This window comes from Moschus berezovskii, chromosome 23 (genome assembly GCF_049115385.1).
Source record: "Moschus berezovskii isolate FMDL1 chromosome 23, NW_MosBer_1.0, whole genome shotgun sequence".
Classification (NCBI taxonomy): domain Eukaryota; kingdom Metazoa; phylum Chordata; class Mammalia; order Artiodactyla; family Moschidae; genus Moschus; species Moschus berezovskii.
Window position 1 is genome coordinate 36,590,136 of NC_142482.1, and position 62,708 is coordinate 36,652,843.

Genomic DNA, 62,708 nt, shown 5'->3' on the forward strand with positions numbered 1-62,708 from the left:
TTCACTGCCCACCAAAGGGTCTCTCTCCCTCTCAAACTCTTGTTTCCATGCATCTGGTTACACCATCTCCTTCCTGAAAAGTCCCCAGGGTGCCACATAGAAGGCAGCTTTAAGCCAGAATTCCTCAGACTGACATGCATAGTCTAGCCCCAGCCAACTTTTCACCATTACAGTTTTTTAAACTCTTCACTTTTTATCATCACCCATAGTAAGAAATATAATATATAATACTACCAGCTAGAATATATAAAAAGAAGAGAATATAGTGTATTACACATCGTAAGGGTAAATACTGTTTTGTAAAACATTTGTTTTAGTTATATGTATGTTTATATATATACTCAAAATGTTTAAAATGCACATATTATACATATCTTTATATATCATATAATGCATAACCATGTGTTATATTTTATATATACTAATATGCTTGTATATATACACTAATATATATTGTATTCATTATACATTATATATTATAAAATATGCATTATATATAATATAACTTATAATTATATAGTATATATAATCTAAGTGAATATATATGTGTATTTATTACATTATAACCCTATAATGTATGTATACACACACATATAACTAAAGATAAGTTTTACAAAACAATACTTACCATTACTAGGTATAATAGTACATAGTACTATTTCTTTTATATTCCATTCATTCTTTTAAAAAATGCTGGTTGTAGTAAAAATGTTCCTTTTGTCACAAGAGTGAGGAACGAGACTGCTTCACCGCCTTGAGCTGCAGCCTCTGTAGGTATAGGGTTCGAGATGTTCCACGCCGTGAGGGGGCAGATGGGGGAGCAAGGGCATAGAAGGGCAAGAGTGAGGAACGAGACTGCCTCACCGCCTTGAGCTGCAGTCTCTGTAGGTATAGGGTTGGAAATGTTCCATGCTGTGAGGGGGCAGATGGGGGAGCAAGGGCATAGAAGGAGGCCCTAGCTTGGTCTCCACACAGTTCTTGGTGCCTCGAAGGCATAGGAACACAAAGTTGGCATGAGGGCTGTAGTTTTCCAGCCCCTGATTACAGTAAGGTAGTTGCTAGATACTGTTTGGGTGGCTTGAAGATGAGGAGACTGATGTCGTTATGATGCTCTTTGTCTTTCCCTCATGGTCTCAAAGTGGCTGCTTCAGCTCCAAACATAACACATGCATTCAGGTTAGAAGAGAGGAAAATAAAAGGGATCCTGACTTTGTCCTCTACTAATAGAAGTTTCTCCAGAGCCAAGTCCAGCAGATTTTCTTTAAGTTGCATCGCTCTCAGCCTTTCAAAATGGTGGTGATTATCCCAATGGCAGCATTCAGTTTACGTGGTCCTCCATAAGCAGATGATGCACACAAAAAAGTGTGTCTCTTTATTAGTGATTCTTGCTGGTCCCAGAGACAACACCCAATGGTCCATTTTGGGTTATATATTCATCCCTGCTGCCAAGGGGTTAGGAAACTCTGATTGGCCAGTCTGGACCCATTCCTGACCCACAGGCCGGGAAAGGGGAAGGAATGTGATTGTCAGCACTGCCATTTGAGAGAGGCTGAGCTTCTGAAGGAAAAGATGCCAGTAGAAACCATCACCAATACAGAAGGGAGTTGATATATTGTTGCTAAATTGAATTGAGGTATCATTAAAAAGTGGTGCTAGAGAATTCCCTGGTGGTTCAGTGATTGGGACTCAGCATTTTCATTGCCTAGGGCCAGGGTTTGATCCCTGGTTGGGGAACTAAGATCTTATAAGTTGTGCCACGTGGCAAAAAAAAAAAAAAAATAGCAGGAAATAGTCTACTCAAGATTTTACTTGATTTTTAAATGCTTTTTTTTTTGACAGTGTACAAAAATTTGATAGTATTTGCTTTTAAGAAATTTATAGCCTAGGGTGGACAATTTATAGCCTAAGCTAAATAGAATTCTTTTGGTGACAAATGAAAAAGTATTTAACAAAATACATAGTGTAGACAAAGCTATGAGATTCTGAAGAACAGGGATTCAGAAGTAAGTTAATGGTGTCATTTGAATAAACAAACTGAAACCGAAGATTTAAATGATGTACTTACAGTTGCACTGAATGTTGTAACCCAAGTGGGGTCAAAATACAGATCTTTACCTTGAGGGGGTCAACTAAACCTTGTGAATCCATCCGGCTTGGTATTTTAGATATGCCCGTAGGTGAGAGGTACTCCATCCTGGCAAACATGGGGAGTGTCTACAAGTTGTAATCATGTTTCACATTGGCATGCTCAGAGCACCTGGCTAGACTTCAGACATTATACTGTGTCTGGTATTCCATATGCTGCCTGCAGCCTGGCCGGGACTTAACCAATCAAAGAACTATGTCACGGCCAGTGATAGATGACGTGAGATATTCTAGGTTTCCTCACTTTCCTCTAATCAGCTTAGACTAAGACAGAGGCAGAATGTGGAAGTGGAAATCATAATGAAAAGACAGTTGCTGGGTGTGGAGGTGGGGAGGCTCAGAGGGCTTGGCAGTCAGCAAAGTGAGGCAGGAAAACCTCTTAAAACCAGTTCAATGTTGCCTTGATTTGATCGTTACAGTATTAAACCACCTTTCCACAGCGTGAATCAATTCTTGCTTGTCAGCAAGACTCAAATTTCCTAGCAATTCGACAGATAGATTCAAAGTGGCTGTGCACCCCCTAAAATGCAGTTATATCTCCCTATGAGTGATATTTATTAGGGTAAGTAATATAAACATTAATATTTCTCTTATCATTAAATAGTGTGTCTTTCATAAAACCACAGGTGTGAGATCGAGAAGGAGAGAGAATGCTAAAGCAAAAGACAACTGAAGGGAAAATAAGGCCACAGCCTCCACTCAGACACACTTGTGTGATATCACTCACGTTTCTTTAGCTTTCTGGACCTGAGTATTCTCATCCATCAAATCATGGAGTGATTCCTAAAGTCTTTTCCAATTCCATTCCTGATGTCTGTATTAAAATCATTTTCAATTTAGAACTCTTTTTGTGACCAATAACAGAAATTCATGACTTTTATTTCTTGGAGGTCTTACAAAAGTGAAGACAAGAGAAGGGGACGACAGAGGATGAGATGGCTGGATGGCATCACCGACTCTGTGGACATGAGTTTGAGTGAACTCTGGGAGTTGGTGATGGACAGGGAGGCCTGGCGTGCTGCAGTCCATGGGGTCGCGATGGGTCATACATGACTGAACGACTGAACTGAATTTAACTGAACAGAAATTCGCATGAGCTAGCGAAAGCTAAAAAGAGAGATTTATCAAAACACCAGTGTGTAACAGATGGAACCTGAGTAAATTTTCTTTGATTCAAACAGAAACCTGGTTTGGATCCTTCATCCCATTGTGCTTGCAGGAACTGAAGGATAGGGTGTGTGTAGGTGCAGGAATGTGGGTTTGAAACGCAAAGATGATATTTAAAATATCTAACAGCTGCTAGAGCCGCAAAGGTACACGCCAGCTGATCACAGGCCTGCCTGAAAGGGTGGGAGTTAGTGGGATGGAGGGGGTGGGGGGAGAGAATAAATAAAGGAATAAAACACAAGCTCTTCTCCTTTCTGCTTTCTCCACCCTCAAACAAGAATAATAGTACCTCAGTAAATTAACTCAACACGTAAAGATACACAGACATTTCAGGGAACCCAAGGGCAAAGATGCAACCAGCCTGCAAGAATGAATTAGAACCAGGGGCTTGTATGGCCGTAAGACTCTAGAGCCTTCTCTTGTGGGCTCTTCTCTGCAGGACTCCCTCACTGGTTTGTTTTCTCTTTCATCTGCTCAGGCTGTCTTTGTCTGGTTTTCCAGTCTCTATGCTCCTATATTTACCTCTTGTTGTCATTCTAAATATCACACAGACTCAAGATGAATTGAAAGGAGTCTAACTGTCAAAGCTTGGGTCAGGTTCCTTTTCCTGACCATCTACCTGTAACCGGGATGGTTTTGTCATATTGGGGAAAAAAAAAGTAGCTGCTGGGAGCCTCTTACTATCAATGCGGGTGGTAGTGCAGGAACGATGTTGATAATACTTAACAACTGGTGTGAGATGGGCTTCAATCACTGAGAATGGATGCCAGCCCTAAACAACCAGTGCAGCTGGACCAGTCTAGTCTGGAATGGGGAAAGAAGGGAACCAGTTCCCCTCAGATGGAAAATAATCATGAATTGGGCTTTTAATCTAAGAGTGGTCTGTCCAGAGCCTATGAAAAAACAGTCAAAGCCCATGTTAAAAGCAGAGTGTTCTTGGAATTTTTTTTTTTTTTTAGCAATTAGAGGAATTGTTTAAGTGCCATTTTGTTTTCTATCAGCACAACTGTGTGCTAAATGCTGCTGCTGCTGCTGCTAAGTCACTTCAGTCGTGTCCAACTCTGTGTGACCCCATAGACGGAAGCCCACCAGGCTCCCCCTTCCCTGGGATTCTCCAGGCAAGAACACTAGAGTGGGTTGCCATTTCAACAATAAAAGGAAAATACAGCACAGAACGCTCCCGGCCCTCTGCCTCTAGGAGCTTTCACTCTGATTTGAGCGAGACAGGAAGAATTTACAGAACCAGGCACTGATTATAGAGGGAGGAGCCCAGGGAGTGCCTTGTGAGTCAGGGGTAGAAGAGCTCCCTGTGGGCCAGAGAGTCGGGGACACTGTCAGGGAGTGGCTGAGAATATTTTCTATGTCTCCTCTCAACGTAAAGACGTTCTAAATTCTGTGGATTAATGAAGGGACCCATCACCTGGACTTTGAAGAATGTATTCAAAAGGTCCAGAAGCTTTTTCTAAGTCAAGGATGGGACTGCAAGAAACTTTGTTCAAGCTTAAACACCAGCCTCCGGAATGAAGTACTGACACACGCCACAATATGGATGAACCTTGAAAACATTGCGCTGAGTGAAAGAAGCCAGACACAAAGTCACATATTGTATGATTCCGCTTATATGAAATAACCACAGTAGGAAAACCCATAGAAACCAAAAGAGAATTGGTGGTTGCCCAGGGCTGGAGGGAAGAGGGAATAGGGAGTAACTCCTAACACGGACAGGATTTCTTTTGAGGATGAGGAAAATGTTCTGGAGTTAGTTGTGACTATTGCACAACCTCATGCGTATACAAAAAAGCATAACTATAGTTCAAATGGGTGGATTTTATGGTATGTGAATTATATCTCAACAAAACAAAAACAATAGCAAAGACACATTAAAAAAAACATCAGCCTCTGTTTAGAAAAAGTTTCTTTCTCTTCTTTGCTTCTATACTTGGGTATGAATGCTTCTTTCATTCACTGACAGTTCCCTAATCTGTCACACCAGCCTAGGACTCCCCTGCAGCTGAAACCTTCCTGGAGATTCCCCATAGGTACCTCAAACCCAACATAATGAAAATAAAATTGCAATGTTGGACCCTACCTGTATCTTCTTCTTGTGTTTCCTCCTTCCGTTGATGGGTTCACTGACCATTCAGTCACGTAAGGCATCCACGTGTGAGTCATCCTTTATGTCATTCAATCGTTTGTTCATCCATTCAGCAAACTGTCTTTAAAGACCTGTCACATATCAGGCACAGGCTTGTGCTGGACATGTAGCTGTGAACGAGACACATATGGTTCCAGCCCTTGTGGAGGACCATGGAAGACAGATCAATCATTCAGACACAGTGAGATGAGAACAGTGGCCTGGGGGATACAGGGAGCCAACTCCTACCTGTGATTATTCACCAAAGGCTATTGATTTTGCCTCCTAAATACCTCTCAAAGCTGGTGTTTGCTCCTCATTCAAAATACTCTTGTCTTCCCTCAAGCCCATCCACATGACCTCAGTTGCTTCCTAACTGGTCTCCTTGCCCCAATTTCTCATGCCACCAGCCTTGCTAGTCTCAAATCCTTCTCCCACCCTGCTGCTAGAAAGACCATTCAAAAACAAAACACTTCCTCATGCCATTTCCTTGTTTATAATATTTTGTCTCCTACAGTGTTCAACACACTTGAAGTCTATAATATGCTCCCACCAGAAGAGGGGCTGCAGTGGCTGATGACGGGGGTTGGCCCTCTTCGTAACTCGGATGGAGAATCATTGTGTAGTTCAAATTCCTTGCCAGGACATACCATGTCCTTCATAAAGTGACCCCTGCTTACCTCTTCAATCTCACCACCATGGCCTCTCCCATGTGGTCAGAGGATGGATTTTCTTTCTCCAGTTTCTCCCAATCCCCATAGTCTACTCGACACCAAGTTGAGCATGCTTCCCAAGGCAGACGCATTGACAGACTTCGTTTCAAAATTCACCAGTGCTTTGTTGCCAGGTAGCTGAACTAAGGCCACATTAAAGTTCTGAAGATCTTTCAGATATTTGACCCTGAAGGCCATTCATGGCCTCTGTCTGCCACCCACTTGACTAAAGCCTTCATTCAGTCCAGCAGCAGAAGTGGATGGAACTGAAGGATTGACAACCTCCTAAGCTTGTGTGTGAGAAGAGGGACCCTGGGCAAAGCAGAGAGAGAAGGGAACAAAAGAGTTTAAATGGACCAAAGAAATGAGGGAGAAGAGAAGAGATAGAGGGTACCAGGGAGGAGAGACGGCTCCCCGCCCCTGCTTCCTCTGGGTGTGGACCATGTTGCCTCTGGGCATGCTGACATCAAGTCCTGTGATGTGAGTTAGAGGAACTGGTTGGGTAAGAAGAGCTGCCCCCCAACGTCTCTTCCTGTGAGGGTTTTATACAAGTTGGAACATGCCCAAAAGAAAGAACTGCTTTTACTTTCTTTTATATTCCATATGTGCTGAGAGCTGTGCATGCATGCTAAGTCAGTTCAGTCCTGTCTGACTCTTCTCTACAGACCCACCAAGCTTCTCGGTCCATGGGACCCTCCAGGCAAGAATACTGGAGTGGGTTGCCTTGTTCTCCAGGAGGTCTTCCCAACCCAGTGATCGAAGCCACATCTCTTACTGGCAAGTGGGTTCTTCACCACTAGCGTCACCTGGGTAGCGTCACCTGGGAAGCCTGTGCTGATAGCTACAAACAATAAAAAACTACTTGGTTGTTTTGGTATCAGCACATGAACGATCACAGTACCATCGCATCCTTCCATTGAGGAGTGTGAGCAGGGGCTGCACCCCTGTGTGCCTACACACTAGCCACTGCCATTCCCTCAACAGTTGGGCTCTTGAGCCTCTCTGCTGTCCCACCTGCTGTACCCTCAGGCTGGAATGCTTCTCTCCCATCTTATCAGCTTATTCAACCTCATACTTCTTGGCTCATCTTGGAGCTTTTACTGACCCTCTTAACATGAAAAGTTAGGTGACTGGGGGCTAGATGTCTGTCTTCTGCTTTTTCCATAACATTCAGGGCATCTGTCCCACAGCCTCTGCAATGCTGGAGGGCAATTATTGGTTTAAGTGGGTCCTCACCGCTAGATGAAGGGTGACAGCTGTATCATGCTCATCTCTTTATCTTTAGGTCTTACCAAAGTGCTTAACGCCTAGGTCGTTTTCAATAAATCATTTCTGAATAGTTGAAGGAATTAAGAATAGAATGCTGCATATTGAAAAATTGCCACGCATCCCTTTGACCCAGACTAGATCTTATTCAGTATCCTCAGGGCATCCTAATAAGGTACTTCCCTTCTCACCTAAACAATTTGCTGGCCCCTTCTCGGAAATGTAGAAGGGTTGGGCTAATTGGATTTGTCTAAAGAGAAGAGAGGGAGAATGATGGGAGAGAAGGACTTAAAACAGCCAAGCCTCATCTCGCTGCAAAGTTTACTGGATTCAATCTCAGTAAAATTGAACCAGTTGGCACCATTGTCCTCCAGCCCTGATTTAATGGCGGGACAAGAGCTGTTGAATTCACTATTAAAAGGGAGTGCAGGAGGAAGGGATCCAAAGGAGCTGCTCAGAAGAGACAGTCCTGCCCGTTAGTGGCTGTGAAGAGAAGGGACACATTGCCCACTGCACTCGTGTTCTCCGCAAGAACCTCGGGTTCCTGGAATCTGAGCCGAAGAGACTGACCTCCTGCTGCCTGCCCTGTGGTACCACTGATGAGGGAGTGATTCTGACACGGTTTATGACTGCCTCGAGCAGGTTACCTCTTTTAACGTCTATTTTAAAAAGAGAATAAAGATTCTTGTTTGTTGCTGTTATAAGCTCAGAAGCACAGTGCCCACAAAGCACCCTACAATTGCTGTAATTAACTTTATTATATTTCCGTCCTGTAATAATCTACTATAAATTATAGCCCATGAGAATTATACTTAGGTCCAAAATAATGAGCAACAGCCATTCATTTGTGTATTTATTTTATTAAGGCTATTTTCGAAAAATATTGAGAACTGAAAAGGAAAATTAAGTTTTCTGGCAAAATCACCATTCAGAAAAATCATTATGAGGGTTTTTGTTGCTGTTCAGTTGCTCAGTTGTGTCCAACTCTCTGTGAACCCATGGTGTCTAGCCCACCAGTCCCCTCTGTCCAGGGGATTTTCCAGGCGAGAATACTGGGTTACCAGTTCCTTCTTCAGGGGATCTTCCGGACCCAGGAGTCGAACCTGGGTCTCCTGTCTCATGCACGGACCCTAGTTAATTTGGTCAGGCCTTCCTCAGTCATTATATCTTACCCACGGATTACTTGTCTTGTAAACTTCCTGCTAGAAATTTCGGTTGGCATTACCAAGACTCCATAATTCTTGTAGTCTCTCAGGAGTGTTTGGAGAGACAGGCCCGATGAAGTTGGGTCCCGCAGCTGAGTGGCTTTCGGGTTCTTCCCTGTTGTCCTCGGAGCTTAAGGATTCCTGGCTGGTGGGAAGGGCAATGAGAGAAATTCAACTTAGTTGGGAGGCCAATGAAGGAGGAGATTTTTGCTTTAGTTGGAATTCTTCTGGATGTTCCTTCCAAAGGCTACATGCCTATATCTCACTTTACTTCAATTCCATTCGACACTTAAAAAAAAGAGCTGTCTTTTCTGTAGCACATCCAACTAAGGATTCAGAATTAACTCTGTTCATGCTTTGTCCTTTCTTCCTCTCTCCTAGATAGGAATGTGTTTCTCCTCAATTGTTTTTTTCATGCCTTGGGGTGCGTGCCCTTCTAGTTCATTTCTAGATTGTTTTAGCATCCTCTAAGGGTTCTGATGCTAGGAAAGGTTGGGGCGGGAGGAGAAGTGGACGACAGAGAATGAGATGGCTGGATGGCATCACTGACTCTGTGGACATGAGTTTGAGTGAACTCCGGGAGTTGGTGATGGACAGGGAGGCCTGGCGTGCTGTGATTCATGGGGTCGCGGAGAGTCGGACACGACTGAGCGACTGAACTGAACTGAACTGAACTGAAGGGTTCTGGAGTAAATGATCATGGACTGAATTCTAGATATGCTCAGATGGTAAAGCATCTGTCTACAATGCGGGAGACCTAGGTTCGATCCCTGGGTAGGGAAGATCCTCTGGAGAAGGAAATGGCAACCCACTCCAGTACTCTTGCCTGGAAAATCCCATGGGAGGAGCCTGGTAGGCTACAGTCCATGGGGTCGCAAAGAGTCGGACACGACTGAGTGACTTTACTTCCTTCCTTCCATGTTATGTGGCTTCCCAGGTGACTCTAGTGGTAAAGAACCCACCTGCCAATGCAGGAGACATAAGAGACATGGGTTCCATTCCTGGGTCGGGAAATGCAACCCATTCCAGTATTCTTGCCTGGAGAATCCCATGGACAGAGAAGTCTGGCGGGTTACAGTCCATGGAGTCGGACATGACTGAAGTGACAGCACTCATGTTAGTTCATTTATTCAGTAATATTCTTCAAGCCTGTACTATGTGTTAGGTAACATGAGTTTGGCAATTAATAGCATGTCCGTAAATCTTGTTCTCTAGAAACTTACAGTCCAGTGGAAGCACTAAAGAAGTAGCTAGGGAATTACAAACTGAGGTAACAAAGTAAGAAGTCAGCTCAAGATGCTATGTCTCAAAAAAAGAAAAAGATGTTATGTCTCATTAGACCAAAGGTCACCCTCAACCAAACTGAAAGCTTTAAACTTGGCCCAGCACCCAGGTCCCTGAGCTCTTTCAGAGAGGCATAAATATGGAGAAGATTCCAAATTATCTGCCCCATACCAGTCTCATCTGGACAGGTCACTTCTTCCCTCTAGCTTCCCGCTAAGCTGTAAAAAGAGATTCAGTAAACACCAGCTGAATTAAACTGGTCAATTGATGTATTGACTTTTTTTTTCTTTATTAAATCATTAAAACTCTGAAACCAAGCCAGAATCAAGTATGAATAATGCAATTGTTACCCTGCTTGTCCAAAATTGCCCTTTTCATCTTTAATCCTATTTGAAGGAACTGAGAGCCAGGATAAGTCCTCAAGACAGAAATCAGCTAAAATGTTATGGACTGAACACTCTGCCACAGTGGGGGACTCTGAGTCTCAGCTGTTCAACAGAGGATGCTGCATGGCTTTGCTCATCAGCCTAATTTAGATGATAGATGATTGACCGAAATGAGCAATGAGAGGGTGTGTATTAATACCTTCCCTAGCAACACACCAACGAGGGAGTGGCAAAGTCCAAAGGTTCAACATCAGTTTTCCATCCTGGGTAAGTTCACATGGCTTTCCTTTTCTAGCCATAAATTCTGAGAAATTTCCCTCCAAAATCTTCCTTTAGAACCCAGTCTGGATTGAATCAGGGTTGGATAGACTGGAAAACATTTACTTCTCAAAATTTTTGACATCAGTCTTTGAAGTTCAATTGTTCTGACTTTCCCATCCCCCTCCCCTGTCTCCCATCCCAGGATAAAATGACTAAGAGTTAGGAGCAAAGTGAATGGAAGAAACACAATTTTCAGGACCTTTGAAGAGGGGAACCATCTGGGCCATTTACACTAAGCCTTCAATGCAACTTTCTTTCTTTCCTTTTTAAATATTTATTTATTTGGCTGCACTGGGTCTTAGTTGTGGCATGCAGGAATCTTTAGTTGAGGCATATGGGATCTAGTTCCCTGACCAGGGATCGAGCCTGAGCCGCCTGCATTGGAAGCACAAGGTCTTAGCAACTGGACCACCAGGGAAGTCCCCTTAGTTACAAATTTCTGCTGAAGAGTGCAAAAAGGCTTCATATTTTAATATCCACAGGTCAATTTGCCATTCAATTACCATGATCCAATTATATACAGTCCAATTACATACATTCAAGTCTCATTTCAGAACAAATGTTAAAATCAATGTATGTACACATCAAATATTGCTGGGATTTAGCAATTCATATCATTTTATTAATAATATGAAGTTTTCCTGCTTGGTCACTTTATCATTTTTTTCAGTTTGCCATTGGTAACTCTTCAATCAGGAACTATTAATATTTACCTAGAAGAGAGATTGGGCCTTTCCAGGTGGCACTAGCGGTGAAGAACCCATCTACCAATGCAATAGACATAAGAAACATGAGTTAAATCCCTAGGTCGAAAAGATCCCCTGGAGAAGGGAATGGTAACCCACTCCAGTATTCTTGCCTGGAGAATCTCATAGACGGAGGAGTCTGGTGGGCTACAGAGTCTATGGGGTCACAAAGAGTGAAGGCACTTCACTCGTGTCTAACTCTGTGTGACCTTATGGACTATAACCCACCAGGCTCCTCTCACCATGGGATTCTCCAGGCAAGAATACTGGAGTGGGTTGCCATGCCCTTCTTCAGGGGATCCTCCCAACCCAGGGATGGAACACACATCTCTTATGTCTCCTGTTCTTTATAATAAGTGCCCCATGGGAAGCCCCTCCCTACATCTAGAGTTACATTATTATAATCATTGATCTTATAAAACTGTATCTTTGATCAGTCATTTCAAGTCAGCTAATCATCATTACACATCTAGTAATGTAAGAAACAATCATTTTGTACAGTGTGCTATGTTAAGTCGCTCAGTTGTGTCCAACTTTTTGAGACCTCATGGACTGTAGCCCGCCAGGCTCCTCACTAGGTAGAATATAAGTAATATAGTTAGTAGTATCGATAAGGTCATAAATAAGTATTTAAGTGAAGAGCTTCCAGTAGGCGTGGCCCGGTATCTCCCCAGATCGCTGACCAGTCTGTTTTGCATCCATCACTATCTTTAAGGGAAATGATATGTTGTTACCATACTCAAAGTTCACCAAAGATGTCTGCAGGTACGAGGTGAGTGGTAGATCGTGGTGACCCCTGAAGGACTGACAAAGGAATGTTATCTTCTGAGGACTTATGTGGTTGGCATCCAAAGAAGAACAATTGATGTTTATGTTTGAGCAGGTATTTCTACCACTGGGCGGTCTGGCTAATGCAGAATGCCATTGCACAATAAATGGTAGAGGGGAGGGAAGAGACCAAAGGGCAGAGAAAAAGTTTTATGCTTAAAGTTTTTCTTGGTTTAAAATATGAATTTTATGTCATCCCTTTTATGAAAGATCCAAGAGCCTCTTACAATGATTCAAAAATAATAATGTCATTCTTTTTTCCAGAGTTACAAAAGTGTCACTTGTACTGCCCAAACCGAAGTGCGACATCGTCTCAGAGAAGGAAATGAGCCAGTATGAGATGCAAGTCGTTTTTTAGTATCTGTGTATTTTATTTATCTGGCTGCGTGGGATCTTTCCTTGTAGGGCATGGACTCCAGTTGTGGTGCTCGGCCTCCAGAGTATGTCGACTCCAGAGTACAGGGGCTTCAGTAGCTGTGGCTGGTGGGCTTAGTTGCTCCATGGCATACAGGCTCTTATTTCCCCAACCAAGTATTGAACCCATGGCACCCGCATTGCAAGGTGGATTCTTAACCACTAGACCACCAGCGAAGTCCCCCAAATAGTTTTAGAAGACTTGAAAGATATGAAAGTACGTAATAGTAATGAACTGTACATTTAAAAAAATGATTAAGGTGGTCAATTTTATATTATGCATGAGGCGTTAAGTCGATTCAGTCCTGTCTGACTCTGCAACCCTATGGACTGTAGCCCTCCAGGTTCCTCTGCCTTTGGAATTCTCCAGGCAAGAATACTGGAGTGGGTTGCCAGTCCCTCCTCCAGGGATATTATGCATATTTTACCACAATTAAAATGTTTTTAATTTAATGTTATGTGTATTTAGGAAAGCAAGTTTTATTATTTCTTTTTAGTTTGATCTCAATTTTTTAAATTGAAGTACAGTTGATTTACAATATTACATTTGTTTCAGGTGTACAGCATAGTAATTAAGTATCTTTGCAGAATTTATTCCATTATAAGCTATTATAAGATAATGGCTATAATTTCCTGTACTATACAGCATATCTTTATTGCTTATCTATTTTTACACATAGTAGTTTGAATCCTTAATCCCATATGCCAATCCAGAACAAGTCTGTTTTCTATGCCTGTGAGTGTTTCTGTTTTGCAAATACTTTGTATTTTTTTTAGATTCCACATATAGGTGGTTTCATAGGGTATATAATGGAAAAGTGCCAGGTTTCAACAGACAGGAGTTGGGCCTGCCTGTCTCAACAGAGTCATGAAGTAAATTAAAGGAATCTCTTAAACTAACACTAGTGCAGGTCGTCTTCCCGGGATCTGATGAGTCTCTATTTTTTTTGTCCAGATAATGATTTGTTAATTGGTGCTCCTATATCTTTTCTTTTTCTTCTTCTTCTTCTTCTTTTTTTTTTTTTTTGGCTGCACCAGGTTTTAGTTGTGGCATGTGGGATCTAGTTTCCCGACCAGGGATGTATCCCGCCCCCCTGCACTGGGAGCAAGGAGTCTTAACCACCAGACCACCATGCTCCCCTGTGCTCCAATATCTTCAGTGTATTTTTCTTATGGTAAAACATGGACAGCAATGCGGGAAGGGGACCAGTCTGGGGAAGGACCAAACGTGGAAATTCCTCTCCTGACCACCTCCACTCCATCCCTTGCGTATGTAGGTCACGGTTACCGGAACCTGCTAGAGGAGATGAGGGTAGAGAAGTGGGTGACGGCCTGTCAGTGTAAGAGGTGTGTTTGTGTGGTGCGTAAGTCATAGGGGAGTCCTTCGAGGATGGATCTCGGGGTGTGAAAGTGTGTGTCGACAGTCGCCCTCCTGGGCGAAATCATAACATGATTTCATGGGCAGAATGACCCTGAATGTGCAGATTTGGGTGGGTAAGAGTAGACTGGATTCTGTCTTAAAGGGTGAAGGTTGTTGCTTTTCCCCCTCCGGAAAGACTTCTGCAGTGCCCCCCCAACCCCCACCCCCGGAAAGAACAGGACAGCGGCTGACTAGTCTCTTTTTCTCCCGTCCCCTCGGGCCTTCAGCCGCCGAAAGGGTGCCCTGCGGGCCTGACCCCGGGCTGGAAGGAAGAGGCGTAAGTCAACTTCCTCGCCGGCGGCGACCGCGGCGGCGGTGGGTGCGCGGGTCTGCGCATCCCGCCCCCGGGCCGGGAAGGGGCGGAGCCGGGCGGAGCCCGCCCCCGGCTGGCCCCTCTTCCCCGCCGCTCCTCCGACCCGCGCTGGCCGCAGTCACAGCCGCCTGCAGGAAGCTGGGAGCGGGATCTCGGGCCGGGAGTGCGGGCTGGGCTGCGTGCACGGGCTCGGCCGCCGCTGCCGGTGAGTCCCTGGGCTGGCGGCGCGGTGCGCGAAGGGAGGCGGGTCAGGATCCGGCTGTTGGGGAGCCCCCTGGCGCAAGCACCGGGATGTCAAGATCGCGACTGTGGGGGCCCCCCGATGAGCATCGCGAGGGAGAGGAGGAGCCCGGGGGCAGGGAGTCAACATGCCTCCGGTGCTGGGGCGTCCAGGAGCCCTGAAGGCGAGGCAGAGGGTCAGGAACTCGAAGTTGGGGCGTCCCGAGACCCGATCCTGGAGGACTACGGGTTTAGAATCCTGAGGTTGGAGAGGTCCCCAGGGGTGCGGAATGAGGGCTGCCCAGTCGGCCTTCTCGGGGCGCCCTCCGCAGGGCGGAGGGGAGCAGAACCCGGGAAGGCAGTGCGGAGAGAGGAAGCCCAAGCGGGCGGGGCAGGAGAGAAGCCCCAGGGAGGGGAGCCCCGGACAGGGGAGGGTGGGGCGACGCGAGTGACTTCTCCGGGAAAGGATGGAGGGGGTTTCGCCGAGAGGGCGGGCGCGGGGAGCGGAGCTGTGCGGAGAACCCGGGGTTCTGTTCTGGAGGATGGGGGGTTGGAGAGCTAGAACGCCGCGGCGGGGGTCCTAGGTGGCCGGCGGAGCTGTAGGGCAGGCACTCCGGGAACATCTCGGCCTAGGGGACGCAGCCCACTCGGTGGTCATGGCCACCTCAAGAGGACATCCACTCGAGGGAGCAAGAAGGGCCACCCAGGACGGGGTTGGGTAGGGACCCTCCAACCTAGCGAGTTTGGGCAGTGTTGGCAACTAGGCAGGGGGACCAGAGAGGGGCGCACCTGGCACACCTTCTCGGGCACCGCAGTGCCCTAAGCATCTGTGGCCCTCAGGCACAGACTCACAAAAGGGAGACCCGTGGACTGAACAGGCTTAGGGTTGCATCTCATATTTCTGAGCTGCGTTAGAAGTGATTTTGCCCAGGGATCCGATGAGAAGAGTCTGGGCTTATAGCTCAGAATAGCTCTGGAGTGAGTTTTCAAATTGTATAGGTAAGCTCTACCTCTGTGTGTGTGTGTAACTCATAATAAAAGTGTGTGTAATTTTTAGATCCACATGTGCTGCTTGCTTCCTCCTCTTTTGTAGTTTGTGAGAGGTTGTTTCTGGGTAAAAACGAGGAAAATCAGGAAGTTTCAGCGTACACACATGCACACGAACCGCCCACAAATGCACTGCATCCCACAGCCTAGTAAACACGAGTAGTATACTTTTGGATCGCTTCTGTTGGCCAGGGCTCCCTGTAGTGGAGTGAATAGGAGTTACCTGCATGGAAGGGGGACTGCCCTTGACTGCCCTCTTAGGATGTCCACAGCCTGGACCCATCCCTGAGTTGCTGCACCCTTGACCAGGTCACCTGGTGGAGTGCTAGCCTGCTCAGGACCTCAGTGAATGGGCATTCTAGAGTCTGTCTGAATATAAACAAATGACCAGTGCACTGTCTTGTTTATCATTTTTCCCCCCCTGTTGTTTGTCTTAGGTGTCTGGCTCTCTTTGACTAGTTAAATAATATTGACATCTTATATTAATGTATTCTATATGGTTAATTATGTGTGGTAATTACCTTAATTATTTGATATAACAACTAATTCAGGAAGACCTAGGGCCTTGGGAATCCTGTTAAGTAGTTTTCTCCCTGAGGAGTTTCCTGGGCTTGAAGGGGCAGTGGAAGGGGGAGGGAACGCTCTGTACTCCTTTTCTTCTCTGCTGTAGATATAAGTCCATCTTCAAGTATACACTGAGATTTGAGCTTCCTGGGAGGACCAAAGACTTTTGGCATCTAGTATTTGGCTCAGATGGTAAAGAATCTGCCTGCAATGCAGGAGATCTGGGCTTGATCCCTGGGTGAGGAAGAGTCCCTAGAGAAAGGGATAGCTACCTACTCCATTATTCTTGCCTGGGAAATCCCACGGACAGAGGAGCCTGACAGGCTACAGTCCATGAGCTCACAAAGAGTTGTACACAGTACACAACTTAGCAAATAACACTTTCGCTTTTCAATTTTTAATATGTTGGGCCCATTTTTTTTTTCTTCATGAAGAGGAAAGCTTATCAATAAGTACGCAAGTTAATGGTAAAGTGATCTATTCAATTTCACAGGTATCATTTCAGGACACGTTTTTTTTTTTTCCATCAGGAGGTGGTCAGAACCTTGCACCAAAATCTGCATTATCATTATTGCGGTAGCATATTTATCCACTTGGACATATAGCTAGCTGATTCTTCCAACTCTTTATCCAAATGTCAGAATAAGTACCTAAGTATTTATACATTCAAATAAATTCGTGTTTCACCCTTTCTTCCTCACCCCTCATCGTGGCAAGCTGTGTACTAATTCTAGTGATGCTGTCATTGCCGAGAATAATTTTGGAGCCCTGCTTTGGAGTTGCCTTCAGAGTTGGCAACACGTTGACTGAATTGCCTCTGTGATGGCAAACCTTCCGCAGATGGGAAACAGCCAAACGCTTGTGTGGAGCCAGCTTTGGTGGAGAATTGGGGTTGTTATAGGAAGTATGTCCATTAAAGTAATGAAAATCCTCTTGAAGGACTAGCAGTTCTACAGGGGTCATCCAGTAAAGAGTATGTGTTTAGGATTATAAAGTAGTTGCTTTGAAATGCAGCCTTCATTTGGTTTTTTGTGCTCTGGTGCATGTGTAAAAACAAAAACTGGTCCTAGAGGAGGAAATGGCAACCCATTCCGGTATTCTTGCCTGGAAAATCCCATGGACAGAGGAACCTGCTGAGCTACAGTCCATGGGGTCGCAAAGAGTCGGACACAAGAGCAGCTAAGCACAGAGTATTATACTCTGTCCTACCTTATGGTTTGGGGGCTTCCCATGTGGTGCTAGTGGTAAAGAACCTGCCTGCCAATGCCGGAGATATAAGAGAATCAGGTTCCATCCCTGGGTCAGAAAGAGCCCCTGGAGGAGGGTACGGCAACCCACTCCAGTATTCTTGCTTGGAGAATCCCATGAACAGAGGAGCATGGTGGGCTACAATACATAGGGTCGCAAAGAGTCAGACACAACTGAGGTGACTTAACACGCACCAACGCCTTATAGCTTATGGGGCTGGAGAAAATCAACCTTTCTTTCCCCCTTCCATGTCCTCTGTACCAGGCAGTTTCCATCCCCTTGTATTTTTTACTGAAAGCAAAATGAACAAAAGACTTGTTTTTTCCAGCAAAAAAGGTAGTCAGAAAGTCACTTACCCTATTGGTCATTACCAACAGGTAATATTGGTAATTAGGTATCATTGCCTGATACCTAAGATTTTATGTGAAAAGATCTATATAGAGTCAAGGGGAAGAGAATGATTTCTGAAAATCCATTTTAGTTTTGGGATTCCATAGCACATAACATGAAAACTTAGCATATCCCTTTTCGGCCTTTGTTTTCCTAAATTCCATTTCCCCACTCCTCAGTTTGTATAACCTGAAGTTTCAATACAGCCATAGCTTGAATCTTGATTTAACTGTGACCTTGACCAAATTATTCCTCTCTTTTGGCCTCCTAACATGAAGATATGATGAGCAGGTACCTCATGGGGCTGTGATAAAGATGAAGTAAGATTTGTGTGTATAGAACCCTGAGATCAGTGTCCCTTACATAATCAGTGCTCCATAGAGTCTAGCTCTTTGTGTTATTAAGAGTGCTTATTGATCATTTTATATTAAAATTCCTTTTAAGTCATGTAAAAATTTATAATTTCCAAGTAATGATAGTCTCTTTGACTGGGCTTTGCAAATGAACCTGTCCTCTCAGGAGTGTTTTAAGAGTGTCCTTAACAGCAACCATAGCTAGCTACTTTATTTTGAATTCCTATTGGGCTTCCCAGGTAAAGGATCCACCTGCCAAGCAGGAGACTCCAATTCAATCCCTAGGTCAGAAAGATCCCCTGGAGAAGGAAAGGGCAACCCACTCCAGTATTCTTGCCTGGAAAATTCCTTGGACAGAAGAACCTGGCGGGCTATAGTCTATGGGGTTGCAAAGAGTCTGACACGACTTAGCAACCGAGCATGCACGTATTTTAAAATATGAAAATTCCAGTTTTAATTGTGTATTAGGTGTAACAGTTTGGTAAAAAGCTGAAGGAAAATTGTTTAAAAGCTTCTCCTATAATTTTCTCCCTGATCCAATGAAATATTATTCTAACAACATAGCTCTAGTTCTCTTGGCATATATTGAAAGGGATAATTCTGGGGAACATTTGTTTCAGTTAAATTGGAGTTTTGTTCTCTTTTTTTTTTTAAGTGATAGAGAGGAAGAACCTGGCACTGCATTCTCAGCTCTTTCATAAATACCAACAGTCAGTTTTTGCAAATTTCTGAATTTTATTATGTTCAGTTAATTTTACCTTAATTTTAATGAAATAATCTATGGTTACTATGAAATAGCTGTTTCATGAAATGTTCAACATTTGGTGGGAATTCTCTGGGTTTCAGTGAAGTATGTGCAGGAGACGAGGTATAAGGAACAGATTTTTTCCCCCAGAAGTTCACATAATGTGCCCTCTTACTTAGGACAATGCATTAGCAAGAATTGTTGGGTTTTTTTTTTCTCCTAATGGCTTACAAGTCTAAGGGTTAATATGAATTTCAGTACATGTTCCTTTCCCTCAATTTCTTGGAGAAGGTTAAATATATGGATTTCTCAATAGTGTTTATATTTTTTGATATGAATAAATTCTTTCAGGATTAGATCCTGCTATATACTCAGATGCCATAAAAGGAAATAAGGGCTCTAAAATTACTTGGTGAATTGTAAAAGTGATAGACCGTCTGCCTTCTCCATGGGGGTTGGTGTGGGGGATGGAGTCTGCATCATCAGGTTCAACCAACCGAGGATGGAAATGTCAATGAAAAAATTAATCCATAGTCAAGCTAAGAAAGAAATGGAACATTTTATTCAAACCAACCTGAGGATTATAACCTAGGAGACAGTCTCTCAGAGAGGTCTGAGAACTGTTCCAAAGAGGTGAAGGTTGTGGTCAGTCTAGATGTGACTTTGGAGAAGGGGGCACATGCCATCAAGCACACACCTTGGTAGAGTTATTGCTATCTGCAAGGAACAGATGTCTTAGTTGATGGTTTTAGTGCCCTGTAAGTATGGGAAGATTCTAGAAACTGGATTCATAAAATTTTCTCCTGAAAATGTCTTAACCACCTGAGGGTCAGTTTCTGTTTTTCGGTAGCACAAAATGCCTCATCCTGATCTTTGCCTTGAATTCCTTTTGAGGTGTACTGCATAGGTCAGTGACCAAAGTGGCTGATGACTTAATCTTGTAGAATCAATGGTGGACAACATTCTTTATTTTTACAATCCCCTCCTTTTCAGTCTTAATTTCAACCATGATTTGGGAGGCATTTTGTGACCGCTTTTTCTCATGATGCTAGGAATGCTCCTTCCCAGGTTGGGCAAGGATTTCTTTGATAGGCTTCTCATTGTACTCTTAGTGGACAAGACTCTGTTAACAGTAGCCAGAGCCTCTGGCCAGCCTGTAATATGGTCCGGGAAATGGTTCCCTCTTGTTGCTTCTTCCCACATCTAGAGTTACACTATTATAATCATCGATCTTATAGAATTGTATATTTCATCAATCATTTCAAGTCACCTAGTCAACAAAGGTTTGTCTAGTCAAGGTTATGGTTTTCCCAGTGGTCATGTATGGATGTGAGAGTTGGACTATAAAGAAAGCTGAGCGCAGAAGAATTGATGCTTTTGAACTGTGGTGTTGGAGAAGACTCTTGAGAGTCCCTTGGACTGAAAGGATATCCAACCAGTCCATCCTAAAGGAAATCAGTCCTGGGTGTTCATTGGAAGGACTGATGTTGAAGCTGAAACTCTAATACTTTGGCCACCTAATGCGAAGAGCTGACTCACTGGAAAAGACCCTGATGCTGGGAAAGATTGAGGACAGAAGGAGAAGGGGACGACAGAGGATGAGACGATTGGATGGCATCACCGACTCAATGGACGTGGGTTTGAGTCTGGCAGTTGGTGATGGACAGGGAGGCCTGGGGTGCTGCGGTTCATGAGGTCGCAAAGAGTCGGACATGACTGAGCAAATGAACTGAACTGAATCATCATTAATTTTACCAGAGCCTTGGCCACATATTTGTCATGCAAGAAACAATCATCTTAGTCAATGGGAGGAGTACAAGTAATGCAGCAAGTGGCATTAGTAAGGTCATATGTAAATATCTAAGTGAAGAGCTTCCATTAGGTGTGACCCAGTATCTCCCCAGGTTCTCTGACCAGTCTGTTCTATACCAGTTGCTATATTGAAGGGAAATGACATATTGGTATTGTACATTAAGCTCACCAAAGATGTCTGCAGGTAGAAGATGAAGGTGGGTTATCATGACTTCTTAAGGACTGACAAAGGAATCTTATCTTCTAAAGAGTTTCGTGACTGCCAGAAGGAACACAAGTGATCTTTCTGATTGAGCAGGTATTTCTGCCATTGGGGAATCTGGTTAATGCATAATGCAGATGTACAATGCCCAGTGGATGGGAAGGAGGAGGCCAAAGGTCAGAGAAAATTTTTATGTTTAAATTTTTCTTGTCTAGCCTTAAGATGTCAGTTGAAATAAATGTCAGAAAATATTCAGGGAAAAAAATCCCAGGGGAATTTGGGGGAGCATGAATACATGTATATGTATGGCTAAATCCCTTCTCAGTTCACCTGAAACTATCACAGCATTGTTAATAGGCTATATCCCAATACAAAACAAAAAGTTAAAAAAAAAAATCCCAGAAAGTTCCAGAAAACAAAACTTGAACTTGTCATGCCCAGGCAACTACTTCAGTTCAGTTCAGTTCAGTCGCTCAGTCGTGTCCGACTCTCCGCGACCCCATGAATCACAGCACGCCAGGCCTCCCTGTCCATCACCAACTCCCGGAGTACACTCAAACTCATGTCCACAGAGTCGGTGATGCCATCCAGCCATCTCATTCTCCGTCGTCCCCTTCTCCTCCCGCCCCCAACCTTTCCCAGCATCAGAGTCTTTTCCAGTGAGTCAACTCGTCTCATGAGGTGGCCAAAGTACGCAAAAGAGTTACATTGTATTTACAGCTATTCACATAGCATTTACATTGTATTAGGTAATATAAGTAATCTAGAGATGTTATAGTATGTGGGTGGATTTGGGTAGGTTACATTCAAATACTGTGCCATGGTATATAAAGGACTTGAGCATGCACAGATTTTGGTATGGCAGGAGGATCCTGGAAGCAATCCCCATAGACACTGAGGGGCCACTGTATAACTGTAGGATGGGGCTGTTTTTGCTGTTTGTCCTTTCTATAGTGGCATTTGGCCTTTGCTCTGTCTCTGTTCTGAATGGTAGTTCACACCCAGGAAACAATACAGAGGGGTGGTTGAGACTAGAGCAGGTGTTGAGACTAGAGCAGGGGCAATGATTTTACATCCCTTTCACCCCCAGGCCGCCAGGATATTTGGCAATGTCTAGAAATATTTTTGATTTTCATAGCTGGAAAGGAGAGAGTGTTACTGGCATCTAATGGGTAGAGGCCAGAAATGTGCTAGATGTTGTATAATGAATGTGATAGCCCTTCACAGAAAAGAATTTTCCAGGTAGCTCAGCTTGTAAAGAATTCCCCTGCAATGCAGGAGACCCCAGTTCAATTCCTGGGTTGGGAAGATCCACTGGAGAAGGGATAGGCTACTCACTCCAGTATTCTTGGGCTTCCCTGGTAGTTTAACTGGTAAAAAATCCGCCTGCAATGTGAGAGACCTGGGTTCGATCCCTGGTTTGGGAAGATCCCCTGGAGAAGGGAACCCACTCCAGCATTCTGGTGTGGACAGTTCCATGGACTATATAGTTCATGGGTTCACAAAGAGTTGGACATGACTGAGTGACTTTCATTTTCATTTCAAATGGTAGTAGTGCTGAGAGATCCTGAACTAGATTAAGGGATCTGGAGTGGGGACCAACCTGTGTTAGCATCCTAGAATGACCCTGGGGTGAGCTCCTTAAAAATGCAGGTCTGAAGTGCTGTTGTGCAATCAGTTGGGATAGTGTATATAAAATACTTAGCTCACAGAGTTGCCCAGTAAATTGTAACTCTTCGTATAATGTCTGGTTCGTCAATCCAGGGACTATGCATCAAAGACATAGCTTTGGCTTTTGAACCCATGGTGCACAGATCCAGGTCAGGTTTCCTGATCCCATCCACGTGACCAAGAGTAGGTAGGGCAGGGACACAGAACCACCTGTGTTCCTGGTTCCTTCTGCATTCTGGTTCCTCTGGCGGTGGGCTGCAGTTGCCTCCAACCAGGTGAGCAGGGCAGTGCTTCGGACCTGTTTTCTGGAGGGCAGAGATGAGCTGAGGCTGGAGGAGCTTTCTGTTTCCTCCTGCACACTTGGAAGGAGGAGAAGCCTAGGTGGTGAAGTCCTCCCCCCACCCCACACCCCCCAACTTGTCTTCTGGGCTCTACTGGGACCCCTGTCTCTGCACAGCCACAACTTCCTCTACTGTGTGAGCAGGCCTGGCATCTGGCAGTTTCTCTTTACTTTTTCTTAGCCTCTTCTACTCAAGCAAAAGTTCTTGGAGGGTCCCTTCGCTTTTAATGAAATACTCCAAGTCCGCTGCAGGTTTTGCTCTTCGTGGGCCTTCTTGGCCATCTGGGGAGGACAAAGGAGGCCGCCCATGAAGCTCAGGCCCCACTTTGACCTTCCTGCTTTCCTGTGTTTTTCCTGGTGCACTTTGAGCCAGAGGAGTGAGTGGTCCATTCAAGCAACCAGAGGCGCCTCAGCGGGATGAGGGTGGGATAACATTCTGAGAGTGTTTAGCAGACCCAGATGTAAACAATGGAGTGATTTTTCAGCTGTGAGCTAGAAACCATCAGTTCTGTGGTTCTCAGTCCTGGCTGTACAATAGAAGTACCTGGGGCTTTCTAAGAATGCAGATGCCCAGGCCCCAACCAAGACAGTTGATTCAGACTCTCAGTGGGGAGGGCCTGGGCATCAGATTTTTTAAGATGCTTCTGAGATTCAGAACCACGCCTTGTGAAATTAATGACCTGCATTTAAGAAAAAGGAAGAAAGAGAGAAGAAAACGAAAGAAAAGAGAACCAAACTAAAAATGAGAGTAACATAAGTACTGTTTTGTTAAATGTTTGTTTTATGATGAATGTATCACCTGCTTGTGATGTCAAATATGTTCTTTCTAAAGGGCTGTAGTCAGTAAAGTTTGAAAACTTTATTTTAAAGCCTTAGAGGTATTTAATTAATGTGGGCAAATTGCCTTTTGAAATATTTCTGTATGTGTTTCTGCTAGACAATTTTCTTAGTGCTTTTATATACCTTGTCAAATACAACTTCTGCAATCACTCTGTGAGCCATGGAAAGCAGATATCATCATATTGATTTCTTTCACACAGATGAAGGAAACCTGGGGCTGGAGATAAGAGAAATTTGCCAAAGTCACAGTGAGAAAAGGGGCAAAAAGGGACAAAATGGACTCAAACACAGGGCTTCTGATTACTGCTTACAGGGCTCTGTCCACCACATCTTTCTGTCTCTTCTGATGTAGTTGGAGCATGGCCTTGATGCAACTTCAAATAATGTATCAAAATAATAGCTATTGACTGAACACCTACTGATATTAGGAAACATAGAGTTGACCCTTGAGCAACCTGTGGCCATCCTTGGATCTGGCCTGGTAGTTCTGGCTGAGGAGGAACACTGACCCTGTGGGGTGAGATTGGATAGACTTCCCAGTAGTCTGGGAAGCAAAGACTATTTTGTTCATTTATCCACTCACTCATTTATCAGTATTAATACCTGACCAGGGCTAGGGTCTATGCTGAACACGGGTAAAGATGGAATGTTGAACTCAAATGCAGTCCCCGTGCTTGTGGAGGTTACAGTTTGGAGTACACAAGGGAGGATGCTGTGCTTCAGAAGCAAGTGGGGAAAGGATTCCTCAAGGCTTTCTCATACCTGTGCACAGAGCTGCAGCAAAGCTCAGGCCGTGTGTAAACAAAAGTACAAACGGTTGTACTCAGGAGCTTAGCATGGAAGAACAAGACCTCACATTAGCCCACATAATGTTTAGAACCTCACGTCCCCAAAGGTGGGGAACCACATTCTGCTGGAAGTCACCTGGGTTGGATGATCAGGTTGAGTTAAGCCTGGGGCTTAGGGTGTGTCCTTGGAGTGTCTGGGAGGGTGCAAGCTCCAAGCCATCTAGATAACTAATAAGCTGTCCCTATTCTCTTATGTGAGAAGGACTCCGTACCTCAGCAGACCAGTGTTTGTTGAATGAGTGAATTAATAATGATTATAAAGAATGGTCATCTATAATAAAGGTAATGGAAGATGTCAAGATTTCAAGAGAAGCACACCCAGAGAAGAGTCAAGTTCTCCCCACTTTCCAGGCTGAGCTGGTTCCTGGGACTGTAAGAACCTAAAGGCAATCAGAGCTAGGGTTCTTTATTTAAGAGTTTTTGGTTGGTCTTGAGATATTAGCGTTAAGGGCAGTGAGATTTATTTCTGCTTATGATGATGTAGTCTAGGATTAAGAAAAGCAAGCAAGAAAAAACTCAATTCTTTTTTAAAAGTATTTTTATTTATTTGGCATTTGTGGGTCCTAGTTTCGGCATGCAGGATCTTAAATCAGCATATGGGATCTACTTCCCTGACCAGGGATTCAACCCAGGCCCCCTGTATCAGAAGTACAGAGTCTTAGCCACTGGAGCACCAGGCAAGTTTCCTGCCCCACCCCCCCATCATAGTTTTTAAGGAACAGATAATTTGTTGCTTTTCACCAGTAACTTGAAGCTATGTATTTGCCCTATTCTTAGCTCCTGCTCTCTGGAGGCTAAGAGAATTTCCCAAGAGGTTCAAGATCAATGCATAGTACAGAAACTGGGAGAGGGCTGCTGCTGCTGCTGCTGCTAAGTCACTTCAGTCGTTTCCGGCTCTGTGTGACCCCATAGACGGAAAAGCCCACCAGGCTACCCCATCCCTGGGATTCTCCTGTTCCCCAAACCACTTGAAGATGGAATAGAAATACTCTGCTAACTGTTGGCTGTGGGTCATACTTTTTGTGAGAAATAAAACTTTGTTGGTGAAATCTCATTTTCCTTTTAGACTCAAATTGCTTGTATAAAATATGGACGAAAAAAAGAGGAGGATGTAAAAATCAATGTTGAGTGTAATGGCTCTTGAATTAGAAAATTTAAATTCTCCATGGTGTATTTCACCCTCTCCAAAGGATTCATTCCAGGAGTTCGATCTTAGCTTTGCTATTCCTGCACTTAAGCATGATGAGGGCATCAATATTGTTCTCTTGAGTTGCCAGGAACCCTAAGCACTTTATAAAGTGGCATTAGTTAGTTTCATACGTGGACTCATGCTGGGATTGGAATTGGCTGCAGTTGTAGAATGTCACCCAGACAGACAGGTTCAGGTATAAAGTGCCGAGAATGTCATTGAAACTGGGCAGCATTTCAGGCAGGTAGAAACTGATTCGTCAGATCTCATTGTGCTGAAGAGGTTCAGATTAATTCATGAAGTGCATGCACAATTTTGTCCCATGAAAGAAAAAGAAAATATTAGACTGTTTATAATTATGTGGCTGTGATATGTCTCGTGGCCTGGAGGACCATTGTGTCTAGATGCATTAACCTAATTCCACAGGATGTAATAATATATTATATACACTTGTGTACGTGAAGGCATACTGAAACACAAAATACCTACTATTTGACGAATACCTACTGTATTGAAGATTTCTATGTGCCAGGCATTGTGCAGTGCAGTGTTTCTTTACATTATCTCTACTCCTTGAAACAAATTTAGGAGAGAGAGATCCAGATCCCAGTTTACCAATGAGAAAAAGAAATGGAAGTGCCTCACCCAAGGTCACTATAGTTAGAAAGTGTCAGAGCTGGTTATAGATTTGTTATTTGTGAAAGGGGCTGTGGCAGATGAGTTTGTGTTTAATTTAGGTTTCCTTTACAAAACGTCTATAGCCTGGAATGGGTCCAGGGTGGGATTTCCTGTCTGCTCAGCTCATCACCCTATATAACAGATTCCAGAAGGTGGGAATTGCTAAATTTATATATGTGGTTCCCTGAACCTACTGGAATCATTGGCTCCGGGGGAAGTGGTCAGGGTCTCGGGATGGTGCACTGAGCTTTTTTTCATGATCTCCTATGCCTACAAAACCACATATGTGTGTGTCAAATAGCTGCACAGACCATCAAAATTTGGCAATCCTTTGCTTTTAGCTCAGGTGATAGTAGCTTCATTTGGAGCCACCTGCCAGCTCTTCTAAACTCTAACCTGAGATTAAGTGTAACTGACTAAATGATACAGGGTCATGAATCATTGAATGGATGTGGTTGACTTACTTTTAAAGCGTGGAAGACTAATAATGATCACTTTGGAATAGGTTTGATGGGGCTTCCCTCATAGCTCAGTTGGTAAATCATCTGCCTGCAATGCAGGAGACCTGGGTTCAATTCCTGGGTCGGGAAGATCCCCTGGAGAAGGAAATGGCAACCCACTCCAGTATTCTTGCCTGGAGAATCCCATGGACAGAAGAGCCTGGCAGGCGCAGTCCATGGGATCACAAGAGTCAGACACGACTTACCGATCAAAACACACACAACACATCCTCAACGGTTAAGACTCAGCATTGCTACTACAGGCAGCACGGAACTAAGATCCCACATGCTTCACAGTGCAGCCAAAAATAAAAAACAGGTTTGATAATGAAAATGCTGGGCAATAATGGATAGCCTAAAGTGACAGTGAAGATCTCAGCTGCAACCCCCTGACCCACCACCTTGCTTGTCCCAGAGCCCACCCATGTCTCTAGAGAGGCAGGCATCCCTGTCTTTTGGACCTGGAAACGACAGCCTCAGGGCTTTCTCTGATCTAGGACAGATGGCATTAGTTGAGCACATGTTGTGTGCTAGCAGTTTTACCTGTACTATCATCTCTCTCTCTATTAAACTTACCATTATGGAACACTTCAGACAGAGGTGGATAGAATGGTAGAATATACCTCCATGAGCAACCATCCCGCAGCTTCAACAGTTACCAACTCATGGCCAACTTCTCTGCATACACCTTACCTCCAGACGACTTTGAAGCAAACCCCAGCCATCACATCATGATCTGTGAGCATTTCAGAATGTATTTCTAAAAGATGAGGGCTCTTTTATCGTAATTCTTTAAATGTCAACAACCCTGTTAGTCAGGTACCTCCATATCCTTATTTTATAGGTGAAGACAGTGAGGCCCAAGGAGCCTCACTTATATGCCCAAGGTCATGCAAGGCAGAGTCGGGATTCAAATCCAAAAATCCAAGTTGCCTAACTCCAGAGCCTGTCCTGTTAAACACCATATCCTGTTAGGGTAGCCATTAGACCCCTCTGCTGTAGCTAATCCTTCACTACAGAATTGTTCTGGAAGCAGAAAAATAGACCCCCCAGGGACAACACTTGATTTCTATGAATTCAATCACCCAGTCAGTGTTACAGGTAGGGTCTATTTAGGTACACAGGCACAGAACAGCTGTGAAGGTCTTACAGTTGTCATCTCCAGGTATGAAAGGATTGACCTGAAATATTCATGGATTCTCTTTGGGCAGCAAAACTGATAAAGCAGTCAAAAACCTTGATTGTGCTAGTGTTTGAAAGGGTGGAAAAGCCCATAATGAAAAGGACTTCACAGAAAATATGATTGTCATGGTGCTCTGGCTGCCAAGGGGAAGTAAAAGGTTTCTTTTAAAATGAATTTTCCTTTGGTTTTCTCTCTTGGCAGAAGGAATCATAGTCTTCCCACTGAGTCTTTTCAGTTTGTTTCTAGCATAGCTAATTGTGTTTATTTGTCTCCAGAATCACATGCCTGCCTCCTCTCCCTTGCCTTTTCTTAAGGTCTCTTGCCTGCTGTGTATTACGGTTGCTGCCAAAAACGTTCCTCTCACCTGGGAGCAGTTGGCTGACAACACAGAGTAGATGTTGGGAGGCCAGCTGTCTCTCCAGAGGCCTGATGTGGCCTCTGGCGTCCAAACCCCCCTCAGGGAGAGGCAGAGAGATTATATAAGCTTGCGGGGAAAGGAACCATGTCATTTGCCTTGTGTGTGCCCATTTGGTCCATCAGTGTTAAGAACAGAGCAGAAAACACGTGAATACTATTGACTGACTGAGCTTTGCTAGCTCAAGTTCAAGAAATTGATTTTCCCTTTTTTCCCCTATCAAAATGAGTATCACATTGATTTTTCTGTTTAATACTTTTCTTTGGCTTTGGGAATCACTGACTTTTTTTTTTTTAACATCTTTTTAAAAATTTTTATTTATTTTTGGTTGCACCGGGTCTTCATTGCTTTGCAGGCTTTTTTCTAGCTGTGGTGAGCGGAGGCTGCTGTTCATTGCAGTGCGCGGGCTTCTCATCGTGGCGGCTTCTCGTTGCAGAGCCCGGGCTCTAGGCGCGCTGGCTTCAGTAGTTGCAGCACCTGGGCTCAATGGCTGTGATGTGAGCGGGCCTCAGTTGCTCCACGGCACGTGGAATCTTCCCAGACCAGGGATCGAACCCGTGTCCCTACACTGACAGGCAGATTCTTATCCACTGTACCACCAGGGAAGTCCAGGAATCGCTCCCTTCTAAGTGATTCTCAAACCTGTTTCTTTTCTTTCCCTGTTCCCTGTGAAGTCTAATCGCAGAAGCCATGTAACCACAGGAAAACCACCCAGTCCTTCTCGGTCCTCTCACCTATGAAGCTCTAAATGGTGGTCCTTGTCAGGGTGTAGGTGAAGATGTGTCTAGAAATTCTGCCTTTGACTGTCTCTAGAAACACCAGTGAGGACCTCTGCCAGTGTCTTTTTCAGGGAACATCTATTTCCCTTAAAACTCTTGTTGCAAAAACATCACAACTGTTTTTTTTTTTTTTTTTTTTTTAATGACTGCTGTGACTTCTACTTTTTTAAAAACTAAATTAAGGAAAACAGTAGACTAGGAATTGCTAGCTCTTCGTCATACAGTCAGCTCAGGGATGGCAAATACATGGCTTTGTGCCCTGGCCCCCTTCTGAGCCCGGGGTTTGTGGCAGACTTGTACATGGATCACAGCGGCTTCCCTGGAGCTCACTGGTGAGGTGGGAGTGGGGGTGCCTCTCAGTGCAGGACCCCAGGAAGCCAGTTACCAAGGTTTGACACCTATTTGCCCTTTCTTAAGTAAGTGATCTTTAAAGCCCTTCCCAGACTACAATGGGTCACATTAGGTCCTTAACAGCTAGGGACCAGCTCTCCTTTTTCCCCAAGAATCAGATCAAAGGGAGGGAATGTGTTACCACTCAAGAACACTAAACCCTTTCTGGAAAGCAGATGACAGGGAAATGTTTTAACCCTGATGGTTCACAGAGGAATTGGAGGTGGTGACTCTCCCTTTCCAACCCGTAGTGGGCTTGTGCATTGGGTTTGTAGTTTGGTTGGTGAGTCAGTGAGACTAATTAAAGTCATCCTTTTTATGGAGAACCAGAATGTTTAATGCCCACCAGGGAATATAAAGGAAATGGGAGCCCACAGCCTGTTATTTAGGAGTTTCTAATCCAATAGAGCAGTTGTATTAATATTAAGCTGAATTGAGATTTCATGTAGTTTAATGAGATGCAAGAAGGAGAAACTTAGTGCCTATTTATAATTAAATCACTCTCAGCTGACTAACATCCTTTTGAAGACATTTGAAGGGTGTTAAGATAATGCCTATGAAGCAACAGGACTTCTTTGACAGAAGATGTGATGAGTATTTATGATCATATTATAGATAATGGACTGGCCTACCGCTGCAGACCCAGCTATCTCCAGGAAGATTAACAGAGGAGGCCAAGCTGCTCTCTGGGTGGTTAGGACCAGGCTGGTGTGCACAAGTGTGGTTTTCTCTTGTTTTAATCCACAGCACATTCTTTTACAAGAAAAAGTCAAGAGAAGTCTTTTTTGCCAGGAAGAGCTCATTCTGGAGTGCTCTGATTTACCAGCAAGGACCAGCAGAGGTACTTCTCCATTTCAGAAGTCTCGGCTGGCTACTGAAAGCAAAGGAAGGGAAAGGGGGAAAACCTCATAGATCAAAGAAAGCATACACTGGCCAAGTATTTTAAAGGTATTTCTTAAAAAATCATGTTAGATTTAGAATCCTTCTCCTCTTAAGTGTGTACTTTTATCTGGCAGTGCTTATCTAAAAATCATACTTAAGCTGAAATCTCTCCTAGCTTACTATTTTGGGCCTCCTAGGTGACACAATCGGAGAAGGCAATGGCAAGCCACTCCAATACTCTTGCCTAGAAAATCCCATGGATGGAGGAGCCTCGTAGGCTGCAGTCCGTGGGGTCGCTAAGGGTTGGACACGACTGAGCGACTTCACTTTCACTTTTCACTTTCACACATTGGAGAAGGAAATGGCAACCCACTCCGGTGTTCTTGCCTGGAGAATCCCAGGGATGGGGGAGCCTGGTGGGCTTCCGTCTATGGGGTCACACAGAGTCGGACACTACTGAAGTGACTTAGCAGCAGCAGCAGCAGGTGACACAATGGTAAAGAACCTGCCTGCCAATGCAGGAGGCGCAAGAGACACAGGTTCAATCTCTGGGTTAGGAAGATTCACTGGAAAAGGAAATGGCAACCCACTACAGGATTCTTGCCTGGGAAATTCCATAAACAGAGGAGCCTAGCATGCTATCACCCATGGGGTCACAAAGAGTAGGACACAAGTGAGCACACACACACTATTATTTTTTGCCTTCTCCATCTTTTGTTGGTTGGTGGTTTAGTCACTAAGTCGCGTCCGACCCTGAGATACCATGAACTGTAGCCCACCAGTCTCCTCTGTCCTGGGGATTTCCCAGGCAAGAATACTGGAGTGGGTTGCCAGTTCCTTCTCCAGATGATCTTCCCAACCCAGGAATCGAACCCATGTGTCTTTGCATTGCAGGTGTTCTCTTGCATTACAAGTGGATTCTTTACTAGCCACCAGGGAAGCCTTTTCCATCTTTTAGGATGTCATATAAAAGTAAGCCAGAAAACATTCTTTGGGGTTGTTGTTCAGCAATGTCCAAACTAGCTGAATTCTCTGGAGTGGGAGAAGTGGCCTGTAAGGCTGAAACAGCAAGCTGGGGAATAATTGCAACTTTTCAGTAGATACTAGGATCCTTTGTGGAAGGGAGCACTGGGGCAGTGGAACTGCAAGTACTGTACTGACCTTGAGTTTTCTCACAACAATAAGTGCTTGTCTCTTGCCAAGACCATATGATCTGTGGAACTTGCTCGAATAGCTTCTGGCTGGTACTGTGGCTTTTGTTTTCTACTGGCACCCTGGGACTTGAGAACACACTCCTTGGAGTTTAAAATCATCTTATTTGAATGCTGACCGGATGGTGGGCTTATATAATTGGTTATTAGACACTGGATAAACTTAAAACTTGAAAGTGACATTTTCGAGACCCATATTTATATTGTCTTAGGCTTGTAATGACATTCTTTTTTTTTTTTCTTTTCAACTTTAATTCAGAAATATCAAGTCATTGGCCTTTAGTATTCTCAGTTTACAGATGGCGCTACTAGTGCCAGAAGGATTGTGGTTTATTTTTAAGCATGTGATTCATTTAATTTGAGGAGAGGAGGATTTGGGCCTTCTGCCTTACTTTGCCTCTAAGATCAATATACCTCCAAGAGGGAAGAGTTGTCTGTTTCTTAATGGTGTTTATAATGGAAGTGCCTTGTTGGTATTAATGACAGCGTACCTACTTCCATGTAGCTTTGATTAATCAAGTCTTCAGTTAAACTAATACTTACTGACATATTCCACTTTGAAGGAGGAAAACATCAAAACACAGGTAAATTAAGTCCTGTTAGAACTTTTATTTAAGAACAACCTCCCAGTGAAGCCCTAGGTTCACTGCAGACATGGTCCAATCTTCTTGACCATCAGTACTTCCGTTACCCAGGCTGCGTCGGGACCACTGGCATCCAGAAGATGAAGGACCCGGACAGTTCTGATTATCAAAATTATTGCTTCCACATTTAGGAACTAATGCACTTTAGAAGGCTCAGATGGTAAAGCATCTGCCTACAATGTGGGAGACCCAGGGTTCGATCGCTGGGTCGGGAAGATCCCCTGGAGAAGGAAATGGCAATCCACTCCAGTACTCTTGCCTGGAAAATCCCATGGACAGAGGATCCTGGTAGGCTATGCTGCCATAGAGTCGGACACTACTTCACTCTCAATAAATGAAGTTGAGACAGAAATCATTTCCTGAATAGTGCAGACATTCAGGACATGGGCTCTTGAGTGAACCTACCTGGTTCTGGGTTCTGGTTCTGCTACTTCCTGATCAGGTGACCCTGGACAAGACTCTTAACCTCTTTTGTCATCTGTACAATAGGCAGAAAGAACAGATCCCATTTCATAGAGTGGTAAGGAGTGATTGTAAGTTAATAACATGCAAAGAACTTAGAATGGTGCCCAGCATAGAATAAATGCTCCATATATGTGAGTCATTTTTGTTTAGTCACTAAGTCATGTCCAACGCTTTGAGACTTTGTGGACTGCAGCACACTGGGCTTCCCTGTCCTTCACTATCTCCCAGAGTTTGTTCAAATTATATCCATTGAATCAGTGATGCTATCCAGCCATCTCATCCTCTGTCACCCCATTCTCCTTCTACCCTCAATAATAATTATTGGCAACTAGATAAAGAGGAGTGAGATGAGGAAAAAATATATCTCTGGTTTCTGGCTTGAGCACCTGGTGAAGCTATTTATTGAACAGCAACAAGGAACATGGGACATAAATAGGTTTAGTGAAGAAACTAAACCTATTGTTGGTTGTGTTCATTTTGCTGGTTGTGTTCATTCTGAGGTATATTTGTTATAGCTGAGCTGAGATACCATATGGACATTGAATATGCCTCATTCCAGTTAATGACTAAGTTTTCTGGGTACTAGGGTTCCCTCCTTATTTCTTACAGATTTCTTGTGAGCTGTCAAAAACAAAGTAAATTCCAGGTGCGTCAGAAATAGCAGACATGGACAACAGACTTGTGGGCCTAGCAGGGGAAGAAGGAGAGAGCGGGATGACTTGAGAGTGTAGCCCTGAAACATACATTACCGTGTATAAAATAGATAGCTAGTGAGTGGGAAGTCGCTGTGTAACACACGGGGCTCAACCTGGTGCTCTGTGACAACGCAGAGGGATGAGATGGCGGGTGGGAGGGAGACTCAGGAGGGAGGGGACCTATGTATGCTGACAGCTGATTCACATTGTTTTACTGCAGAAACCAACAACTGCTGCTACTGCTAAGTCACTTCAGTCGTGTCCGACTCTGTGTGACCCCATAGACGGAAGCCCACCAGGCTCCCCCGTCCCTGGGATTCTCCAGGCAAGAACACTGGAGTGGGTTGCCATTTCCTTCTCCAATGTGTGAAAGTGAAAAGTGAAAGTGAAGTCGCTCAGTTGTGTCCGACCCTTAGCGACCCCACGGACTGCAGCCTACGAGGCTCCTCCATCCATGGGATTTTTTAGGCAAGAGTACTGGAGTGGCTTGCCATTGCCTTCTCCAGCAGAAACCAACAACACTGTAGAGCAATTATCCTCTAACTAAAAATAAATTTAAAAAAATAACAGCACATAAAATTTTTTAATTTAAAAAAAATTTTTTAAAAGCATAACACAGCAAATGCTTTCAAAAGGCCCTAAGGGGGAATTTCCCTGGAGCCAGGCTATATAGGGGTTCTTGCTGAAAACATAACATGTGATTGAACATCAAAGATTAGTCACAGAAAATAGACATCTCGAGTTAATGATTTTAGTGCTTTTCTATCTTTGGGAAGAGACAAGATCCTTTGCACTCACTGAAATTATTCCTTAGATGTGCATCTTAAACTTGGTAGGGCCAGAATCCTGTTCTCTCCACCCTGAATGCCCCTCAGGATACACCACTGGGGGCTGTTGGCTTGATGGTGGGCAGCATTCATTGTTTACTGGAATGGCAGGCAACATTTTTTTATTTGCACCTCCATAAGAAGGTGAGATTTGAGCAAGGCCGGGAAGGAGTTGTCTGTCTCTCAGCTGTGATACAATGGATGTTTAAATCATCCAGGGCCCACAGGTGGTGTGTGGCAAGACCCAGGCAATGATCACCTGGTGTGTGTCTGTAAAATTCACGAGGGGTGGGCAGCTGCCGCAGAAACTGTGGACATGCGCATTTCAACTCCATTGGGAAAACAGGCACTCAGGTAGCAGTTTGTACAGATTATAATCAGATGTCACCTGAGACTTGAGGTTATATTACAGTAAAGAGAAATGGTTGTTCTTGGCCCTTTCTACATCCATAACCTACAAACAACAGTCAGGAGTTTGATTTTTTATAGTTACACCTAAGTTTGCATGTTGTTGTTTAAGCCCGTTTCTGAGCTTTAAACTCCATACGACTTGGATTTTCAGAGCTTCAGCTGACATTTCTGTCAATCCGAATTGAAGCAGGTCAGCTTGAGAGTACTTGTTCTGTTTTTCTCTGTTTGGTAGGTCATATGGCATAGAATAGTGAGTTGTTTCTAAAATCCTGTGAGCTGGACATGTTATAGTACTAATTTGTGAGGCTGGTATACACAGGTATCAACTTGCCATCATGTAAGTCACTACTTTGAACTTCTGAAAAAAATGGAAAGAGGCTTGCAGTGTTGGATTCTTGAACTGATTTTTTCACATCTCCTGTTTTAACCTTTTCCACGTCTAATCAAGAAGAAGTACAGTGAGCATGAATCTCTACTTTGGAATCAGGAAGAAGTCTGTTACCACACCCTCATCTCCACTGCCCTGAACTTGGAGGGGTGAGGGGATGATGCCACAATCCTGGCCCTGGCTGAGGATTCTGAAGCCACGCCAGCAGCCATTGAAAACACACCTGCTGTTTGTGACTCTCCCCCCAGCCTAAAGTTGCAGGATCATTGCTAAGGTCACAGGGGCCAGGTAAAGGAAAGAGGAGCCGACATCTTGTATTAAGTGCTGTCTACACTGATGGCAATGAGCATCTGTTGACTGAAAAGGCGCAGCACTGAGCTCAGAAACGGACCCTTGCTAAACCCCACCTTGTATTTTGGTAACAATCTTATCTGTCTTCAATTTGCTTTAAGTTCTGAACAAAATAATTTTTTTTTTTTTTTGGCCACACTGTGTGGCTTACAGGATCTCGTTTTCCAACCAGGTATTGAACTCGGGTCATGGCAATGAAAGCCTGGAATCCTAACTACTGCCACCAGAGAACTCCCTGAACAAAATTCTTACAAAATTTTGGGCATAAATGTAATATCTTGGGTGCTTTGGAGAGGAGGAAGATTTCTCCCCTTGATCTTTATGCAGAAGCAGCTGTCTACAGAGGGCTTCCCTGATGGTTCAGTGGTAAAGAATCTGCCTGCAGGCACAGGTTCGATCCTTGGGTCAGGAAGATCCCCTGGAGAAGGAATGGCAACCCACTCCAGTATTCTTGCCTGGAGAATTCCACAGACAGAGGAGCCTGGTGGGCTATATTCCATGGGGTCACAAAGAGTCAGACATGACTGAATGATTCAGTGCACTTGAGCACACATGCACAGCTGCCTACAGGCATCTGCCCCCAGGTGGTTATCAAGCTGAGAGTGCCCAGCTTCTCCCAACATAGCATGCAGATGGCAGAGACAGGCTTCTCTTTGCCCTTGTGGGGAAAGGCACGGGAATACAGCAGACTGTTGTCATTAGATATATGTCATCCCACGCTGAGAGCAGTTGTTGTTTAGCCACTAAGTCATGTCCAACTCTTGCTACCCCATGGACTGTGGCCCGCCAGGCTCCTCTGTCCCTAGGATTTCCCAGGCAAGAATACTGGAGTGAGTTGTCATTTCCTTCTCTAGGGGATCCTCCCAACCCAGATCGAACCTGCATATCCTGCATCGGCAGGCGGATTCTTTACCACTTAGCCACCTGGGAAGCACTGAGAGCAGTTCAGTTCAGTTCAGTCGCTCAGTCGTGTCCAACTCTCCGCGACCCCATGAATCACAGCACGCCAGGCCTCCCTGTCCATCACCAACTCCCGGAGTTCACTCAAACTCATGTCCACAGAGTCAGTGATGCCATCCAGCCATCTCATTCTCTGTCGTCCCCTTCTCCTCCCGCCCCCAACCTTTCCCAGCATCAGAGTCTTTTCCAGTGAGTCAACTTGTCGCATGAGGTGGCCAGAGTATTGCAGTTTCAGCTTTAGCATCAGTCCTTCCAATGAACACCCAGGACTGATCTCCTTTAGAATGGACTGGTTGGATCTCTTTGCAGGATAAGGGACTCTCAAGAGTCTTCTCCAACACCACAGTTCAAAAGCATCAATTCTTCGGTGATCAGCTTTCTTCACAGTCCAACTCTCACATCCATACATGACCATGGGAAAAACCATAGCCTTGACTAGATGGACCTTTGTTGGCAAAGTAATGTCTCTGCTTTTTAATATACTATCAAGGTTGGTCATAACTTTCCTTCCAAGGAGTAAGCGTCTTTTAATTTCATGGGCAGTACTTAGTACCAAAAGAAGGAAAACAAGCTTGGTGGACTCCATGTTCATTCACTGAGGGTTCACTCCAGGCAGATCTATGTGCCAGGCTCTAAATAAGGGAAATGGACTTAAGGTCATGTGAGACAGTGCTTGTTCATAAGGCCTGCTAGGGATATAGGAGAAGTACCCAAACCACCCCAGGACAAGTATGTGATGGCATCATTTTGTGACACAAACTGAAGGTGGCAGTAGAAGGGGTTTAGCTTTGACTCGGTGGATCGGAAGGGCATGGAAGGAATCAGCCTCTGAGAAGTGACTTCAGGGATGAGTGAGGTGTTCAGAGGTAGAGATAGAGGGAGGCCTTTCCAGGGAAAGGGAACAGCTTGGCCCAAGACCTGAAGTTGTTGTTCGGTCGCTCAGTCATGTCCAACTCTTTGCGACCCCATGGACTAGCAGCATGCAAGGCTTCCCTGTCCTTCACTGTCTCCCACAGTTTGTTCAAACTCATGTCCGTTGAGTCAGTGATGCCATCCAACCATCTCATCCTCTGTCACCCACTTCTTCTCCTGCTTTCTATCTTTCCAAGCATCAGAGTCTTTTCCAATGAGTCAGTTCCTTGCATCAGTTGGCCAAAGTATTGGAGCTTCAGCATCAGTCCTTCCAGTGAATATGCAGGGTTTATTTCCTTTAGGATTGACTGAAGAGAAATCCCCTTCTAGGCACACAGTCAAGAAGACTACACTGCAGCCTTGTTTGTCACAGCAAATAAAGGAAATAACCTGTATGTGCAGCCATGAAATTAAAAGACGCTTGCTCCTTGGAAGGAAAGTTATGACCAACCTTGATAGTATATTAAAAAGCAGAGACATTACTTTGCCAACAAAGGTCCGTCTAGTCAAGGCTATGGTTTTTCCCGTGGTCATGTATGGATGTGAGAGTTGGACTGTGAAGAAAGCTGATCGCCGAAGAATTGATGCTTTTGAACTGTGGTGTTAGAGAAGACTTGAGAGTCACTTGTACTGCAAGGAGATCCAACCAGTCCATTCTAAAGGAGATCAGTCCTGGGTGTTCAATGGAAGGACTGATGCTAAAGCTGAAACTCCAATACTTTGGCCACCTCATGCGATGAGTTGACTCACTGGAAAAGACTCTGATGCTGGGAAAGGTTGGGGGCGGGAGGAGAAGGGGACGACCGAGAATGAGACGGCTGGATGGCATCACCTACTCTGTGGACATGAGTTTGAGTGAACTCTGGGAGTTGGTGATGGACAGGGAGGTCTGGCGTGCTGTGATTCATAGGGTCGCAGAGAGTCGGACACGACTGAGCGACTGAACTGAACTGAACTGTCCATAGGAGGAGGGACAAATACATTGGAAAATATTCAGCAGAGAAAATGCATCAGAGAATCACATAGCAATTAACATGGGAAAAACACAAAACATTAAATTAAGAAAGAAGGCTGCAGAACCTTAGGTGCAAAGTTTATATAAGGATTAAAAATATCCCAGAATATATATATATATATAATTTATGGATTTTTAATTTCATTTTTTAAAAATTAATCATTACAGATAGTTATATACTTTTATAATCTCATAATATTTTCATATGAAAACATTAGTGGGAATGAAAAACACCAAATTTCGTGTATAACGGGTACTGCTGGGGAGGGAGGAAAGGAGGAAAGGAATGAGTGATTACAGGAGGCTAGATCCCAGTTACCTGTTTGATAGACATAGATGATATATTTGTTGCTGTTCAGTCACTCAGTTGTATCCAACTCTTTGCGACTCCATGGACTGCAACACACCAGGCTTCCTTGTCATATGTGTATACACAGTCATATATATATGTATATGTGCACACACACAAAACACATATACATAGTGACATATTTATATACATACATTTATATATTTAATTGAAGTATAATTGATTTCAATGTTGTGTTAGTTTCTGCTGTACAGCAAAGTAATTTAGATACATATATATATACACACATATTCTTTTTTATATTTTTTCCATTATGGTTTATTACAGGATATTGAATGTATTTCTCTATGCTATACAGTAAGACTTTGTTTTTATTTCATATATAGTAGTTTGCATCTGCTAATCCGAAACTCCTAATTTATCCTTCACCTACCCCTTTTCCCCTTTGGTAACCAAAATTTGTTTCTATGTCTGTGTGTCTGTTTCATAAATAAGCTCATTTTAGATTCCACCTATAAGTAATATTGTAGGGTATTTGTCTTTCTCTTTCTGACTTACTTAGTATAATATCTCTAGGTCTACCCCTGTTGATGCAAATGTCATGATTTCATTCTTTTTTATGGCTGAGTAGTATTCCATTATGTGCACCACATAATGTGTACCACATCTTATTTATCCATTTGTCTGTTGATGGACACTTAGGTTACTTCCACGTCCCAGCTATTGTAAATAGTTTTTGCTGCTATGAACACTGGGATGAAAGTATCCTTTCAAATCAGAGTTTTCTCTGGATCATGCATATATATTTTTGAATCTTAATATGACACAAGGTTTGACAAGCAGTTGTTTGTCGTATCATCCTTTATACTTTTCTCTTGTACATAAAGCATTTTGTAATTTCAAAATGAAAGAGAAAATCACAGGGCACGTTTGGGAACAGCTAATGGTACAGAGATCAGTGGTTTTCAAACATTAGCCTGACCCTTCGTAAGATTATATTAGGAACCAGGAGTTTCATGGCAGTATTTATCCTTAATGTGTGGGGTGCACTCTGACAGGTTCTGTTCTCTTCACTCTGTTTTATTCTGCATGAAATCAGCAGTGGATAATGTTGAGGGTACAGATCAAGGCAGGGAAGATTTTGACTGGCTACATTATGGGTGTGAGCTTTATTTGGCAGAGAATAAAGCTGGTGGCTTTGTGGGCATAGAACTTTAGCCAAATCAAATAAGATGAAACTGTAGCTGGAGGTTGGAGGACATAAGATCAGTTATGAGGTTATCACAGGAATCTAACTGGGACAGTGTACCAGCCTGCAGGGGAGTGAGAGAAGGAATAGACTGCGGTTTAAAAAAAAAAGGGGGATTTGATGATTGCAATGTGAGTGAAGGAGGAAAAGAAGAAATTTCTCTTTGATTTCAAGGCTTGGTGACCAGGAGATTGGTCACACCAGTCACATAACTAGACACAGCAGAGGTCTGGTTTTAAACACACAAAGTTTAAGGTGCTGATGGGACCTCAAGATGGATACAGTGGTGTCTTGTGGAGTGAGAAGGCATGAATTCAACATGGTCTCATAATGTTTGATGACCTTCTCTAGGAGAATCCCAGGGACGGGGGAGCCTGGTGGGCTGCCATCTGTGGGGTCACACAGAGTCGGACATGACTGAAGTGACTTAGCAGCCGCAGCAGCAGCAGTACCCAGAACCTGCTGAGGGAAAAAGAGAAACTAGAAGTCATCGGGGTGCGGCTGGATGGAGGGCATGGAATGCTCCAGAGGAAAAGCCAAGTGGCTAATACAAAAAAAGCCTTTAAACAGCTATAAGGAAGTACTGAAGATGAAGCTATGGCGTCTTCCGGACAGACTGACTGATTAGAGTGTCTCAAAGAACTTAGATTAGCTGTTAATTTCCCTGGAGCAAAACTAAGATAAAAAATGTCATTCCTGTCTTATGGGAGTCAAGAACAGTTTGTGTCTAGTTGTGCAGAAGAGTGCAGTCCTGTGCCTACAAGTGCACGTCCAAGAAGAGGGTTTGTAAATGGAAGCAGAGAAAGTCCTGGTTAATTAGAAGACCTTGAAAAAGAGAGATCATTGCTTCCTGCTGACCTTGACAAAGAAGAAAAAGAAGAAGACTGATACTATGCTCAACTTCAGAATCTCACTAACAGGATAGAATAGTCTTCCTTTTGCTGAGAGTTTTTCAGTTAAAAATTGGATGTTGGGATGGCAGTGGGGCCAGGTGAGGTGGGGGAACCAAGAGAAGAAGGGTCGGAGGTTCCCAGGAGCCCAGAGCCTGTGAGCTGGTGGGAGGAAATAGCCTAGCCGGAAATGAGGAGGGTTGTGATCAGGAGGGAGGAGCGTCACGTCTGAGACCCTGGAGTTCAGGTCACCCTGAGTGAGGAACTGCCACCACCTTGTGGAAACTGCCAGCGAGGCGGGCAGGCGGTTGTAAAATGAGGTGATGAAGACCAGGGTGCGGCCCTGTTCACAGCTGATGATCTGAACCGATCACCTTTTCCAATGAAACCTGTCTGTGGAATGACTAAGAGTTTTTAACCAGATCAGCTACTGATCATGAGTTTCTATTTCAACTGTGAAAAAGCCCATAGAGGAGAGGGGTTCCCTTAGGAGAGCCTCATGGGATGCCTGGGAGGGGACTCTGCACCATACAGGCAAAAGTCCCAGCCAGATGCAGGATTTTTTCCAAGGCTGCCATCCGCTCACAGGCAGGCAGGCTCCCACGACTTATCCAGCTCTTCCTATTCCACTCGTGTTTGATGGGTAGAACACAGAAAGCAGTGCCCATACCTTAGGGCAGATTTGGTTCAGAGCTTTAAGTCACTTCAATTCTCTATGCCTTAGCAGGGAAGGGCTGAAGCATAGAGAATTCTCTGTACCTCAGTTATTCTCATGATAAAGTAATACAAACTAAAAAAAAAAAAATGTTTTAAATGTTTTGAGTGACTTCCTTGTGCAACTCATTGAATTTCACAGTTTAATGTAAAGAAGACACAAGTACAACCAGTTACAACATAAGGCTAAGAACAGGGTGCAATTAATTCTGCTTGAGGCTGTTGCTGAACTTCCCAGAGAAAGTTCTGTCTGAGCCTGAACTTGAGAGAAGCAGGGTTTGCCAGGCATAGATGGAGGCTTGGCAATGTGAAGTGAGTGGCTTGTTCAGGGAACCGGGACAGTCTGTTCTGCTTTTCTATGCAATGAGAATAAAAAACTAGGTCTCTTAACTCCTGCTCCAGTGTTCTTTGACTTTATTTTTCTTCTGCCTGGCCTCTCTTGCCTGCATCTTTGCTTAGGCATTCTTGGGCACAAAAGTACCAATGATAGGAGGAAATGGACCAAAAGTCATCTGGTGATTGGAAACCTGGTGAACAATTTAAATATTGTTATGGATACCTCCCAAGTGGATGAACTACACCCAGATAAACAACATCTAAGTGAAATGTTTCCTGTTGAAAAAAATCCCTTATGTTTTCCTTATCCAAAATCTCACCGGTTTTACCTTTAGAAGCAAACAGGGCCAAAGCAGAGTCTTCTTTCACTTTGTTTTTGAACAAACATCCATTGACGCATTCTGGGCCTCCTTTCCTCTGATAATTGCTGAGAAGAGGAATAACGGATGGGTAAGTGAGTCGGACACAACTAGCGACTGAACTGAACTGAACTGAAGCCCGTGTTTCTGTCTCAAAGAGCTTGCAACCCGGTAACTGGCTGTCTGCACACACAGCAGGCAAGTAGCGTGCAAGTCCAGACGTCCTGCTAAACCAAAACATGTAGGATAGGTGGGTAGGCAAGTGTTCTGGGAGGAAAGAAATCAAGATGGCCTGGAGAAAACTCCATGGCCAGTGTAGAATTTTATTAAGCCTCTGAGGTTGTCTGGGCTTCCCAGGTGGCTCAGTGGTAAAGAATCCACCTGCCAATGCAGGAGATACAGGAGACAGGGGTTTGATCCCTGGGTTGGGAAGATCCCCTGGAGGAAGAAATGGCAACCCATTCCAGTATTCTTGCTGGGATAATTCCATGGACAATGAAGCCTGGCAGGCCACAGTCCATGGGGTCACAAAGAGTTGGACATGACTGAGCAACTGATCAGGAATGCACGCTTGAGGATGTCTATAGAGAAAACTGTGGATGAAATGACGAGCTAGAAAATTGAAAAACCCCAGTCTTGGAACCACCAGTAGAGTGTATGGTATTAGTTGCAAAAGGGTTAACTCTGAATTGCTAGGAAACACCTAACTCATTGCGCCAACCCAGCCTTCTTTTGTTATCAGATTCTTCTGCTGTGGAAAGTACATTTCCAGGGTTGATTTCCTGCCAGTGGCAATCTGTGGCTCTCTTTGGGGTTCACCTGGGCTGGCCCAGGTCCCAGCAGGTTTGCGGAACCTGGGTAATGAAGCTTCCTGCAGACGAGAGATTGCATAGCTGAAGCCAGACCATGCTGAATGAAGCCAGTGGTTCCACTCTTGTGGAAAGTCCTAAGAGGCTCCCTGTCCCTAGGCTTTAATTAACAAGTGGTTCAGACAGTAGAGCTCACCTTTACCCAAACAAGCAGTCTCTGAAGGAAAAGGATCGTCACACCCAGCCAAGCTGGCCATTGACTGTAGACTGCACAATGCATTCTAAACTGTTCCCAGCTTCTCCATATTCTATCACTGGAATGAAACATGGATGCTACTTATTGCATGTGAAAGGTGCATTCTGGGTCTGTAATGAGGCGTTTTGAAAATGGTACCTGCTCAAGTGAGGAGAAGGCTCTCTGGTGGCTCGGCAGTGAAGAATCCACCTGCCAATGCAGGAGATGCAGGTTTGATCCCTGGGTCGGGAAGATCCCCTAGCAACCCACTCCAGTGTTGTTGCCTGGGAAATCCTATGGACAGAAGAGCCCGGCAGACTCCAGTTTACGGGGTCGCAGAGAGTCGGACACAACTGAGCGACTAACACTTTCTTTCTCCTATCCATATTAGGGAGAGCCACAGAGGAAGAGATTCAGAGGCGGGGATCACTGAGCCCAGGTGACATGTGTTCCTGGCAAACAGGTGTACCTCACCTTTTTTATAGGCAGGATTCAACCATGCCAGGGCCTACAAGGTCAGAGATGGACTTGCTTATTAAGGTGCTCTGGGTTTGTGTGCTGCAGGAAAAGTCTTTTGACAATATTATATATACTGTACTGGTTTCCCTAAGCTCAGAGAACATGACTGCAGCCTTACCAGCAGATGTTACACAATTTTTCTCCTTTAACCAACCCCCTTACCCCCCACCCCCATGACCCTTAGCTTACATTGTGGCAAGTATAGCTATGTTACTCCTGCGGCAAAAATGTTGCCTGTCATTCCATAAACAGAGACTGTTTTCCACCATCAAGCCCTCATCCATTGCAGCTACCCCTAAGGTGAGTCCTGGGGTAATTCAGGATGGAGAAAAACTCAATACTGATCCTAGAAAGTTTAAGATATATATCTAAGAAATAATTTCAATAAACCCAGACTCTTGCAATTTCCCATACGCAAAGTTAATTAACATCATTAACTTGAGATGTCTGGTTTTTTAAATAAGCAGTTGATCTTTTGATGTTCCACTACATTTTTTTTTTTTCCCCAAAGAAATCTCCTAATATATCCAGGCCCCTTCCTTATATCTTTGGAGTGGATCCTCAGAGCGTCTGAGAGGCTGACTCCTCCGTAAGTTCTGCTAATAAAACATAATTCACAACTTTTAGGTTGTGTATTTTTTCTCCAGTTGACACTTCTGACAAGAACGTCATTAGCCTGATATACTAACTAGCTGAGCTTGAAATCCACAGGATAATACAAGTAAGTATATATTCCTTTATATTGCTGGAATGTTTTGGCAGGTAGGGAGAAGGCTGTACTAATTAAAGATACTGATTAATCGTTTTACCAGTTTTTGTAGCTTTGTGTCAAATATTCCTATTTGTAAAATAGCAATGACTTCATTTTTCCAGTTATAAAAGTAGTCAGCAGTGGCCACAGGACTGGAAGAGGTCAGTCTTCATTCCAATCCCAAAGAAAGGCAATGCCAAAGAATGCTCAAACTACCGCACAATTGCACTCATCTCACACGCTAGTAAAGTCATGCTCAAAATTCTCCAAGCCAGGCTTCAGCAGTATGTAAACCGTGAACTCCCAGATGTTCAAGCAGGTTTTAGAAAAGGCAGAGGCACCAGAGATCAAATTGCCAACATCCGCTGGATCATGGAGAAAGCAAGAGAGTTTCAGAAAAACATCTATTTCTGCTTCATTGACTATGCCAAAGCCTTTGACTGTGTGGATCACAATAAACTGTGGAACATTCTGAAAGAGATGGGAATCCCAGACCACCTGACCTGCCTCTTGAGAAACCTGTATGCAGGTCAGGAAGCAACAGTTAGAACCGGTCATGGAACAACAGACTGGTTCCAAATAGGAAAAGGAGTGCGTCAAGGTTGTATATTGTCACCTTGCTTATTTAACTTATATGCAGAGTACATCATGAGGAACGCTGGGCTGGAAGAAGCACAAGCTGGAATCAAGATTGCTGGGAGAAATATCAATAACCTCAGATATGCAGATGACACTACCCTTATGGCAGAAAGTGAAGAGGAACTCAAAAGCCTCTTGATGAAAGTGAAAGAGGAGAGTGAAAAGGTTGGCTTGAAGCTCAACATTCAGAAAACAAAGATCATGGCATCTGGTCCCATCACTTCATGGGAAATAGATGGAAAAACAGTGGAAACAGTGTCAGACTTTGTTTTTTTGGGCTCCAAAATCACTGCAGATGCTGATTGCAGCCATGAAATTAAAAGACGCTTGCTCCTTGGAAGGAAAGTTATGACCAACCTTGATAGTATATTAAAAAGCAGAGACATTACTTTGCCGACCAAGGTCCGTCTAGTCAAGGCAATGGTTTTTCCCGTGGTCATGTATGGATGTGAGAGTTGGACTGTGAAGAAAGCTGATCGCCGAAGAATCGATGCTTTTGAACTGTGGTGTTGGAGAAGACTCTTGAGAGTCCCTTATACTGCAAGGAGATCCAACCAGTCCATTCTAAAGGAGATCAATCCTGGATGTTCATTGGAGGGACTGATGCTAAAGCTGAAACTCCAATACTTTGGCCACCTCATGAGACTAGTTGACTCACTGGAAAAGACTCTGATGCTGGGAAAGGTTGGGGGCGGGAGGAGAAGGGGACGACGGAGAATGAGATGGCTGGATGGCATCACCGACTCTGTGGACATGAGTTTGGGTGTACTCCGGGAGTTGGTGATGGACAGGGAGGCCTTTCGTGCTGTGATTCATGGGGTCGCGGAGAGTCGGACACGACTGAGCGACTGAACTGAACTGAACTGAACTGAACTGAAATACTCATTGTCAAAAATACAACAGTATTGACTCATCCATCACTTCGCAATATCTGTACTGATGTTCTCATTATATTTCATTCTTTCTCTGTGCCATAGGTATATCTTTACAAAAATGGGATGCATACTTCTAATTTGCTTCTATGTAATAATGTCTTTCATTCATGTATTTATTCAAGTCTTTGTTGAGCATCTTCTATGTGCTGTTCTAAGTGCCAGAACAGTGATAAACAATGGAGCACACATTTATGTCACATGCATCTCTCTATAGCAATAAGTGCGATATATCTACATAATTATCTTAATGGGTGTGTCATATTCCATTGTATAGATTTATCATCATTAAATCAGAGCTTCCAGTTTTGGATGCTTGAAGTGCTATTTGTTTGTTGTTGTTGGTAGTGGTGGTGGTGGTTTAGTTATTAAGTCGTGTCTGACTCTGCGACCCCATGGACTATAGCCTGCCAGGCTCCTCAGTTCATGGGATTTCCCAGGCAATAATACTGGAGTGGGTTGCCATTCTCTCCTCCAGGGCATCTTCCTAACCCAGGGATCAAACGCGCATCTCCTGCTTGGCAGGCAGATTCTTTACCAAGGAGCTACAAGGGAAGCCCCTATTTGTTTTCTTAGGTTTTCTTAAATATGGAGTGGATATGCGTTAACAGCTGGTAAATCTGAACCCATGTTAAAATTGCCTCTGCTAATAATAGAATTCTGCTGGTACTGCCGCCTTTTAAAATATGACTTTATAAACAGTGGTCTGATCCTTGGCAGATGTGGCTGCCAAGTTCAGTGTGCGCCCACAGGCCCCTTACTTGATGGATGACTGTGGAGGTCCTGGGGTTTTCTGAGGCTGTTGCAAGTCCACTTCAGTCTCTGGTGAGACCAAAGGCTGCTCACAGCAGGGCTGCCTGCTTTATAAACGGACGCCAAGCTGGCATTTTGGCCACGGTTCCTCCTCAGTCACTTATGGTTTTATAGCATTGTGTGAGGCTGGGTATCTCTGGATGCTGGGAGCGTTTCTTCTTCCCCTTTTGAAATTGCTGCTCTTTTGTTCTCTGTCCAACAACCAGCAGGCCACCTTCCTGCCATCTGTGTAAGCCTCCCCCCCACAGTGACACGAGGTGATGTCACTGGGTCTGTTGGTTGGTGACTTCAGCTCACTGCTGGACCTTCAGCACATAGCAAAACACGGCCCAGATGAATGATAGAATTTCATAGCATTAGAACATGTAGAGACTGTACCTTCATTTTTATGGACAAAGACACAAGTATAGAGAATTTGAATGATGTGCCTAAAATCCTATATGAATGGTAGGGCTGGATTTGCTAATTCCTCATCCAGGCTTCTCCAGGGAATTGGCTATTCCAAGTCTGTAGTCAGCTCCCCTAGGGCCCTTTTAATTAGTTAGGGAACATCATTGCCTTAGAGTCCTCTATTTGGCCTCCAGATAAAATATCAGCAATACCAAACTATGGCCATTTCCCAAATGTGCAGCTTTTAATTTTTTTTAGATGGCATACTCTAAGTGTAAAACCATTAGCTTTATTAAGAGTTTTAAAGGAGTACCCGAGATAAACTTTAAGATTGGACTCCTAAATAGTCCAAAGTGTGATGTAATATTTTACAGTACTTTCTTATAAGTTTGAACTGAATTCATGGTGTGGATATTGTACTCAAGAAACAGAGCTTTTGATTCTAATCCCATTACAATCTAAATCTAATTAAACTCTATATAAAGCAGTTGGGGGAAGTATCATGAAGAATCCATAAATGTATCCAAAATTACTAAATTCCATTTCCGTTTTCAAAGATTGCATTAAAATCAATCATAAGATACAAAATATGTATGTTACTAATTGTAACCCGTCTGTGTGTTCTTTAGCTCAAATCTTGCTGATACTTTAATGTGCATGGTTTGCCTTTTCAAAGTACCGTTCAGCTACTGCTCGTTTTTCATTATTGACTCCTTTTTCTAGGATGTAGAGAGACAGGAAAACATCTCCCACCCACTTTTATTTATGAGGAGGATGACTTTGAGTAGTTAAACGTCTTGGGCATGGCCACATAGCTCATTGTGTAGGGCAAATATTAACAGCCAGACTTCCCAACTTACAAACCATGATTTTTTTTTTTCCTTCAACTTGGCAGAACAGAATGAAATTGGGGTGCTGTATATCTGGGCCTAAAGAACTGTTTGTTCAGTAACTCATGATTAAGTGTATGATTATTTTATATGCTGCAAACCATTTTAGCCTGAGGACTTGCACACCACAAAGTCCCTGCCCTTAAAGGGACCGGCTATTGTTGGGGAAGTGAGTGCATCACCAGGGGTCGGGGCTGGGAGAGAAGTGTGACAGGGAGGCAAGGCCAGCGTAGGTGGGAGCTAGGGCATCTTGGGGGTGGCGCTGGGGAGTTAGGAGGGGCCTTAGGGAAAGCTGAGTGTGTGTGTGCCTGTACCAACGTCATGGTGTCAAGATGTGGTTTCCTCCAAAATGTGCTCAGACTTTACAGCTGGCCCCCCTTTCTAAAAATGTGCATTTATTTGGCTGTACTGAGTCTTAGTTGCAGCATGTGAGATTTCGTTCCCCAACCAGGGTTTGAATCCAGGCCCCCTGCCCTGGGAGTGCAGAGCCCAAGCCACTGGACCACCAGGGAAGTCCCTACAGCTGGCCCTTGGATGCCTGTTTCTGGAAGTGTGCCCACTTTGTCTTGGTGAAGTTAAGCCTGTCTAAGGGGGTGACCGTGAAGTCACTCAGTCGTGTCCGACTCTTTGTGACCCCATGGACTGTGGCCTACCAGGCTCCTCCTCCCATGGGATTTTCCAGGCAAGAATTCTGGAGTGGGTTGCCATTTCCTTCTCCAGGAGATCTTCCCAACCCAGGGATTGAACCCTGGTCTCCCGCATTGTAGGCGGACGCTTTACCGTCTGAGCCATCAGGGAAGTTGCTTTCCTGATGACTTAGCAGGTAAAGCATCTACCTGCAATACAGGAGATGCAGCAGATGTGGGTTCGATTCCTGGGTCGGGAAGATTCCCTGGAGGAGGAAATGGCAACCCACTCCAGTATTCTTGCCTGGAAAATGTCCATGGACAGAGAAGCCTGGCGGGCTACAGTCCACGGGGTTGCAAAGAGTCAGACACGACTGAGCGACTGAGCGACTAAGCACACAGCACTTAGTGGGCAATGCGGCTGGGGCGTGGCAAGGAGCTTCTTCCGGGCTTCCTTCTCCCACAGCTCATACCCCCAGTGACTCACCTCTGTTTTTCTCAACAGTAAAACCAGACTGATAACTTTAATCTGATCTCCCTCTGTGCTTCACCAGACATGGTAGAAAACCTGTGTGTAAAGAATAGAGCCCTTTAGCTCCCCAAGGCCCCCGCGAGCCTTGCTTCCCCATCAGAGCTTCTCCGCCAAAGCAGATCTTAGCTTCCGTGCCATCCCAGGCCCAGCCCTGCAGTGATCCACCGATCCCAGGGCCAGTGCACCCCACCCATTCCCCACCTCCCCTGCAGTGCTCAGTCACCAACTACCACAGAGGTCAGCTGGAGGCGAGGCTGTACCGAACTTAAAACTCTGGGCTCTTGGATCCCTCTGCTGGCTGATAGCGGAAGCACTGCTTAGCTTTTCCTCTTTCTCTGTTTTCTTGTTTTTAAATGAATTAAGGTATTCAAATGATACCTTTTTGTTTTTTCCGTTTCCCGCTTCCCCTCCTTCTGTCTTTCTGACTGACTCTGTAATGCTTAGTTAGTTTCTCTTGGTGTCTTCAATTCTTCTATGGGCACAGTTCACAGCCGGATCCTGGTGGGGGATCCATGGTAGGTGCTGGCTAAACAGATGTCTCAGGACCCGGTACAGAGCGGGCATTGGGCCCCTCTGCTCATCAATGCCCCCTGCCTCTCGCACCAACCACCAACCATGTCATAATAATGGCAACATTTTGCCAGTTGAGGATTTGGGACCAAGCCCCATGTTGAACGCTTTACAGGCATTACGTCATAAAGTCCTGTATCATTAGCTCTGCTTCCCAGATGACAAAGCCCAGGCTGGTGCTGCAGGCATGTTGACGGGACTGCAGGCTGGAGCTCAGATCTCTGGAGCTAGCCACACAAGTGCCACCTCCTTGGGAGCCTGGGCTTTGACCTTGCTCTCTGCCTGGACATCTTCTACCCCGACACCCCAGCCCAAACCCCCTTCCCCACTGCCTCTTGGGAATTCTGACTTTTCCTCAAAAGTTAGTTCAGGAGTCGCTGCTCACCCACCCCTTCCACCTTCTGCTTTGGTTGTTTACAGAGACTTCGTGGTCTGTGTCAACAAGTATATCTCTCCTATTTGAATTGTTTGGATGTGTGTTATCTGTTCTATTCATATATCGCTTATGGGTGGCCCCTGTACTGTCCTTAAATAAATATATTTTATCAATTGTTAAAACAGAAGAAACAGTGAACTGCCCTCGCCTCTCATGGGGCACTCATCCCTTGTTTCTGTCATGATTTGCTTGTGTGTCCTGTAGAGTCTGACCTCCTCCAAGGCAGGGAGCAGATCTAAACAGTCTCCATACCCTAGCACAGAGTCCAGCTCCCAGTCATAGCATAGTAGGATTTGACACTCAAGCACCCAGCTGGGCCAGGCAGAGTGCTCCTCACTTTCTTTAGAGTCTCTCATTTAACCATCAAAACATCCCACCCAATATGGACAATGACCACCCTATTTTACAGATGAAGAGACTGAAGCTTAGCAAGGTCTGTGACTGGCCCAAGGTCACCCAGGGAGCAGCCACCCAAACTCTTGACTCCAGGTCTCCCTAGACTTTTTTTTTTAACATCTTAATAATTTTCATGCTCTACATTTTTGACCTGATGCGGTATTTTTTTTCCCTTTTAATATTGATTAAGAAGTGTGTATGGGAAGATGATATTTGCTTGGCTAAAATCTGCAGTGCCCTGAGAAACACTGGCTGTATCCTTTGCCAAAGCACTCTGAAGAAAGGGAGGCCATTTGAATCAATCAGGTTTTGAACATTTCTGAAGAAAAGAGTTTGAGGAATATGAAAGTATCCGTAGATAGACTGAAAATCCATTGCTTTATTCAGTAACTTCATCTGAAATTTTGCAGCTCTTTTATGAAATAATCACCATGCTCATCTGGTTCATGTATCACCTAAAAATTCCAAGTGAAAGTTAAATATTTTTGAAGCCTGAAACTTATCACATACAGATTTGGCTACTCAGGAAAGGCAAGTCCAAAACTAATTGCTTTCCAGAGCATAATTTAAACACATACACACAATCTTTGCAATTAGATTTCATGTTAAATTTAGGCCACATGTTAATTTTGTTCAACTGTTAAGATTTCCCAGAATATTCCTTGGTCTTTACTACCCTATGGATGACCTTGAGTTTCAAGTTACTATTGCTTATCTCAGATTTTCAAGTTCTCAGTGAAATTAGTGGATAATTTAAGATTAGTGCTCAAGAAATGTAGACTCTCATTCATCATATCAACATTGATCATTTTTGTATTTCAATAAAATACTTTGTACTTTTAGAGCCTGTCTGATTACATTTTAATATTGTCTTATTTAAGGGTGTGTGCTCAGTTGTGTTCAACTCTTTGTGACCCCAGAGACTGTAGCCCACCAGGCTCCTCTGTCCATGGGATTTTTGAGGCAAGAATACTGGAGTGGGTTGCTATTTCTTTCTCCAGGGGATCTTTCCAGCCCAGGGATCGAACCTGCATCTCTTGAGTCTCCTGCATTGTCAGGAGGATTCTTTACCACTGAGCCATCTAGCAAATATCATCTACCAAAACTTTAAAGGTACCCTTAGTTACTTGGTAGATGTCATAAAAATAGGGTTGCTAACATTTCCTTTTGGAGAAGGAAATGGCAACCCATTCCAGCGTTCTTGCCTGGAGAATCCCAGGGACGGGGCAGCCTGGTGGGCTGCCGTCTATGGGGTCACACAGAGTCGGACACGACTGAAGCGACTTAGCAGCAACATTCCCTTTTACAAGATGCGACTTGGCCTCACACTGTAGAGGGTAGAAGAGATGTCAAAATCAGAATGTCAGGACAGTAAGGGACCTTGATCCAACTCTATTATTCTACATATGCAAAAAGAATGAGGCTCAAAGAAGCTGCCTACAGTCCCCGCCTGCCCAGCTGCACTAGAAAACCTGCCCCTCTCTCACGGCATCTTGCCCATTTTTACTGTTTCCTGTAGGTAGCATCCCGTGGGCAGCCATGACGACCGCCATCCTGGAGCGTCTGAGCACCCTGTCCGTGAGCGGCCAGCATCTGCGCCGCCTGCCCAAGATCCTGGAGGATGGGCTGCCCAAGATGCCTGGCACCGTCCCCGAGACCGACGTGCCCCAGCTCTTCCGGGAGCCCTACATCCGCGCCGGGTACCGCCCCACCGGCCACGAGTGGCGCTACTACTTCTTCAGCCTCTTTCAGAAGCACAACGAGGTGGTCAACGTCTGGACCCACCTGCTGGCGGCTCTGGCCGTCCTCCTGCGGTTCTGGGCCTTCGTGGAGGCCGAGGGCCTGCCGTGGACCTCTGCCTACGCGCTGCCCCTGCTCGTCTACGTCCTGTCCTCCATCACGTACCTCACCTTCAGCCTCCTGGCCCACCTGCTGCAGTCCAAGTCGGAGCTGTCGCACTACACCTTCTACTTCGTGGACTACGTGGGCGTGAGTGTCTACCAGTACGGCAGTGCCCTTGTTCACTTCTTCTACACCTCCGACCAAGCCTGGTACGAGCACTTCTGGCTCCTCTTCCTGCCCGCTGCGGCCTTCTGTGGCTGGTTATCATGCACCGGCTGCTGCTACGCCAAGTACCGGTACCGCAGGCCCTACCCAGTCATGAGGAAGATCTGCCAGGTGGTGCCGTCCGGGCTGGCCTACATCCTGGACATCAGCCCCGTGGTGCATCGCGTGGTTCTGTGCCACCTGTCCGGCTGCCAGGACCCGGCGGCCTGGTACCACACCCTCCAGATCACCTTCTTCCTGGTCAGTGCCTACTTCTTCTCCTGCCCGGTTCCGGAGAAGTACTTCCCTGGTTCCTGTGACATCGTGGGCCACGGGCACCAGATCTTCCACACCTTTCTGTCTGTCTGCACACTCTCCCAGCTGGAGGCCATCCTCCTGGATTACAAGGGGCGACAGGACATCTACCTGCCACGCCACAGCCCCCTGTCCATCTACCTGGCCTGCCTCTCCTTCTTCTTCGTGGTGGCCTGCAGTGCAGGCACGGCAGCCTTCTTGAGACAAAAAATCAAGGCTAGGCTGACCAAGAAAGACTCCTGAGGCTGCCAGATGGGGCGTGGTGTGGAGGCGGCCTGTCGTCGTGATTTGGGGAGAACTTGAGTCCACAGTAGGAGATGACTTTGTGTTTTTAAGAGCAGGCTTTTAAATGAGTACGTATTTCCAAGGGTGGCTATGGCTGTGGCGTTGGGAAGCCAGAGGTTCCAAGAGTTTTGTTATCGTTGTTGTGAATGAAAGGTTTGTAGCCTTTCTGGGCTGTAGCCTTATGAGACACAGGAAGGGAAGGGACCTTGGCTAAGGCTTGTCGGACACTGAGTTAAGAATCATCTTCATACCTGAAAGTTGAGTAGAAATCTGACTGTGGCCTCCGGGGGCCAGCCCTGGACTAACGGGAAACTCTAATTGGACTGAAAACATTACAAGGTGGCTGGACCACACTGTATTGAAATGGGCATTCTTTTGCAATGCTGGTCTTTGGTGATTGGATACTGGATTCGTCTGACTTCTGGTCCCTTCTCTAGCCCGCTTTTCTCAGGATGATGTCTGCCTGGCTGTTTTCTCCAGAGTGCTATTCACTCCCAGCTGTACCTTGAATGGGCATAGCGAGGACGATGAAGCAGTCATGCTTCCAGGAAATGCTTGGATCCAGGCAGACATTCAGGATATTTACTCTCATATAATACTAATGGAAACGGTACTAGAAAATACAGTGCCAAGAGCCGTCAGGAGGCCCAGCCAGCAAGCATGGCTACTGTTTGGTGTCATGGGACCCTTCTGTTTTATCCCTGCGCACTGCAGGATTACTTGACATCTACTAGGGAAGCCTTCCATGCCAGAAGATCTGGAGCTTTCTTCAGATAATCTTCAGATTTTAACCAGCATGTTCAAAAAGCCCCTGGTAGAGTGAATTGGTTCTAGGGATCTGATTATTTCAAGAGGAACTCAAGGTCAAGCCTCTTAAATAGATGCTGCCCTATGAAGGACCCATGTAACTATCCTAGTTCACGGTCCTTGGGAAAGCATTGTACCTCAGCTTAGAGCAGCTTAAATCAAGCCCCAGAACAGGCGCATGTGTGTACTCATGCGAGGTTGGTCCCCGAAGGCTCCTTTGGTTGAGGCTGGTGAACTGGGCACCCTGTAGGCAGAATGTTCTGCTAGGACATCACTGCCCACTAGCTTCTGTGGGATGGGGGTGGGGTGGGGTGGGGATGGGTACTTACAGTTGATGTCTCCTGGCTTCGCAGCCCCCTGAGGACTGCCTTCTGCAGTGATCCAGGGAAGGGGGCTGCATTGAAACCCTCCCCAAAGACTGCATTTCCTATCAGTATAAGGTCTCTGTTTACTAAAAAGGGAGGTGGCTGTTCACTCCAGTGTGATGAACCTCCTCTCTTCCTCTCTCTCCTCCTCTCTTACTGTCTTCACATCTTTTTTTTTCCTTTCTCTTGAGAGATGTGTAGAGTTTGTGCCTTATAAATGAAAATTTACAAACACTTTACTTAATACACGGCCACGTGGAATTTTCAGTTTGAGGTTATTGGGATAAGAAAAGAGCATTCATCCCCTTTCAGCCGGTGGATGAAAGAAACTCAGAATACTGGAATCGCTTATCCGTCAGAAGACTCATTCAACCTGTGTTTTTTGGGGGAAAAAAGTTCAACTGAAGCTTTCCTATAATCTTTATATCAAGAAAGCATAGCAGGACTCCCATGGTGGTCCAGTGAATAGGACTCTACACTTCCACTGCAGAGGGTGTGGGTTCAATTCCTGGTTGGAAAACTAAGATCCCACATGCCGTGGGCAGCCAAAAAAGAGAAAGCATATGTCTTGTCAGCTGTTGTTTCCTCCTGGTGGATTCCTCCTGGGAATCCTCAAATATCTGAACTTATGTGCTACCCACATGTCTTACACGAGCTTCTGGCATCCAGGCCAAATGCATCACCAGTGAAGTTAGTGACCCTGAACGGGATTGAACTGATAAAGGAGTAGAAAGTTGCATCAACACAGTGCAGGTAGAGGGTCAGTTTAAAATGGAGACAAGAAAGTATCTGAAATGTTCATAATTATGGATTTGGAGACTCTCTTCTTGTAAAAGTTGAAAGAAAAGTGTAAGTCAAGCTCTTGAATGTAACCATCGTGGCCACGGTGGGCAGAGATCTTTAGGTCAAATGCAAGTATTTTTAAAGAGAGACTAGAGGGGTGATTCTCTATGCCATCCACAGACCAATGTCAGTCTGCACATGAAACAGTCTGTGACAAACACAGAGCGACACTAAATTTTTAGATATGAACATAAAATTCATAACATTTTGATTTTAATTTACCCAAGCATTGGTCCACCAAATGACTGGAAATTTAAAAAGAAAAAATATTTTTTCACCAGAGATATTTGAAAAGCGTTGAGGTAGGAGACTACTATCTCATTAGAAATTCCAGTATCTCAGGAGAAATACAGAAACGGGAAATGCAGGAGTTTTTCACTATTCAGACTCTTGAGGGTTGCATACTCCTTTTAAAACAATTTCATTAAAATGACTGAATCAGTAAGGAAGCGACCTTGTTTGTTTAAAAGGAATAATTAAGTATTTAATAAAAGAGATGGTTCTTCTTACTCTACCAAAGCCAACAGTTGACATCTACTGGAAATTCTGCTACTATCTCTCTCTCTCTTTTTTTTCTTTTTTTTTACTAAGACTTTCAATCTATTAAAATGTAAATGCCTCTAAAAAAAAACCTTACTATCAGTCAGTTATATCTTGGGAATAAAGAGGATATTGTGTGCACCCCTCCCCTAAGGAGAGGGGATAGCAAGATGCAACAAATTGGGGAACTATTTGCCTGATTCCCTCTTGCAAACACTTCCTGACCTGTATTTACTAAGAAGCTAATGTTACTGCTCTTCAGATGTTATGGTTTCATCTCCCACCTCTGCTGAAAATACCTCACTCAGTAACACTACTCTCAATCCTCCGATGGAAGCTTGAAATAGTAGGAGCTCAAACCATGGAATGGAGGCAGTTCTTTCCTGCCTCTGCTGTCCATCAGTTCCCCAATTGTACCGGGTTGCTTGGAAACTCGATTCTTCCGTTGCCGTGCTGTAGTTTCAAGTGAGTCCTCCAGATGGCGCCCAAGTCTTACTCAGAGGAGGTACAGCCATTGTCCCCAAAGCCTCAGCCTAATTGTGTTTGTTGGTCCTAGTGTTTCGCTTGATGACTTGGCAAAGAAAACATAGGACTATTTTCTGTTCATATAAATCGACTTACACAAACGACCATTAAACATTTTGTAAATGGGTTATTGTACTCTCAACAGCTACCTTTTGTCTTTGACAAGGTCTGTCTTAAAGAAAAGTTTTATCTAGACAAACATTGTCAGAAGGAGACCAGGACACTTCACAGCCACCTAGAAGTAGGAAAATATAAAAGCTTAAAAGAAGAAATCTCCCTATCCAATCTCCCAAAATACCTGCCCCCCCCAAATCCCCACTTGGTAGTAGATCAAATTGTACCTCCCTCCCCTCAAAAGCTATGGAGTTGATTTTTCTGAGGATTTCAATCTAATTGAATAAATATTTCTGATCTCATGGACAATGGTGTTAAATATTCCAAACTTTTGAATTGATGGATTACATTTTTTGAAACCTAAAAATTATGAATTATAATTAAGAATTATACTATTGTATACTCGAGTCACTCAGTCGTGTCAGATCCTTTGTGGCCCCTTGGACTGTAGCCGACCAGGCTCCTCTGCCCGAAAAATAGAATTTTCCAGGCAAGAATACTGGAGTGGGCCATTTCCTACTCCAGAGGATCTTCCCAACCCAGGGATAAAACCCGTGTCTCTCATGTCTCCTGCATTGGCGGGCGGATTGCTTACCACTGGTACCACCTGGGGAGCATTGTATCATAATAGGTAACTATGGTTTGGAATGTGTCACCCAGCAGCCAAAGGTTTCAGTTGCCTAACTATTAGATTTAAATAGCTGTGGAAAAGGTGATTTTGTTATCACAATAACAGGAAGAAAATAGCATTCTCTGACTAGAGGCTCTGTTACCAACTGGAGTTCTTTGCCTCCTTAATCAATAGAAATTGATCACAGGCCAGACAAGAAATTCAGGCAAGCCTTTGCCTCATAAATGAGGTATGCACACTCAGTAGGAATCCCCACCCCCTCCCAAAGTCATTGGTTATTTCTCATTTTAAAGTATATATGCTTTTTAAAGAAAATGCCAGAGATTTCCCTGGTGGTCCAGTGGTTAAGAATCTGCCTTCCAATACAAAGGATGCAGGTTTGATCCCTGGTCAGGCAGAGGAGCAGCTAGTCCTTTGCACCACACGGAAGACCGAGCATAGCTCAAAAAAAAAATTGATAATAAAAAAAATTTTTTAATGAAAATGCCAGAAAATAGAGAAAAAAGATACTTCATTGACCCGTCATTAAAATGAATCCTTTCAGAATAAGGATAAGTCATGTCAAAATGTTGTCAATAAGTTAATGAGCAGTGTAATATAGAACTTCCTGAAAAGCCGGAAATTAGGAACTCCTGGGCAACCTAATACTTTGATTCTGTAGAGTACAAAAAAATCAACAGTCTGGCTCAGCTCTCTTCTGAGAGACACTTCTGTGACACTCCCTTCTGACTTTTGTGATGGCACTGTGGCTGGGATACTGGCTCATGACACAAAGCCAAGGATACATTACCTCTCGTTGAAAGAACTCTGAAATGAGAATCAAGCCCTCAGAGAGTCCTCGGCTAGAAAGGCTTTGGCGGGAGGCAGAGCCAGCCTGTGGAACGTCCTGGTTCAATGGCAGTCACTCACAAACACTGAGCCTGCAGTGCCAGGCCCTGATCTAGGCACCAGGATGCAGCCATGGGCAAAGAAAATTCCAGCCCTGATGGAGACACTCAGCGAAGGGGAGTGTTAGTCACTCACTTGTGTCCGACTCTTTGTGACCCTGTGTACGGTAGCCCACCAGGCTCCTCTGTCCATGGAATTCTCCCTGCAAGAATATTGGAATGAGTAGCCATTCCCTTCTCCAGGGAATCTTCCCCACCCAGGGGTGGAACCCCAGTCTCTTGCATTGCAGGAAGATTCTTTACTGTCTGAGCCACCAAGGAAGACAACAAGCCGTGAATTCCCCAGTGGCCTAGTGGTTAGGACTCTGCACTTTGAGCGCCAAGGGCACAGGTTCAATTGCTGGTCAGGGAACTAAGATCCCGCAAGCTGTGTGGCCTTTTCAAAAATAGCTAATGCGTTAGAAGGTGACAGTGCCAAGGAGAAAGCAAGGCAAGATGAGGCAGAGGGATAGGGTGAGTGTGCAGCTTTAACTGGGATCAGGGGAGACTACAGAAAGAGGTAGGGAAATGGCTGTGTTTTATTCTCGGGCAGAGGGAAGAATTGCAAGGACCCTGAGAACCTGTATGAATGGAGAGGTTGGAGGAGTCCTCGTGTGAGGACAGACTGTGAGAGCCGTGTTAGGACTCCGTCTTCTACTGTGATTTCAGGTTGGAGAATACCAGGGGAGAATCCTATCTGACAAAATTATAGCGGAGCCATTTATCTATGTGGACTCATTGCTAATTGCACGTGAGCTTTGCTGGTAGAACACAGAGCAGATTCTGTGGCTTGCCAATGATATCACAAAACCAGGTTATCATTAAGTTATCCCACTTGTGGGTCTGGCTCAATAGATTGCTTTCCTGTGGACACACACCCATGCTCACAGGTTTCTTCCCAAATTTCTTGCCAATTTTTAGCAGCTAGAATGCTGACCTCCATTCCCAGACAGGTTTTGACATTTCCTTAAGTTCTACTGACTCTGGTTTGTACCCAGGTCTCCCCCGCTCTGGGTAATCCTCCAGGTAGAAGTGCAATGAAATGTCCAGGGCAGAATCTGCAAATAAGGAATAATAATAACTTGAACAGTTTACATTATTTAGTTCTCACCCTGTGCCAAGTCCTTCACTCAGCTGTTTACTTAAATTCTTTCCTTTAACCCTCATATAATCTCTGGGAGGTAGGTACTGTTATGGTCCCTACTTTATAAATGAGAAAACTGGCAGATTAAGTAAAAATTTCCCCAGACTGTTTCTTCCGAATGTTAAGTAATAGCATCTCACAGAAATTCAGGCCTTTGATCCAGAGTCCATATTCTTAGGCACAAAAATTAAGTGAATGTAGAAGGTCCTTTGATCTAACTTTCTTGTTGCCAATTGGGTGAACTGGAAAAAGTATCGAATTGAAAGGGAAACGTTATGAGGATCTTTTTTTGTTTTTTTCATAATAACTGAAATAAAGGTAGTTCGTATTTCATTTCTGGACACTTTGGTCAAGAAAAGTCCCTAGGCTGTGATCATTGGTGTAATACCAATGTTGAGATTCTTTTCTTAAAAAAATTTTTTTTTAATTTAAACTTTTTATTTTGTATTGGGGTCTAGCTAATTAACAATATTGTGATAGCTTCAGATGAACGGTGAAGGGACTCAGCCATATGTATACATGTACCCCTTCTCCCCTGAACTCCCTTCCCATCCAGGCTGCCACCAGTAGTGAGATGCTTAAATATTCTTTGTGCTAAAATCCCTGCAGACCTGGTCACATGAGTCTCAGAGGCTGTAACAACCTGGGTGACCTCCAAGGACTGCAGGCAGCTCAACGAACAACCGGGCCTCCTCACGTCAATTCCCTATGCTTCTCCTGTGACGCTTTCCTCAGCTTCAGTCCTCAGGCACGTCTGACTCTGTGACCCCATGGACTGCAGTACTCCAGGCTTCCCTGTCCACCATCACCAGCTTCCAGAGCTTACTCAAACTCATGTCCATCCAGTCGGTGATGCCATCAACCATCTCATCCTCTGTCATCCCCTTCTCCTCCCACTTTCATCCTTTCCCAGCATCAGGGTCTTTTCCAAGAAGTCACTTCTTCACATCAGGTGGCCAAAGTATTGGAGTTTCAACTTCATCATCAGTCCTTCCAATGAATATTCAGGACTGATTTCCTTTAGGGTTGACTGGTTGGATCTCCTTGCAGTCCAAGGGACCCTCAAGAGTCTTCTCCCACACCACAGTTCAAAACCATCAATTCTTTGGTGCTCAGCTTTCTTTATAGTCCAACTCTCACATCCATATATGACGACTGGGACTAGAGGAACCAGAGATCAAATTGCCAACATCTGCTGGATCATCCTCAACTTCAGGACCTGTTAAAAATACCCTAGTCCTCAGAGTCACTCAGAGCACTATTCTGGCTAAAACAGTTTTTTGCTGCTGCTGCTGCTAAGTCGCTTCAGTCGTGTCTGACTGTTCGACCCCATAGACAGCAGCCCATGAGGCTCCCCCGTCCCTGGGATTCTCCTGGCAAGAACACTGGAGTGGGTTGCCATTTCCTTCTCCAATGCATGTAAGTGAAAAGTGAAAGTGAAGTCGCTCAGTCGTGTCTGACTCTTAATGACCCTATGGACTGCAGCCTACCAGGCTCCTCCATCCATGGGATTTTTCCAGGCAAGAGTACTAGAGTGGGTTGCCATTGCCTTCTCCAAAACAGTTTCTTAAATGCAACTTAATAGCAAACATCTCCATTCAGCGTTTTTTTTTCAATCAAGAACAAATAAGCCCAGAATTTGATTAATTTTGCTGTAGGAGGGAGGAAACAGCATAAACTTTGTGCTCAATCAGTGCAAGTGGCGATTGTTGTCATAACCATTATGATTTCTATCACTCCCCCCGAACAGGGGGCTGTGGATTCTACCTATACTCGCCCACCCTCCCCATGGGCTCCTGAAATTTCTCACCAGAGTGGAAGCTCACTGCCTTGGAGAGCAGTCGTTCTGCACCCATCACAGACTAATATGTATGTCATTCCCCCAAGGTTCTGCGGGTGTTTTGGTGAGAGTTCCTCCTTCCACCCTCTGCACATCACAGGCATTGGTGGAGAAACTTCCTGAAGTGCTCAGACCCATGCTGACAGGCTGGAAGCCTGATCCTTTCATGTATGTGGTCCCCAGGTTCTCAGCCTGGGGAGGACACCCCACTGCCCCACTCACTCGTTTTTTCCTTCTTTTTTATTGGCATATAGTTGATTTATAATGTTGTGTTAGTTTCAGGAGTACAGCAAAGTGAATCAGTTAGACATATATCCACTCTTTTTAGGTTCTTTTCCCATATAGGCCATTACAGAGTGCTGAGTAGAGCTCCTGGTGCTATATAATAGATCCTTAGTGGAAGTCACTCAGTCGTGTCCGACTCTTTGCGACCCCACAGACTATACAGTCTGTAGAATTCTCCAGGCCAGAATACTGGAGTGGGTAGCCTTTCCTTTCTCCAGGGGATCTTCCCAACCCAGGGATTGAATCCAGGTCTCCCACATTGCAGGCGGATTGTTTACCAGCTGAGCCACCAGGGAAGCCCTGGTCCTTATCAGTCATCTATTTTATATATAGTAGTATGTATATGTCAATCCCAATCCCCCAGTTTATCCCCTTCTTCGTTTTTACTTCTTGGTTCGCATCTATTACAGCTTGAATTATGTCTCCCCCAAAGATATGTTGAAGTCCTAATCCCCAGGATCCCAGAAAGTGACCTTCTTTGGAAATGACAGCTGCAGATGTGAGTGATTAGGAGGTGATACTAAAGTGGGGTGACCCCTGAGCCCAGTGTGACCGATGTCCTTATAGAAGAGGGACACGGGGAGACGGCGAGGACACAGGGCCCCAGGATGGTGCACAGAGGCACACGGGAAGAACCGCGGAGAAGACGGAGGCCGAAGCTGGAGGGGGGTGGGAACAACCAGCGGCCAGGAGGGGAGGGGTGACCTTGCCGGGACCGTGACGTCTGACTTCCGGCCTCCAGAAAGGTTGGAGCGTAATGTGTGCGGTCTAACCATCTCGGTTCTGCTGCTGTGTGATGGCTGCCTTAGGACGTTAACACCCGTTCCAGGCGATCTCAGCTTTTACCTCCATCAACTGACACAGTCTGGCTGCCCAGTGGCGTGGAGCTCTCAGCTCAGCAGGCTCAGGAGGGGCTGGGGGGAGACGAGAACACGGAGACCCCCTCCTTGCCACCCACACCCACTAAAGGGAGGCGCAGATCTGTGGTCTCATGTGTAAACTCAGTGGAAATACTCCGGGAAGCTTATCACACGTGTGGTGGGAGGTTAAATACAGAGAAGAGATTCCAAACAGCCGGTCCCAGTGCCCCTAAAGGTGTTCCCACACATCCGACCTTACCCTGGTGAATC

The 62,708-nt window shown here is 44.7% G+C and overlaps 1 protein-coding gene across 1 annotated transcript; it reads left to right on the plus strand.

Annotated features, from left to right (window-relative positions):
- The first annotated feature begins 14,404 nt into the window (after positions 1 to 14,404).
- On the plus strand, positions 14,405 to 59,811 carry PAQR8 (progestin and adipoQ receptor family member 8). The gene is made up of 2 exons (XM_055407268.2): positions 14,405 to 14,547; positions 52,432 to 59,811. The coding sequence occupies exon 2, from the start codon at positions 52,452 to 52,454 to the stop codon at positions 53,514 to 53,516; it is 1,065 nt and encodes a 354-aa protein (XP_055263243.1). The 5' UTR covers positions 14,405 to 14,547; positions 52,432 to 52,451; the 3' UTR covers positions 53,517 to 59,811.
- Positions 59,812 to 62,708: the final 2,897 nt, after the last annotated feature.

Bases quoted from the DNA above. Each gene is read 5' to 3' on its own strand.
- PAQR8 (XM_055407268.2), top strand. From the start codon at position 52,452: ATGACGACCGCCATCCTGGAGCGTCTGAGCACCCTGTCCGTGAGCGGC.